Source organism: Sarcophilus harrisii, chromosome 5, assembly GCF_902635505.1.
Source record: "Sarcophilus harrisii chromosome 5, mSarHar1.11, whole genome shotgun sequence".
NCBI lineage: Eukaryota > Metazoa > Chordata > Mammalia > Dasyuromorphia > Dasyuridae > Sarcophilus > Sarcophilus harrisii.
The window spans coordinates 114,619,325-114,691,413 of NC_045430.1; the positions used below are offsets into that span (position 1 = coordinate 114,619,325).

At 34.3% G+C, this 72,089-nt stretch overlaps 1 protein-coding gene across 2 annotated transcripts; it reads left to right on the forward strand.

Moving 5' to 3' along the window:
• The first annotated feature begins 3,937 nt into the window (after nt 1-3,937).
• AEBP2 (AE binding protein 2) lies at nt 3,938-43,370 on the forward strand. Of its 2 annotated transcripts, none has more exons than XM_031938412.1 (9): nt 3,938-4,673; nt 17,445-17,652; nt 24,561-24,668; nt 30,419-30,605; nt 33,382-33,506; nt 38,090-38,157; nt 39,028-39,141; nt 41,306-41,332; nt 41,855-43,370. In XM_031938412.1, the coding sequence occupies exons 1-9, from the start codon at nt 3,979-3,981 to the stop codon at nt 41,895-41,897; spliced, it is 1,575 nt and encodes a 524-aa protein (XP_031794272.1). In that variant the 5' UTR covers nt 3,938-3,978; the 3' UTR covers nt 41,898-43,370. The 2 variants fall into 2 exon arrangements, with proteins under 2 accessions (XP_031794272.1, XP_031794271.1); XM_031938411.1 differs by adding an exon at nt 39,406-39,472 and having other exon boundaries at nt 3,941-4,673; nt 41,306-43,370.
• Nucleotides 43,371-72,089: the final 28,719 nt, after the last annotated feature.

The following is a 72,089-nucleotide window of genomic DNA, read 5'->3' on the forward strand; positions in this document are numbered from 1 at the left end:
AGATCCAGAGAGGTATAGGACTGGATAAATAGACCTGAGGTCTGAGATTCAGCTTCTGTAGAGTGGGATTGAATCCTTGGGACCTGTGATGGCTTCTCCAGGTGAAATGTTAGATAGAAAACTGGTTGATTCTTCATCTAAGAAGACTGAACAGCCCACAGACAGGTAGGAGAATCCAGAGAAAGCTTTGGGAAAGTCAGTTTGAAAGCAGAATGGGAAATGTCCTGGAATAGGAAGAGTTGGGTCTGGAAGACTAATCAGCAGGCTATTGCCATAGTTCTAGAGGGGAGAAGGAGTGGTGATAGGATCCTCTAGAGGGGAGGAAAGGGAGAAGGAAAAGAGATCATAGAGATTTTAAGAAAGTAAAATTGACTGGACTTGGCAAGTGAGGTGAGAATGACAATGAGATAAAGTTGTGAGTCTGAGGGACTTAAGTCCTTTAAAAATTAGGGAAATTGATGAGGAGGGAAATTGGATAGTGAACATGTTGTATTTAAAATGTCTAGTTCAAGATGCCCAAAAGACATGGGACTACAGATCAGGAAAGATTAGATTTAGATCTGAGAATGGTGCATATATATAGGGAAATAGTTTTCAGATTGAAGAGTGCTCCGGAAGAAGCTCCGGGGGAACCTTAGTGACCATGATCTAGATGAAGATTCAGCAAAGGAAACTGAGGAATGGTCACATAGGAGGATAACGAGGAGAGATCAATGTTACAAAAACCTAGAGGAATAAAGTATTAAGAGGGTTGCAATCAAGGAAGTCAAAGGTTGCAGGGAATTCCTGGCAACGTTAGCCAGAAGGGATAAATAGTGCAAGCATATGGGTATTTTTTAAGAATGGGATAGTTTGACAAGTTTGTAGGTACCAGGAAAGCAGGACAGGGGGAAAAAAAGTTGGTCAGTGAGAAAGTGGGAATATTGGAAGAGGTGAAGGATGAGAGTGTAGCAGAAGACTTTGAGGAAGAATTTAAGTTCTAGAATGTTCAAGAGGTGAGTGGACGGAGAGATTTGACGAGGGATGAAAAAGTTTAGAAAAGTGTAGTAAGTGGAATAGTGAGTTTTAAAAGTATGGTCTTGTGTTGAATAGTTCCGTGTTGAAATATAATTTATATAATAACAGATTTGTAGTATTACCAGTCAATAACTTGGTTTTGTGACTTTCCAACTCTTTCCAGTAGCTGAGGGGGGGAGCAAAGCAAGTTGATGGTAGCAGTATCTAAGGTTGGCTTGAAAGGACAAAATCTGGTAGGATAAAGAAAAATAAATGTGGAATTGAACTGATTTATCCAGGGGCCAAGTTGAAGAAGAAACATCTAAATTGGAAGAAACATTCAATCCTTAGAGGATAAGCGATGGCTTGACAAAGAAGTGAAGAAGTGATAGGATGGACACTGAAGAGAAATGGAATTGCTAGATGGGAAGAGAGAAGGAATGACAATGGAATGAGTCAGATAAATGAGTCCTCTGAGTAACTCTTTGTAACTTTTAATTTTTTTGATTTCTAGCCCTGAATTCGGGGCTTTTTCAATTTAGCTTTTTATTTTTTTTATTATTTTTATTTGACCATAATATATCTTTCTGAAACAAGTAGTTCAAGAATTATTTTCAATTTAAATTGTGGCTGAGAGGTTAAGTGATTTCTTCAATATTGCAAAACAAGTAAATCTGGAGAAAGGCAGTTTTAACTCATCTTAAAAACCTACTATGTACTAAATATTTGAGATACCAAAAAAAAGGCAAAACATAATACTCAACAGATCTCACAACCCAATCAGGAAAATGATATAGAAATGAGTATATATAAAACTTTTATATGTGGGATAAATGGAAAATAATCCAAAAAGAAGCCTCTAGAATTAGGAGGGGGGAATCTGGAAAGACTTCCTGAAAAAGATGGGATTTTGCCTGGGACTTTGAAGAAACTGGGAGGCAGAGATGAGGAGGAATAGAATTCCAGGCATGTCCAAGAGGGACAGTCAGTAAAAAGCCCAAAGTTTCAGACTAGTGTCTTGTTGGAACAGCTAGGAAGCCAGTTCGCTAGATCAAAGAGTGGGGAAGTGGGTGGGGAAAGGCAAGGTATACTAGATAAGAACTAGATGACAACTGAAGCATAAAACTATGTATAAATTTTAATAACATTTTCTTGCAGTGATTACTTTACATAATGGTATTTGTCATACATCTAAACGGGTACTTCAAGTCCCCTAAAATATTGTATCTAAGTGATTTCTCTAGAGTATTCTTGAAATCATTCATTTTTTATAATGAAAAGTTTCCATGTATACAGCATATGTGAAACAATCTTCCATGTTATTTTAAAAATTGTTCTTTTCTTCCTTTCTCTGCATTAAAAATAAGCCTCTCATCTCAGTCTCTTAATTTAACCTTCCCATTAAAAAGAGTCCAAGGGGGAAAAAAAGGCTATTGGTGGTAACAAGCCTATTTGAACTGAATCCACACTGTGGTCATGTAATGTCTTCATTATGTAAGGAATCATTACTCTCTTGGCATCCTCTTGGATTCTAGTGCTTTCCTTTTGTCTTGAATCAAGCACTATGCTTGCATTTTAATAAATGGCTTTATTTATTCGGGTCTAATCTCCCTATTCAGGATCTGGATTTTTGTTTTGCTTGAGGCTACTCTCACCCGTATTATCCTCTCCAAATCCTGCTTAGTTTATATTTTTGTAACTGCCTCTTTGTCTCAGCTTTAAATTTCTACCCACTTCATCCGTTTAGTTGCAAAGTGATTTTAATAATCTTTGGCCGTGTCACTTCCCTATTCATCCTCTCTGGAAACTTCCTATTGCCTTTAGGATAAAGATTTTTCTAAGTTAGTGAGAGATTCGCCTAAGCAGTGTCTATTCATTTTTCTGGTCTCCAGTGCACACCGAAATCTCATGCCTGGATTGCACTCTCCCTTTATTTAAGGAGTGACACAAAACCTCTGTATGTGTAGCCTTTTCTCAAACACTGAACTAATTGCCCAGTGACTTTCTCTGCACTTGTGTGTGTTCTCCGTCAAACTTGTTTCTTAGGGAGGGTGAGGAGGGTAGTCACTTTCCATTTGAGATGTAACAGGACTGGGCCCTTGAGGAAGGTACTTAAGCTCTTGCGTCTCTTGTCCCATCAGTAAGCAATTTCTTTTCATCTGTCTATTACAGTCTACTCTGAATTTGTCCATGTCTCTTGTCCCATCAGTAAACAATTTCATTTCATCTGTCTATTACAGCCTACTCTGAATTTGTCCGTCTTTTTGTTTCAGGCAATTTACAACACTAAGTGTCATTTCGCTTACCTTCCCCCACTCCTCATCTTCGCCTTCCCGCGAATCCTACCTACCCTTGCGGGAGTAATTTTTTTCTAAGGCAGAGAGGCATCATTCCGCCTGCCGTTAGTACTGCAAAGCTCCATGCTGCCCCCAAAATAAAGATTCAAATTTCTTGGTCGGGCAGGCCAGGCCTGACTGACATAAGGAAACTTGTCGGCCCCAAATTCCGCGTCCCACCCGAGTTGCATTTTCTTGCTTTTGCTCACCGGTGCCCCAAGTGCCTCGCGGACCTATTCCTGCTTCGAACGTGTGAGCCCGAGGTAACAGGGCTGAGAGGGAGGAGCGACTCTGAGGTGGGAAAGGGATCAGGGGAGAAATAGACTGACTGAATTTCTTTCTGAGAATAAGAAACTGACTTGGGAGTGAAAAACACATCACCTTCTCTTACCGATAGGGCCCCGACCCCCGGCCCCTCCTCCCCGCCCCCGTTCCTGTCCCCATTCCAGTCCCCGTTCCAGTTCCGCCTTTCGCGCAAGCGCTCCTTCATCCCACAAATATTCGAACGCGTTGAGGTGCGCGCGCGCCCAGTGACGCCCCTCGCGGCCCCTCCCCCTGCTCTGCGGCGGCGGCGTCGGGGGCGGTGTCAGCGTCTGCCCAGGCTTGGGCGATTGGAAGGGAGGGTAAGAGGGAGGGAGGAGGCGCCATGGCCGCCGCTATCACCGACATGGCCGACTTGGAGGAGCTCTCCCGCCTCAGTCCCCTGCCCCCTGGCAGTCCCGATCCCGCGACGCGGAACCGGGCCGAGCCCTCCGGAGAGGAGGAAGACGAGGAGGAAGATGAGGAGGAAGAAGAGGAGACAGAGGCGCAGACGGTGGCGGAGCTGCTGCTCAACGGCGACGGCGGGGGTGGGGGCGGCGGCGGCGGCGGGGGCGAGGCGGAGACGATGTCTGAGCCGAGCCCAGAGAGCGCCAGTCAGGCCGGGGAGGACGAGGACGAGGAGGAGGAGGAGGAGGAGGAGGACGAGAGCAGCAGCAGCAGCGGGGGAGGCGAAGAGGAGAGCAGCGCCGAGAGCTTGGTGGGCAGCGGCAGCAGCAGCGACGAGACCCGCTCCCTCAGCCCTGGCGCCGCCAGCAGCAGCAGCGGCGATGGAGACAGCAAGGAGGGCCTGGAAGTGCCCAAGGGACCGCGGGGCGGCCAGGGCGGCTGCGGCGGCGGCGGAGGCGGCGGGGCTGGCGGCGGAGGCGGCGGCAGCAGCAGCAGCAGCGTCGTCTCCAGCGCCGGAGACGAGGGCTACGGGACGGGGGGAGGCGGAAGCAGCGCTACCTCGGCGGGCAGGAGAGGCAGCCTGGAGGTGTCCTCGGACGGGGAGCCCCTGAGCCGCATGGACTCGGAGGACAGGTCAGTGGCATCCCGCCTCCCTCCCGGAGGCTCCCAGAAAAGTGTAGATGGGTCCTTGACCGTAGTACCCCGCCCCTCTGGCCGCCGCCGCCGCCGCCAACTCTCAGACCATTTCTTTCCTCCCTTTCCTATCCCCGCCCCGTTTTTTTCTTGTGGGTTCCCCCCACACAGTCAGCGAGGGAGTGAGCGAGACCCCCAAGTGCGACCCAACTCGGAAAGCTGCCGCCCGCAGAGGCTGCCTGAGGCGGTGTGCTGGGAGGCCGCCCGTCCGAGCACGCCCAAGGTTAGCTTCAACCATGTTCACGAACAGTTGTCAGAAGTATAATTGACAAGTGTTTTCCAACATGGCTGGTCTAGCCCCTGCTGCTTAGCTGCACAACTTACTCGCCCAGGGACGAGCCTTTCCTCTCGGATTCCTTTTTCTTTTACATCTTGGGAAGGTTTGGGGGTTTTCTTTAGTCAAGTGAACAAAGTTTCTTAATTCAATTTGTTACCAGGCCAGATTCTAACGGCTCCTCGGCCCCCTCCCCCCCCCCCCCCCCCCCCATTTACATTTATTTTGCTGGAGAGTGAGAGAAACATAATTTAAGATTTCGTGGTTGAATGACCGGGAAATAAGTTAAATGTGATTCTTATATTCTGTAATGTTCCTTCAGATACTTTTAGGAGGGAAAAGCGGGAGGGAGATGCTGGTTTGCAATTTTGTTCCTAATTGCACTTGGAAGGCACAATGATGTAGAATAAATTTGACTGATTGTTATGACTTGTATCAGTTATCAGCAATCCACTAATTAAATCTTTTCTTTAGAAACTTTTAAAACTGTCCTGACTTCAGTTGACACAAGACACAAGGTTTGTTACCATGTGGTGGGAGAGGCCTTGTGTTTAATTGGTACTAAGATGGGTACATTAATTACTAAGATTAAGTAGTGCAAAACTTTCTGGGGAGGAACTGCAAATGTTTACTGATCATTATTAATTTTTATTTAGTAAAGTTTATTTTTAAAACTGTTGTGTTTGTAATGCATATTTTGTAATCCCTATATTGCATGTGAGGTATGGCTTCAGCAGTAATTCCACACTAGAGAGTTTTATAAAAATGTGTTGTACTCATGTTCTCTGGTTAATCAGAATATTTGTTTACTCACTTCCTAAGGGCACCATGGTATAGTGGTGTGAATGCTTTACTTGGAATCTTCCAGCTTGAATGCTACTTGGTATTTGGGTGACCCTTTCCCCCTTTAACTTAATCCCCCCTTCACAATTTCATCAGTAAAATGGGAATAATATCTTGCACTGTCTTGAAGATCAAAGGAGTACTTCAGAAACCATAAAATATTCATAGTTTAATGTTGGTCTGAAAAGCAGATGTCATTTTCAGAAATGAAAGTTAGTTCATGTAGTATCCACCTGTGTTTGCTTGGATTAAACCTTTTGGAACCACTTTCTGTCTAGCTTAAAGACAACAGTTGTAACTTTTTAGAAGTCGCCCTTAAACTATGGATTCTCTGGCATGTAAATGATTTAAAAGATGGAATTTGGTGTACTTTTAAAATTCATGGTATATAGTAAAGAAATGAAATTGAAGCCACAATTTTTACACATTTTAATGTTAATTCATTGATTTTTTTTTTTTTTTTTTAACACTACCTTTTGGGCAAATGAGGTTATTATTTTTGACTTGGAAAAAGTTGTACATGACTAATTTTTTGAAAATTACTATATGCTAGTAATCTGGAGAACAAAGATGTGTTTTGTAGTTTGATTAAATGGTAGCAGTATTTGGAGGGAGAATTTTTGTGAAGGTTTGGCCTCTGGACAATTCAGAAAATCTTTTCATCAGCAATAACCGGCAATGATCAGAGGATACTTTTGTGGATGAGGACTTTAATTGGGACTTGAATGGATGATATACAGAGAAAATTGATTGGTAAGAGAAACAAACAACATGCCAGTTAGAGCTATGGATGGACTTGTATGAATAGGTTTGAAAGGCTCTTAATAGAGAAGTTATGTTTGAACATTGATTTTAAGTTGATTTTATCACATCCTTTTTTAACAAACTAGCAGGGTGTAATAGTACACTTAATACTAGTGGTTTCCTTTTCACACATTGTGCTTTGGGTCCTTTGCCTGAATCTGTCAGTTGTTAGAATAAAATTTCTCTTTTCCCTTTTAATAGGAAAATGAATTTTAAGGGGGAATTTGCAGGATTGAAGGAAATTTTTTTTGTATATATTTTTAGATTTTGTATACATTTTTAAAAAGGATAATTGAAGGATGAGCCAGTTAAATTTTACTCACCTGAGAGAGGTTATATAATCATAACCTCATTTTCTTGCCCCTTAGGCAGTTTTACTACTTAAATGAATTAACCCGAAGCTATAGAAATTTTCTACTTTCTAGCCTTCTCCTTTTCCTCCTCCACCTTTATTAACTTGTAATTCTAATTTATTAATGTCTGCAAATAGAATATGACAAACTTAGATTAGCTAAAGGAATAAAAGCCCTTTAGTATAAGTTTAAAAGTTTAATAAGCGGTCCAGGATAATGTTTGCAATAAATTTAACTTCTTGCATGAAAATTTTAAGTTTTATGAATAAATAGTAGAGGCAGTGTGATTTAGTGGAGAGAGATCTAGCTTTAGGGAGGAAGAAATGCAACTTGTTAAAACTAAAATTTTCGAAGAAGATTCCTATCTCAGTAGGACCTCCTTTCTGGGAGATGCCTGGACCATATCCAAGATTGAAAAATTGGATCTGCCTATGTAAGTTAATTTTATGCTTTTACTTGGCACAGTATCCAATAAATTTTGAATCTAGATGTATCAGTCTATTCATCTCACTTGTGATTTCTCTGTTCTAAGAGATTTCCTTTGAGATTTTCTTTTGTCCATGTGAAAAACACCATGCCATATTTTTCATTAATTTGTGTTCTGTATAGCCTGGGATTAGCTTAATGACAAAATAGCAAAATTTTCTGAACACACTGAAGAAATCCTTTTTGTATTTCAGATTTTTCTCTAGTTTTAGCTTCTCACTTCATAAAGTTTAAGAGTAATGCCAGGAGGGAGCTTACTGCATCTGATGATGGCAAAACATTGTGAAGTAGGATAGTTTTATTGCTATTAGGAATGGCAAAAATCTAGTTGTAAAGTGAAGAACAAAGCCAAATCCTGAAACTGCATTTGTATTTGTTACGGAATGAAATATTTTCATCATTTCTTTAATGGATGCAAAACAATTTTTGTACCTTACCTATCATGATAAAAATGAAAGATGGTTTTAAGAAAGTATATATAAAACTCTTTTTTCCTATTACATAGGGAAAAAATTAGTCCAGCCATACAACTTACTTCCTTTTCTAACATATTTGTGAAACTGATTTTCTTTGGTCCAACCTGTCATTTTATCACATCTGAGGAAATCTTGGTGTGGAAATTCATAGTTTTACACAATGACAGCAAGTAATTAATGGATTTATCTTGTTACATAGCTAGTATGTGTCCCTAGGAGCTGAACTTGAACCTAGGTCCCGACTTTCTCAACTCCTTTAGTCTTCTACATTTCCCTTTTGGCTAACAACCCAGAGAGATGAGCAATATGTAATATAAAAAGATCAAAAAGCACCTGAGGGAAAATGTTATATCTCTGCCTTAACTAATTTTGCATATTTGCAGAGGAGTAGGGAAGGTAGTCATTTTCTGATACAGCTGAGTATTGGGATTTCTTTAACCGCGATACTGGAGTGATTTGCCATTTCCTTTTCCAGCTCATTTTGCAGATGAGAAAACCGAGGCAAATAGTATCTCGGGCTGAAGTCAGGTAGATGAGTCTTCTGCACCATCTAACTGCCAAGGCCTAAATTAAATAGTTTCATTTGATGTGTAAGTATTTGAAATAAGTTAATAGACAAACTTTGTTGCTGCCTACGGTAAGACTGCAACCTACATTTCTTGAGCCAGAAAATAATGTTAAAATAGCAGTGTTTTTTAGAAGTCTGTGGCACCAGAGGCTCAGGGAATGGTAAAGAGATCACAATGAGAATCTGAAGTCTCAAGTGGTAATAACTGTTGCCATCTCTTGTTGAAACTAGACTGCAACCTACATTTCTTGAGCCAGAAAATAATGTTAAAATAATGGTAGCTTTTTTTTAGAAGTTTGTGGCACCAGAGGCTCAAGTGGTAACTGAATAGAACTAAGTGTTGCCATCTCTTGTGAAACTCTTTTTTTAGGTTTCTTAGAGGTGTTTGGACAAATAGCTACTCAGTTTCTCCAGTTCAGTTTTTCTCTGTTTAGGTGTAAATAAATGTTTTTTGGATAATTGAGGGACCACACCACACTAGCCCTGTCAAATCAGCGATGCTAATGAAATATATATTTTTAAGGAGAAACTTGAATCAGCCTACTTTATAACCAGCCACTGGATCCAGATATTTTTGGAAGGCATAGTGAGCCAGGTGATCTTGCATATCCCTCCTTCACCTAAATACAATTCATTTGTATGTTATGGCATCATCTTCTTGCTATCATGGTCCTCTAAGAAGGACAAACAATAACTGTATTGTTAGATCAGATCATAGCTGGGAGTAGGAGTTGAGTACTAACAAAGATAATTTTCTTAGCTTTTCCTAGGGAGGAAAGGGGGAAAGGTCCCTTTTCAGACTTGTTTCAGCAATTCACTTTTATCTCAGATCTCCCTTTGGAGATCAATAAGTACCCCTTTGAAGGGGTCAAAAGTTTAAAAAAGGAAGTCTGACTCTAGGGCTGAGTTGCTTATGACCATGACTTGACCTGAAAAGTTTTCTTAATTTTGTCTTGGTAATATAATTGTGCTACAATAAATGTTTCCAGTTTAATGTCATTTGTAACAAAGAGGGAATAATATAGTATTGACCATGTCATAAAAGGTCTTTCATTCTTATACATGGCCCCTGAAATGGAGTTTGAATAAAAATTACAAACAAGTTAATAATGGAACAGAATGTAACTTTGGGGGAATAGGGTGGCTCATGTTTATTTTTGCTAACTTATTGAATGTTATTAGAATTTACTAGAATTATTAGTTATTAGAATTAGAAACCTTTTGTGTTGGCAGAGATGGCAAAACTGCTTTTCCTGTTCATTTCAGCACTTTTAATTCTAAAATCCTGTTCTTTTTAGCTTTCAATGTTCCTGTTTTCCTTCAAATCTTGGTTTAGGTTCCAAATCCCACTTTCTACATGAAGCTTTTTCCTCATTGTCCTCACTTTCTAACTTGTGATTACAGAGGGCACCATCATTCTTATGTTCACATAGGCGCTCTCATCTTCATTACCCATATCTATTCAGTTATCAGATTTATCCTCCATCTTATATGGTTGTTTCTCTTGAGTCTTGTGTAGCCCCTTCATCTCAGTTATACCCAGATTGTTGAAGTAGCCATTTGTTTATTCTGTGCTCTTTCCCACTTTTAACACATCTGTGAAATTGATCTTAAAATGCAGGTCTCATCACTCTTCACCTAGTAAACTGCATTGGCTCCTCATTACCTCTGTGATCTATCTCATGTAAGGAGTCCTTTAGACACCATTACTTCGAATTACCAGCATCTGAGATTATGCCCTGTACATACAGGGCTAACACATGTGTTAGCTAGGTGGCAATGTCTAAAGTTCTGGCCCTGAAGTCAGAAAGACTTTGTTCAAAAATTTGGAGGTGGATGAATAGTCCTGAAAAGAAACTTTCCTGAAAAGACTTCCAGAAAGTCCTCTAACACCTGTTAGTTCAGAGTACCTACTTGGTAAGCTTAAAAGGATCAAGAGCTGTTGCTTGATACAAAATAAGCCTAGAATAAAAATATTTCTATATATTTGTGCAGAGTGTGTACATAATGCACATAGCATTACGAGCTCTGGCTAGGGACTCTTTGTTGCTTTGTATTTCCAGTTTTAGCTGTGTTTCAGTGGAAAATTATAAGAGTAGATTAAAATTACATGATTATCTGCTGGAGCTAGATAGAGCACGGACTAAAACCACGTCATTAAAAAAAAATTATCGATTGTCATTTAATTTTTCCCAGTACCCTTAGTACTCCCAGAAAAGTGTCCACTTAAGAAAAAAATAATAATTCAGTAATGCTGAATTTCTGAAAATAAAGTAATGCATTATTTTATAAGGGGTGGAGTGTGGGGTTAGCTTTCATCTCTTAAAAATACCTACTTGTTATTTTGTAACACATTTTTTGTATGTTTTTCCATTTACCATTGTTGTCATTGTATTTTGGCTTTGCCTGCTTCCTTCTACTTCACTAAATACAGGTTTTTAAAGTTTCTTTATATTTATCATATTCTATCCTTAGAGCATAGTAATTAAATTTCATGTACCTCATTGTTTTGAGTTAGTCCCCAATTGATGGACATCTACTTTGCTTGTAATTTTTTGCCATCATAAAAAGTGGGTATAAATATAGTGTATATGTGGCCTTATCAATGACCTTGTTAGATCAAAAGTTATGGGCATTTTAGTAATTTTATTTGCAAAACTCAATTGCTTTCCAAAATGGCTGTACTATTTCACAGCTCCACCAATAATGCACCAGCATCCCCATCTCCTTTCAGGGACATTTGTGTGTGTCTGCATCTGCCTTTGCCAGTTTACAAGGTTTTAGGTTAACGCTTCAAAGCTTTTTAAAAAATTGATTTGAAAAATCCTTTTTATGTGGTTGTAAGATGTTGATTTCTGCCAGATTGCTTTACCAGCAGTTTTTTAATCAAAGAAGGAATTCTTTTGTTTTCTGGTTTGTTGAAACACTGATAAAACTTTTAAAAAGGAATATTAAATGGTTAAGTTTTGAGTTATAAATGAAGTTCCTTAATTTTAGATTTAAAATATCTAGTACAGTATTTTCAGTATACCGCAAGTTTTTTGGTTTTGGGGTGTTTTTGTATGGCCTTTTTCAGTTTTGTAACAAATTTGTGTTGGCCTCTACGTATAGAGAATGTTACTTTTTAAGAATTTTTTTTTTGAGTTTGTCTGAATGTAGGCTGTGCTGATTTCATCTCATTCTGATTAAGTTTGGGTATTGCTCCTTTCTGCTACAGACTGGTAGCAGTTTTTAACTGAAAATGTTAGAGGTTGTGCAAGAAGTCCCTTTCTTTATCCCTCTCCCTACTCTCATTGCTAACTGCTGATGGCAAATGATAAATGAGAAGTAAAACAGGAACAATGAGAGAATGCTTCTTAGAGATGCTAATAATATATGAAATATAATTTAATAATATATAAATAATTAATAATATATAAAATATAATTTGAGTCTAGGGTCTCCTGTCTTACTGATTTTAGGTTTACAAAGCATTTCATTTCCTTGATCCTCAACAATATTGTGATTTAGGTATTAAGTTTATGTTGTACAGATGATGAGGGTCAGCTAAGTGGCCCAGGAAAAAAACACTGAGGTGTGGGTATCGGAAAAACTAATGATTTCATATACAGTGGACTTGAGAGTTGTCCTGGGCAAGTTACTTAACCCAAAAAACCTTAACCCATTGGAGAGCTTTGTCCAATGCTTGAGTTGTTACTTATGCAAGTTGTCATATATATTGTCATATAGTCTAGGCAATACTTTTCCCCAGCTCAATCCATGCAGTTGCAGTTTATATTGGCACCACAAATGGAACATATTCAAGCTCTCACTGTTTAGAGATTATCTTACAACGCAAACTTTTGGAAAGATGTCTATAGCAGCCACTTATTTTTCACCAGGAATCATTGGTACAATAGATAAAGCATTGAACTTACAGTTGAGAAAGATTTTAATTTGAATCCCTCTACTAATTGTTTGAATTATTAGCCTTAGTTCCCTCATCTCAGAAAATGGGAGTAATACCTAGTTTTTCTCAAAATTGTTATGAGAGTCAACTGAGAAATGCATTTTGTATTTATTTCCTACTTCCTTAAAGTCTTTTTAAGGAGAGAAAGGATAAAAGTTTGTATTTTCTGAGTATTTTAAACATATTTTTGGAATTCATAAAAATGAAAAACTTTAACCCACTTATGTGTAAAATAATGAGACTTCATGACATCTGAGATGAATACAATTCTGAAGTTACTTTATTCTGAATGAGTTGAAGAATTTTCCTAAGTTTTTAACACCTACTGTTTTTTACATCATTATTTATCCCCCCAGTATCCTTTCCTCATCCCCTCTTAGTCATCCCCTCTGAGTCATGCCCTATATCAAAAGATGAACATATTGAAAAAGTACCTCTAACCCCCACAAAAAGGTGGTTGAGGGAATTCTCTCCTGCTCATTCAATTTATATTGTTGGTGATCTTTCTACTTGCTGACATTGTGTATGTATATTTCCTTCTGCTTGTTTCACTGTTGAAGTTTCCATGCTTTATTGTATTCATGTAATTTCTTACAGCATGATGCTTCATTACATTCATGTACTATGGTTTATCTGTTCCCCATTCAATGTTCATCTGTCTTTCCAATTCTTGCTATCACAAAATGAATTTCTTCCTCTAGGACTGTATTTTTGTATTGTTTGTTTTCCCTCTTTCATCCGGCTTGGATTCAGCTATCCTTTTTTTATAGATGGGTTTTGAAAATTCATTTACCACTTATTTTAACCTTTTTTTAAAAAAAATTTCAGTTCCAAATTCTTTGCCCCTCCTACCTATTGAAAGCAAGTGATATTTTGTGAAATAATGCACAACATCCATACTAGCTACATTATGTAGATTATTTTGCTCTGCTGCGTTTCCAACTGCTGCTGGACATTTCCTTGATGTCTCAAATTAAACATGTTAATTTTGTCAAGAATGGTATCACTTTTCCTCTCATCCATCTCGATCACATCACAGCTACTCGCCTCTGACTCTGGCCCCTTTCCCCTCTTTCCTCCTTCACTGCTGCCAAAATCTTTATTCCTGATGTTCTGACCTGCCCATGTTATTTCTCTGGCAAAAAACTTGGGTGACTTCCTTTTGACTCTTAATACAGGCTATTTTATCCTTTCCAGCCCTGTCTGACTTCCCAGGCTTTTTTTCCTGGAAGAATACACAATCCTTCTTTCTCTTCAATCTATAAATGGCTTACTTCTTGTTCCCCATTGCACAACATTGTATCACAGTGCCCTTTTTCCAGGCTGTTTTGATTTTCCCCTCTTCCTCTGCTTCTATATATTTTGTATTTTAATTGCCTGTGTAAGCTCTTACTGAGTGCTGGTTATACTAAGAAAGTCCCTTAGGTAAGTTCTTTGCTTTAGTAGATGAAGGGGAGATAGGTTCATACGATGTCATTTTGATCTAGTTCTGTATCCTCTTAGATGAAAAGATTATAGTCTCAGGAGGTTAAACTAAACATTGGGGATATTTTCACTTAAGAACCTGATTCTTCATTTTAACTTATTTTTATATATCAATTCAAACATAGTTCCTTATGTAATTGAACTATAACGAAGATGAAAAGATCTCAAAATTGCTCATTGCTCTCAAAGTGGTCAAAAAGCTTCCAGTTAAAAGGTTAAAAACCTGTGAGCATAACTAATTAAAACTTGTCATTCCATGGAATTTGTAAGGGAATAGAAAAGTTATCTCCTTAATTATATCACAACTTTTTATGGGTTTGAATTTTAAAGACATTCATTTGTGAGATTGAGGAAAGTAGAAAATTAGAGGAAAAACAGCTCAAGTTTATTTTTCAGGTCATATTTAAATAATTTTTCAACTATAATTTGCATATGTAACTGAATGAACATCTAATTGACCATTAATAGCTCTGTGGAATAGTACAGCCATTTGGGTAGAAGGGTGGTGTTTGCATAAGCTACATATTCCAAAATTTTTGCATTACACCTTAAAAGTTTAGTAGAAAAGAAATCCAGATAATTCTATATCCCATGTCTCTTGAGGGAAGGCGACCAGGTTTTGGACTGAAGTGTCTGTTTACTATCTATACCAATAATGTCTTTCTGTGTCACCATAAGATAACAGAAGTTGTCTTTTGCTTCATGGCCATTTGTCCCAGTCAGAATGTTGGGGGAGCTTCAGGTGCAAAGACAAATAACAAGTTATAGCTAGCTGTCTTTCCTTTGACCTTAGGCCTTCCATCTCCTGTTTTATGTCAATAGGAGGAAGAGGTAGTTGGTGGGAACTATTCTTTCCTGCCTAATTCCCCTCTTTCTTTCCCCTACCATTGGGGGGGATTCAAACCTCCAGTCTGTTGGCAAAGGGGGGGTAATCATCCAAATTTCAGTGTCTATCAGCTACAACAAGTCTACAGCCTTTAGAAGGATAAGGAGCTGTGAAGTGGGCCTTTCATTAAAAAGTGGTGCTTCCTATGATTTCATACTGCACTTGCCTTCAGCCCAATCTCCAACCTCAGTTGGAGCTGCCTTCTACTCATACATTTTCTACATGTGATCATACCCTGTATGTTCCACTGACTCCAAACTACTAACGATCCATTCCCCTGCCATCTAATTCCTCATTTTCATCCCCAAACCAAACACCACTCAATCCTCCCACTGTATCCTCTGGAATGCCTATTACATAGGCAACATAATTCCATTCCAGTCTCATTTTTTTTTCCCATCTAGCTGTTAGTGAAACAGTGTCCCAGGCCACCCTTCATATATTCCCTTCACCTCACTTAGTTTTAGGCAGGGCAATTATAATGCTCCTTTGCTCTCAGTTGCCACATTTCTAGGTTTTTTTCCCTTCATCCCAGTGACTTCTGAACTTGATATAAATCATCTCTACCAGCCAAATAAAATTCTTGGTAGCTGTAGATTATAGATCTCTAGGTCATTCCTTTTCCTCAAATGAGTTCACTACTTGACTTACAAGTTTTTTTATCCTTAGCTCCTGCTGTCATAACTAGAAGATTTTAGCATACTTAAACAGCTTTTCACTCTTCCATCCATCCTACCTAAACCACAAAGATGAGTCATACCTTTGATCTTGGCCATCACACAGATGCACCAACTCCACATTCATATCTATTACCTTTTCATCTGTTCTTCCATACAAAACCTTGATGGTTCCTTGGCTCCTTGTTGAACCAGTTCAACTCAGCATTGTGTTTTCTTATCACTTTGCCAGTAAAGCTGTGCCAAGTCTCAGCCTTGAATCACCCCTGCCATTTGCCATTTTTACTCCTATGCACCTGGTGCTCAAAGAAGTGAGAAATCATTTATCTTTGGTCCATTACAAATTTGCTATATATTTTCAATGGCATCCTCACTGAAAGGCAGTCCTTTAACTGCCTTAACAAATCACTCTCTCCCTTTCCATAGTGGCTCTTCCAAACCTTTAAGTGTGTTTCTGTGACTCTGCTAATACCTTTTCAAACGAGAGAAAACTTTGTAGAAAAACATTGAAACTATTCTGATGTTTCTTCTTTCTTCATCTGTCACTCAGTTGCTTTCTGCCACTTTCTCTACCCCATGAGTATAATGAAGCTACCTTTCTCCTCACCAAGGCATGTTCAAGTGATTCCATTTCATTGTCTGCTCCAAAAGAGATTTCCCTTTCTTGTCATCCTTACTTTTATTGCCTACAGACAAGTATGTGCATGTCTCCTTCATTTGATCCTTTCCGTACTTGCTGTCATGCTAAGAAGGCTCTCTATAATAGATGCCACTACTTTTTCTTTTCTCATTCTCTTAACCCATCCTAATCTGGCTTCTAACCTTTTCCCCACAGAAACTACTTTCCAAAATTGACCTTCTCTTGTTATTTTCTTTTGGGTTTTAAGGGTACTACTTTCCTGGTATACTTTGTTTCCTTTGTTGGCTTCTCTTCCAAATTCTCCTTATAATTGTAGGAATCTCTTGGGGTTGTGTCTTTTGCTCTCCTGGTTTCTTATATACCTTCATTTGGTGATTTCATGAGAGCTCATAGATTACTATTTCTATTGCTAATTACTATTTCTATGTAATGATTCTAAGTTAATTTAACTTAACCCTCAATTTTATTCTGGCCTCCATTCTAGCATCTCCCAATTGTTTTTCAGACATCTTGAACTATTTTAAAATCGTTGCCCAGGATGGAACTCTTTGTCCTAAACCTTCTCTGCCTAGTTTATCTAACAAGACAGCACCATCTTCCCAGGCCCTCAGGCTTGAAAACTTTTACCCAAGCTTTTTGCCTAAGGTTTGGCAATTTCACCTTTGGAACTTCTCTCCATATACCCTTCTTACACTGACACAACTCTGGTGCACACCCTTATCTATTGATTCTGCTGTTATGCCTTAAGTTTTTCCATCTTCTATTCAGTTGATTTTCCTTTAACCTTGAACCCTTTCTCCTCTCCCTACTCCCCACCTCTCTACTCAAATCAAATAACAAAATCTTTTTTTGGCATTCTGAATCCTTTATAACTTGGCCCCATCCTATCTTCAGTTTTTTACCTACACCAGCTTTTTTCGGTGATGCTGGCCTCTATATACTCTTGTGGATATTTTTTCTGGATATCTACTATGCCTTGAAATATTCTTCCATATCTTCTGCCTTCCCTGAGTCCCAATTTAAAACTCTACAGAAAGCCTTTTCCAATACTTAATGCTAGTTTTTCTCTCATTGATTGTATGCAATTCATTTGCATATTTTCTCTTTTCTCTTGCCTTTTATCCCTATTACTTAGCTCTTTTGTGTATATATAGGTGCTTATTGATTGTCATGATTCTTATACATACATATAAGCTGTAGCATTTTAGTTACTAAGTCATAAAATACCTGCAGCATTTTTGTATTTCTAAAAATGTTTTTTCTTTTACAGCATAAGCAGTACTATAATGGATGTAGACAGCACAATTTCCAGTGGGCGTTCAACTCCTGCAATGATGAACGGACAAGGAAGCACTACTTCTTCAAGCAAAAACATTGCCTATAACTGTTGTTGGGACCAGTGCCAGACTTGCTTCAACTCTAGTCCAGATCTGGCAGATCACATTCGTTCCATACATGTAGATGGTCAGCGAGGAGGGGTTGGTTTTATTCCTTTTTTCTTATGTCCTCTCCACCCTATTTGAATTATTTTATAATTTGGAATTATTACCTGGCTTTTCTTAAATTACTTTGGTTATATAATTTAAAGTTTCTATTTCCTTACTATACATGACATTTCTTTTGTGGAATGCATTTGTATTAGATGAACATCAGCTTACTTAGAAGCAAGAGGGGAAAAACTCTATAGAGTACACGTTTTTTGGTTACTATTATGTGCTCGGTTTTATTTTGTCTTTTTCAAGTAAAAGATTTTGCCATTTAATTTTGTTCTTTGTTTTTCAGGCTTACTTATATTTAAGTATTTTATTGATTGACTTTTCTGTTTTTGAAAAAAACAAAACACCTTCCCTTATGACAAATCAAAATATCTAGCACAATCATCACAGCTATCCATATATAAAACGTTCCCTTCTGGTAGTTTCCTCCAATAGTATCATTCTTGAAATGCTCCTTTGGTTTTTCAGATAGTTAAAAGTTTGACTTTGATCTCTTCATATTGTTGCAGTCATTATGCATATTGATCTTTTGATTCTATTATTCTCTCATTTCCTATAAATCTTTAATGCATGTAAATAATCATAAGTTTTTCAGTCATTCTGAAAATGAGTATCTAATAAGCAAATGTAAGAAATGCAGCAACTATTTTGATATTTATTGGGCCTTTGTCTTTGACATGTTTTCTATGCCTGGGGGTAGTATTGCTACTCCCAGGGACATGAATAATTTAACTACTTTTCTTGAGTAATTCTACACTAATATGGTTGTTTCATACTTCAGCCAACAGTGCAATAATAGAGTGGCTTATTTTGGAGGCCTTCTGGCATCAACTCTTTTTTATCATCTTTGCCAACTTGCATCTATTTGTAGTATAGGATATAGGTTGGAATCATTAAAGAAATTTTTTTCCTTTGGGTCTGTGTGGGAGGTGAAAATGAGTATAACAAACTTTAAATTTAGAAGACTGGCATAGATAAAAAAACATTTTTTGTATACAGGAGCCACTTTTTCCTAGTTTACCCTGATCATGACAAAGCAACAAACAAAAAAGAACATCTTGAATGTCAAAAAAGATCCCTAGTTCTAATTGTTTACTTGTCTGTTCACTAAAATTAATAGGAAGAACAAATTACTATAACCCTGTGTTCTACCATCTACACTTCGCTGGGCATTGATAAGCTCTTTTTCTTATCATTTTGGAGTAAGTGACCTGCCCAGGGATCCCCTATAGTTGGAGATTGAGGCAACTTGCCTAGTGTTTTATAAAAAAATTATTATATTATTAATATATAAAATCACATACTTTTATATAATTAATATTAATTTTATGCATTTATAAAATTAAATAAAAATTTATAAAATCAGTTTTTCCCTCATCCTTTTTCACCACCACCCTGTAAGAAATTTAATATTTTAAGAAAAAGGAAAAATGAATAAACGCTTATTACTTGAAAAAATTTTGGAAATGTGCAGATACACAATACCCACCTTCATGGAGTTACTTGTAATTTTGCATTCTATGTGTGTTTTCCCTTTTTATGGTTTTCTGCTTTGACCCAGAGTTCACTACTATACAAAAACTTTTATATCTCAAGTAGGTCATTGATAAGAAGAAACACTCTTTATATATGTCATTTTTGTGATAGCACACAATCAGAAGCAAATTCTGCCTGTTGATCAGGAAATAACTAAGCAAATTTTGCGGCATGAATTTAGTATTGGGTTGTAAGAAATGATAAAATGAATATAGAAAAGATCTGTGTGTGGTGATACAGAATAATAGAGACCCAAGAAAACAATAATCATGACTACTACAAGAGTATAAGTGCACCACTCCCCAAAATAGTTTTACATTTAAGAAAGCAAACCAACTTTGTCTTTTAAATCCTTAAATCTGCCTTCCTTTAAAGGGAACAGGTTCACTGAAACTAACCAATAAAACCTGACCCCATAATCGCCCTGCCCCTACAAATGGGGATGTAATTGTATTTTTAAAAACTCTTCTCAGAGGCCAAATATAGCACACAAGAAATTTTCATTTACAGTGAGATGTGTATATTAATCTTCATAGTTTTCCTTCAGTGTATTCCATAACATAAATTTCTTCAGGTCATGCCTTTTACTTTTAATTTCATGGTTGTTCTCTCATGTACCAAAACTTGTATGTAGGAGACTAGTCTTTTACCAGCAATGTTTTAGTGGTTCAAAGTGCATATATAATAGGAAAACCTATTTCCCAAAGCTAAGTACAAGTATAACAGAACTGAATTCTTGGGTCCCTGCTTCTGTGCATGACTGGGTTTCAACAACAAAAGATTATACATTTTTAAACCACCGTAGGTCCAATTATGCATTTCTGAGTTGTCTGTGCTGTCCAAGCTGGTCACTCTTCTTGAGAAATGTCTTTTGGTACTTTTATTAAAACTTATCAGTGTGGTTCCTTTTGATATTTTGGTTTGTCTCACTTATTCTTTTATAGACTCTCTTCGTTGGTTGGTGTCTTATTTTTCTTTTTTGTAAGATGGTATGTGAAGATTTAATGCAGGCCAACCACCCTGTGTTGATAGGAATTCTGCCTCTTAAATCTTTGAGAAATAATCATGGTGGATTTGGATATGTAATCATCTTGAAGTAGCTTTCAAGGTTTTACTCCCATTAATTTGAACATCTCATAAGACATCAAAATAATTGTGTGATCAGAATACAACAAATTCCTTATTTATAAATTGATTAACAAGAAATTGTTGTATTGTTCATGTAATATGTTATATGTAATAGTGGTGGGATTATTATTAAAGTTGTACTTTCTCAATACATATACTAAAAGCAAATTAATTTGAAAATTTTTCACTTTTATGTTGCATAGGAAAAATCCATTTTCATTACTTGGATGGAATTTTACATTCCCAATATATTTGCATAATTCTGCTATTAAAAAGTGCATGTTAATTGTCAGAAAACTTTCAATTTTTGGGGGGAGTATATATTTCATTTAAATTACTAATAGATTTTTTTGAACTGGTTAAGCTAAAAATCATACATACAAATATCACATACATACACTGTGCAGTCTTAGTAAAGAAAGAGGGGTGCATCTATTTGTGCTGTCACACAGGCCCATATAAATCATGCACACTTTAAAATAAATACACTGGTACATTTGTTCAAGGAAATTGACCAAAAATGAAGGAGAATAAGACTACCCTTGGTTCCCAGTTTTGTACCAGCCTTCTTCATCTTGGGCATTCTGGAGAAGACCTTTGAAGGTAAGGTACCAACTACTAAGGAACAAACCTATGCTTAAAGAAAAAAAGGTTTTTCTGGAATTCTCAAGAATGCTAAGCTTACCAGATTACATAGTTTGGAGTTGAAGAGATTCAAGTCCAAAATAATTGTTTCAAAGAAATTTTTTATCACTTTGAAAATCTTATTGATAACATCAGCATTCCTAGGACTTTTTGTTCCAAAGTCTTATGGATAATTACCTATAACAGTTTACAAAGCACTTTTCTCCCAATGTCCTTGAGAGTGTGCGATTATTAATAGCTTTTTAGAAAGGTGTGAAAGTAAAAAAATTGAAAGTAAATTTAGCTAGTAAAATATTAAAGCTAAGAGTTAAACCTGGGAGTCTTGATACCAATTCTTTTCTATGTCACTGTTTCATTGTTCAATTATTAAATTTATGCAATGCAATTTTTAATATTTGGCTTGTCCTCTACTTAATCCTGGTTTATGAACTCTCACTTAATACTTTTAGGATTATGGGCGAGTCTTAACTTTTCATACTCCTGATTACTTAGACTTTTAGAATTGCTTGGGGACAATGAGAAGTTTAGGGTACTTATGTGTTACAAAGCTTGTATGTATTAAAGAATTGAAAGTAAAACTTCCTTGAACTGAATGCCACATAGATGTCTAACCTATCATAACTAAAACGGATTGCTTTCTCATTTTATTACTCTTGAAGACAGCATTATAACTCATGGGGTTGGGTTGAAATCCCCTTCACCCCCACACATGAAGTTTATTGTTGAAAGTTAATTGTTTCCATAGAATTTCCAATTTAGGCCATCTTTTATTTATCATCTTGCAGTAGTAACCTTCTCTTCAAATCCTCTCCTCAAGCCAAACTCCACTTACTAGCATTCCCTTCACAATCTGGCTACTTTGTGTAATTTAGCTGCAATAGCAGACTCATCCTTTCATACTGTACCACATCTCCCATTTTTGGACTTTTTCACTAGTTCTCTAATTCCTGAAATGTCCATTACTTTGCCCCTGGTTTTTTTCAAGACCACAAAAATTGTATATTCTGTAAGAAGCCCTTTTTTAAGTCTTATCTGCTAATAACTTTGCCCTTGAATGGTTTTCCATCAGTATGTATCTTTTGTGTACCTAGTTATTGACCTGTTTTCCCTTTCCTAGAAGATATGTGATGTTTTTGTTTTTTATTTCCAGTGTTATCCAGTGTTGACATACAGTAAGCACTTAAGTATTTGCTGGCCAACATTGTTCACTGTGCACTTTGCTCTTTTTTCATAGCTTGCTGAAAGATTTGTGTGCTCTTATTTGTTTGTGGATATAGTAGCATACATATATGTTATATGTATTAATGTGTATATATTACATTTAAAAAGTATAATCCTTTACCTTTTGATAGGCTTAATAGTAGGTAGAAAATATCTTACGATTTCATGGAGTGCCAACCATTGTCTCTGGAGTCTTGTCTGAGCCAGGGCCTGGTCCTTCTGAGGAGAAAGGGAAGTAGGAAGAAACTAAATCATTATCTCCAAGTGAGTGTCTTGGAAAGAGACTGAAGGATCACCTGAATATGGAAAATACTTTCTGAGCTATTTTTCAAAACAGCTATTATCACATGTGATAATACATGAGTAATAAAGTGCTTTGTAAACTTTTCAACAATTTAAAAATTGTTTCATGATTTATTGTTTGCTTATGAAATTTTCCTGTCAAGAAATAGTTGTATTTTAATATCCTAGCTCAAACTCATTTAAAAATATCTGAATACCAAATACAGACTAATTTAGAGGCAAAAATTTCAAATTTTTAGGAAAGTTTTTGTTTTAATGAGAATTTTCAGAACTAAATTCATATACATTGGCTTTGAGAAAATCATGTATTCTAAACCAGTAGCTTGGTTATGAAGACAAACCTGTCTGCTTTGCCGTAAATTCACCTACTATAAAGAAAAAAAATGACTTTGAATTATTTTTAAAAGCGTTTTAGAACCGTTTCAATGGGAAGGATTCTAAATAGGAACTAAGCTTTGGTAGAAAGAAAAGGTAGACAGTACTCTTTGATTTACTATCTTTATGTAGCTTAAGTTGACTTTGGTTTGTTGCATATCATTTTAAATGTTCAGTTTCAAAGATTAGTGAATGGAATTGAAGGGTTTCCATTGCTTATTTGGATCAATAAATGGTTCCAATTAAGTCAGTTTTTCCTTGTGCTCTTGTAATTACTTACTTCTCAAATTGGGTAATTTCTATGAATTTTTATTTATTTTTATTAATTTCCTTTTTATTAGTGGACTAAACACAACTTGACTGCTTTTTTTTGTCGATGAATGTCAAAGAACTTATTGCAGTTGTCAATTTATGTGATTTTACATGCCAGACATAATTATGTCACATTCATACCCAGTACACACAGTATGTTATGTTTATAAGGTTATTACGCGCGTGCGCACACACACACACACACAGCTCTTTGACTTAGACATACAGATGAACACATATTGTGGAATATTGTATGAATTAAGTGTTTGGTGGCAAAATAGATAAAATTATTTCAATAGAAGTGATTGGTTCCTTCCATCAGTGGTTTTTTCTTTATTATTACATATTTTATATGATTCGCTAGTCTTGTTAGACCTTAGACTTCCCTTAAATTGTTATTTTTTAGTTCTTTCAAAAGTAATGTTTGAGTTACAAGTATTGTTTTTGAGATCTTTATTTGAAAAGCTCTTTTAGTTTGAAATTATTTTCCTGTATTTTATCTCTTAATGTTTCCATGTTATAGACTGGTGAAATTTGTTTTGCAGTGTGGCTATCTATATATAATTACTCTTGTCTTTAAGGTAAAAGAATTACTTAAATTATAATGATTCACACTCTCTGATAGCTGATGTTGAAGAGCACTCTTTGATTTTCAGGTTCAGAAACATTTGTTTCACTGACCTTCCACTGAAAAAGGATGGGGCTGCTTCAAATATATTACAAAATGTTTGGACAATTAAAAAACCCAGTCATACCCAGATTGCTCATACCCAAGAATGTAAACGGAACAGGCAAAGAATGAAAATTGTCCTTGCTTATGCCTGTAAGAATATGGTTTCTATAGAAAAAACCCACACGTTTAATCACTTACCAACTTTTCTTAGTGCTTTCAGATATCTTTGATATTTTATCTATCTGAAGATTTTAATTTTTATTTGTAGGAAGTATTTGTTCTTTTGAAACATTTCTCCTTGGAAAACGTTAAAATTTTCTCATATTTTCTTTAAAATGAACATTAATATATTTATATGCAGCAAGTCAACAAATTAATTTATATCCAGAGAGAAGAGAAAGATGAAAACAATTTAATAATTTCTAATTATTCACTGTATGTGTTTTGTGAAAGTATATGTAAATGTTTAACCTCATTAACTTTTTTTCAAGAAAAGCAAACATAGGCCCTCTAAAATAGTGTATTCTAATTACTTCAAATACTAAAAGTAAAGCTACTCATTACTTAACATATTGTATCATACAGGGATGTAGAAAAATAGTTTTAGAAAATTGCTTTTTAGATGAGAAATGAAATGAAGAAAATAATTTTGAATTTTGAATTTAAGATTTTAAATTGAAACTTTTGTTTTTGACAGGTATTTGTTTGCCTTTGGAAAGGTTGTAAAGTATATAATACTCCTTCAACCAGTCAAAGTTGGTTACAACGACATATGCTGACACACAGTGGAGACAAACCTTTCAAGGTAAATAGTTATTTATTTGTATTGTTAATATGCATTGATTTTGTTACAGAATAATAGTTTGCTGAAGAGCTAGGTTTTTATTTTCTTCATGGGCTCAACTTAATCTTCCATGACAAATCTGAGCATAAGAGATTATGCCATAAAGATGACAGAGGAAGAAATAGAATTTCTTCCAATTCCAATCCATTTTGTTATGCCATTCTTCTTTCTTGAATGCATAAATGGATCTGTGATTTCAGTGATTTCAGAACTTAAAAATTTGGAAGTCCATGTGTACTATATCTTGTGATAAATTTAAAGGGGAGTAAACTGGATATTCATTCTTATGGTTAGTGTACAGATGTAACCCATTTCTTGCCATATGGCCAACTATTTTTTGATCTAAATTTGGCATCCTTATACAGCTTCTTTGCAATTCCTTGTAGTTAAGGTATTGTTGTATTCCAACATTCATGCCATCTTGTGCCTCTTCAGGGTTCTTTTGCTAAACTTCACACCATGATTCTTAACCAAACAATATTGCTATTGAATTGTTTCATAGAGTTTAACTTAATTCAAGCTATAATTCTTTGAAGGCTCTTGAAGACCCATCTTGGCCTTTTTGATTGCCTTTTTAATTGTAAAGCTAGGATAAGTGTTTATTCACTAGTGTTTTCAGTGTGAGTAGTTAGGCCAGTAGTTAGAACCAAGAGTCAAGAAGGCCTCAGTTCAAATTCTGCTTCACATTCTTATTGGTTCTCATTTTGGCGGTCATCTAACTTTTCTGCCAGTTTCTTCATGGATAAAATGGGGATAATAATAGTACAATACCTTACAAGTAGGTTTGGGGGTTAAATAATTTAAACAACTTTGCCAAACTTAAAAGCTCTAAGTGCTGGTCTCATTACTACCATTGTTACTACTACCACTGCTTTAATTGATCAATATGGTGTTGTGCACAAAAACATCGGGTTGACTTTAGCTAATTGTACTTTTGATTTTTACAGTGGTGATAAATATCTTTGTTAAATATGGATATTTATTAATAATCAAGAGTGGAGCAGTTAAGTGGTTTAACTTATAGTGCTGACCCTGAGATCAAATCTTTAATACTTTCTAGCTGTGTGACCCTTGGTAAGTCACATAACCCCAAATTGCCTCCAAAAAATTAATAGTAGTGCTTGAGGTTTATCCTTACAGGTTATATGCATGAGTAACTTTACAGCATTAACAATTGCCAAACCTCTTGTTCCAATTTTTCACCACTTACCTCCCAACCCCTCCCCTAGATGGCAGGATGACCAGTAGATGTTAAATACATTAAAATATATATTAGATACACAATAAGTATACATGACCAAAATGTTATTTTGCTGTACAAAAAGAATCAGACTCTGAAATATTGTACAATTAGCTTGTGAAGGAAATAAAAAATGCATATCCTTGTTTTTCAAAGGAATTTTGTATTGTTTTTGATAAATGCATGGAAACAGTTATTGAGGGAAGAATTTTGTTGTGCTTTACTGGACCATGCTTCTGATAGTGAGTGCCAACTTATTTCTACAAGTTTTACTCAGTTGCATGATGGTAAAAATATACTGCTTTACTATGTCATTCTAGACATCCTTGACAAATGCACTGAAGTGTCTAAGTTCAGATTTGAACTCTTCTGACTTCATGGCTGGTGCTCAATCCACTGCATCACCTAGGTGCACCCTTGTCCTCAGTTTTTACTAGCATCAATGTGTATAGTATAATTTTTTCCATATATAATTAAGTACATAAATTCTGTTTAGTTTCCTTTTTCAAATCACACCTGCACTGTGATGATAGATTTAAAATTTAAATAGCTTGGTTCTATTTCGTATTTTTAAAGTTTGATGTGAAAATCTTTTTAAAATTTTTCTGTTTTTTGGGGGAGGGGTTAGTTGTCCTTCCACTTTCATCCTTCATTTTTTCATGCAATAACTTGGAATAGTTGTATCCCCTGTCAACTTTACATTTACATGCGTCTCCATATTTCATTTAATTACCTAGTGCCAATAGATTTCATTGTCCTTTTATCTTAACTTTATATTTTATTAATAGAACTTGTTTTAAGTTAGGTTGGATCTATTTTTGTAGGACACCAACTACTACTTAATTTTGCATGCATTTTTATTAGTTATTACAAGTAATTGATAACATGTTTGGGTAAGACTTTTATACCAGTAATGATTTGTTTCCTCACTGGTTATATATAATTTAAATTTCTGTACAATTTTGAGGTTTTTGCTCCATCTTTATAATAGATACATATGAATTATTATTGTCTTATTGAGAAATGATATTATCTTGGGAGATATGTACTAGTAAATACATTGGAAAATGGGAAAGTGTACTAGATGTGTCAGGTATAGGTGTGTCAGGTATAGCTTAATAGAGGAATGGTACCGCAGTTGAGTCCTAAAGGAAGGCTTTGGGAGGTGGAGAATACATTCAGGTTGGAGAAACAACTTCAATTTACAGAGGCAGGAAATGAAAATTTGGCAGCCAAGATGTGGAGGCTCTTAGAACAAAAAGGAGGATTTCTAAAAGGCAGTGGAAACCACAGACCACTTTAATGACATGATGAAACTTGAACTTTAGGTAGATTGTTTTGACAGCTGTGCGCAATATGAATTGGAGAGGGGAGGGACTGCAAACATGAAGACCAATCGGCAGATGTTACAATCGTACATGTGAGAAATGATATGAGGATCTAAATTGGGATGGGAGCTATAGTAACAGAGGTAAGACAAAATCTAAGAACTTTAGTAGTAGTAGGAAATAGGAACTTTGGTAAAATAGAATAAATGGTAAAAAGAAATGTGGTATAAAGAACCATATTCTTTGAATAATGAAAGCAAGGAGTTCAGCTGGTAGTTAAAGGTGTAGAATGCATGGAAGTATAGGAAGTCATCTATAAAAAAAATGAGGATAAAAGTATATTTGTGAGAGGGGTGTTTTTCCCAGTAATTGTAGAAACTCAGTTGAGATAAGTTGCCCCCCAAATTCAAAATAAGATAAATATCCATTTCACAGATCCGGAGTAGTTTGAAAGGAATGATAGCACATGAGCGGGGAGATTAGGGTATGAAAGTAATTTAACCAAAAAAGTGCTTGCCATATGTGTATTGTGGGAATACAAATTCCCACTGTGTATTCTGGGAATACATATTATCTATTTTTAATTTTGATAAATTCATGAACATATAAAACAATAAATATTTACTCTTCATATTCTACTTGCTGTTAGATTTTCAAGATTGCTGCTCGTTTTAATATACCATCTGAGAAGAAAGATGTATGTTGCATGCAAGAAGGAAATTGATTTACTTCTCCAATGATTATTACATTAGATAGCTAAAATGATTTTTTTCACCCTGGATACTCCTTTTCTTGTGCACTTCTGATCTATAAATGTTACATAGAATATTTTCCTACCTCCTTAGGCAAGGATTTGATTACCACTTGATCAAAAATGGTGATCAAAAGTGAGGATAATGGATTACCAAAAGGATAATGTAATGAACATTTCAAATGTTGTGTCTAATGAAATTAACTTTAAAAAATTGATTCCAAAGTTTATCCCCTCTGCCTTCCCTGAGATGCCAAGCAATTTGAAATACATTAATACACATGTGCAGTCATCTCGTATTTCTATATGACTAAAACAAAAAAAAAAGTGAAAAATATGCTTTGGTCTGTATTCAGATTGAATCTGTTCTTTACTCTTAGAGGCAGATATGATAGCTTTTTTTTTTTTTTTTTTTTTTTTTGAGGTAATTAGGGTTAAGTGACTTGTGACTTGTTAAGTGACTTTCCCAGGGTCACATAGCTAGGACTTGTGAAGTGTCTGAGACCAGATTTGAACTCCTCCTGACTTCAGAGCTAGTGCTTTATCTACTGTGCCACCTTAAGTTTTTTGTTTTTTGAAGGATCAGATGATTCGGGACAATTCCAGTAGACTTGTGGTGTTTTTTGTTTTTGTGTGTGTGGGGTGTTAAATGACTTGTCCAGACTTGTCTAGAGTATTTTTGTGTCTGAGAACAGATTTAAACTACCTGAATTTAGGGCTGGGACTCAATTCACTGTGCCACCTAGCTGCCCTAGTTCAATAGACTTGTGATTGAGTGAGCCATCTGCATTCAGAAAGAGGACTATGGGGACTGAATATGGATCACAATATAGCATTTTCACCTTTTGTTACCATTTGTGTGATTTTTCTTGTGTAGCATGATAAATATAGGAAAATATTGAAGAATTGCACATTTTTAACATTGGATTACTTGCTGTGATGGTGAGAGGGAGAAAAATATGGAACAAAGGTTTTTCAAGGGTGAATGTTGAAAACCATCTTTGTATTTTTGAAAAATAAAACTTTAAAAATCATAATACAACTCCAATTGATGAATACCCTCTCAATGGCTAATTCTTAGCGTACATAAATAACTAAACCAATATTAATATTGCCGATAGTGTCCCTATTCCCTTTTTGGTTAATTTTCTGAGATCATAATTAGTCCTATTTGTTTTTAGCATTAGTAATCCTACTCTTATCTCAACAATGTTAGTGGTTACCATTTTAAGGATGAATTCCTTCTGTTTTTCCCCCTATCATCCTTTTCCTATTTTTGTTCAGTCCTATGTTTTTGTCACTCACCCTGTTCCTTTCTCTCTAACTCCTGCTACTTTGCCTTTTTGTTACCTAACCAATCCTCTGCTTCCCTTCTGTTCTCACCTCACTCCATTACCTTGCCCTATCTGAATTTAGAAAGATACCTTTCAAATAGGTTCTATTATCCCAATCCTATACTAAACCTTATCCTATCCCCCCCTCAATTTTTATAAATTTAAAGACAGATTTTATCTCTTCTAAATAAAGTATATTTGCTCTTACCCCAGATATGTAGCAGCAGTATGCATATATGCAGTTATATTCAAGATCAAAAGGTTGGTTTGGAGTTCTGTCAAAAATAATCCAAAATGGACATTCAGTGAATTGATTGTCAAACTTCCAGGATTTTGTTATGGAAAAAAAAAATGAAAAAAACCCCAAACCTACAACTTAATCAAAAATTTGACATGGGATCATAGAGACCACTTAAAAAAGGTTTATGTTTAATGTATGGAAATGTAAACCATGTCTTGTTAGTAATTGAGTAGTTCAAAAGAAAGACTGGGGGAAAAATAGATAAAAAGATAAGTAGAAAAAAATGACTTAGAAGTTTAACTTTAGTGGGTCTTTGAGATTTATTATGTTTTCTGCTTTCCTTTTGATTTTGATTGCATTGGTTTTATTTGTGCGATAACTTTTTAATGTAAAGCGTCCATTTTACATTTTGTAAATCATTTTGTAAGCCCTTTGTAAAGGGCTACCTAGATGAATTAATATTTTGAACTCTTGCATCCACTGTACTTCTAAAATATAACAAAGAAACTTTGTATTATAGTGGTTATGCCAAATAGGTATTATAAGTTATAACCAAGGGATGGTACCTTGTTTTTCTCATTTGCATTAATATTCTAGTACTTTATATATTAAAATACAATAATAACCTAAGGTATTCCAAAGCTGTTAAGCAGTATTTTGTATACTTAATGGCTATTGGCTGTTTTTATATACTATTATAATTTCAGGGACAAGGGAAAATACCTCATCTAAACCTCTTGTTGACACTTTTCATCAGGTGCTTAATACTTACATGTGTATTATGAATTTCATGGTATCCCCTTTTCTTTCAATTTAGTGTGTTGTTGGTGGTTGTAATGCCAGCTTTGCATCTCAGGGAGGGCTAGCCCGTCATGTGCCCACACACTTTAGTCAGCAGAATTCTTCAAAAGTTGCCAGCCAGCCAAAGGCCAAAGAGGAATCTCCTTCTAAGGCTGGAATGAACAAGAGGAGGAAGTTAAAGAATAAAAGACGACGCTCTTTACGTAAGTATTTAACTTTACAAATTCTATCCCTTCCTTCCTATTCAGAGTTTCTTTTTTGACATGTAACCCCTTATCACCCAAGAAATTTTTATATAACCTCTGATACATATGTATATAAAATTGGCAATAATAATAAACTATAATTTCATGATCTCCCATGTTTAGTCATGAGACTTCATATGGGGTTGTAACAGAATTTGTTTCTCATCAGTATTAAACCGAATATATCTGAAATTATGGAGAAGTTTATGATTTATACTTACAATGATAGGTAAGAAGTTAGAAAGTTAGGTTGTCTCAGTAGGATCCCTAGGAAATAGTGTGAACAAAAATGTACAAGTTTCTTTGAAATGAGTGGACAAAGTTATGAACCTTAAAGTTGGGTTAAATTGAGGGAATAGGGGAAGATAACATGATATACTAGGGAGACTAAGTTATATATTTCAAAGGGAAAAATCTAAGAATGATTGACTCCTTTTTAAATTGTAGAGAGGTCCATGAAGTAGTTGCACAGTTGGTGAGTAAGGAAGTCCACAACCCACAGTACCTTTCTGAATTTTCTTCATTTTGAGAATTAATCATAAATGCACAGAGGCAGAGAGTGTGAGATTGTTTAAGGCAGCAATATGTAATAATGTGGGACGCAAGAGAGGTAATATTAGATAAATTTGTAGTGCTATAGTGAATAAGGAATTCATATTTTCCTAGGTGTAGGGGGAAGTTTTATTGAGCTCTATCTAAAAGGTATGTTGGTTAGAAAAGGGGGAGAGATTGAACGTAGGGATCCACTTCTCTATAAGTGTCTGTTGATCTGAGATGATTGTGAGATATATATCTTCAATGGCTTTTAGAAGTGAAGGAATGAGAGAAATTAATTTGGTTGACTGAATGATTGTGCTCTCAACAGAAATAAATTTGGAAAAGGGATAAATTTGACAAAAGGTGAATTGGGTTTTGTATAGATTCATTTTGTTAGGAGCATGCCTAGGCAATTGGAAATAAAGCATGTAGTGAGGGAGAAATAAAAGAGGGAAATCTCAATGTCACAGTAAAGATGAAATAGTGATATTGGTGAATATCATTATGGGGATGACAAGAGATGGTTGGATGTCTCATGTAATAAAACTGAAGCCAGTAAAGGTTCAGTGACTTTATCAGATTCATAGGACTAACAGACATTCTTGCACATGTGGGTCATTTTCTCATTGGGGATACAGATCCACTAGAGACTGCTGGATCAAAGGGTATACACAGTTTCGTAGTCCTTTGGGCACAATTTGTATGCTTTCATCATTGCTTTTTACACCAGTCTGAAAGGGAGACTGTATCTTGAATTCTTAATTTGTTTATAGTATCACCCTTTGTTGAAGGGATGTTATAAATGAACCCATTTTGAGTTCTTATCCCAGAAACTAGTCTTTGGGCTTATCATACACTATTGTCATTGACTACTTTATTACTCTGTTTATTAGTGAATTTGAAATGGTTTTGAAAACCTGCTTTATAATACATCATTTCAAGAAAGTGTATCAGTGGTAGAAGTTATATTCATGATCACCTTTTTTATCTCTTCCATGTTTTTTGTTCTGCTGTGCTCCTTTTTTACTTTCCCCCAGTAGGCTATAGTTAAGAAAGGATATATTTATGTATACATACACATACATAGTACACATACATAGTTAGTCTCTTCTTCCCCTTCTCCTCCCAATAAAGTGAATCCTCTTGAGGAGCTTAATCTTAATGGATAAGACAATATACGTTTATAAAAATACAAAATCAAACAATTGTGAAGGTTGGCAAAATGATCTAAGTTATTTTAGGGACTTGCTGAGGCTAATCTGAGGAGATTGCATTCTAGGCATAAGACCTGTTCAAAGGCAAGTGAGATGGGAAATTGGCAGGTTTTTCAATTACTGAGTAGAAGCTTTTGATTGGACCATAGAATGAGGAATGTGAATTCAAGAATGTGAGCTTGAATGGTAGGTTGGTGGGTCTTTAAAAAACATTCAGAACAATCAAAGACAAAAGGAAGCTATAGTACTTCAAAAAGTCACATGGTAAGATCTGTGTTTATGGAACATTATTTTGGTATCAGTATAATAGATTGGATAGGAGGCCAATTAAGCAGCCAGTTTTCTTAATCGCTGAGGGGAGGACATAGTGAAAGTAATAACTGTGGAGAGGAGGAAAAAAAACGATTTATATTCAAAACCTTGTAGTTGGTAGAAACAGTTTTGGATATCTTGTAGATGGGACAAAAGGAGCTAATGCCTTCCCTCTCTTCCTACACCCCCCCCCCCCCCCCCCCCCCCCCCCAGGCAATTGGGGTTAAGTGACTTGCCCAGAGTCACGGAGCCAGGAAATGTCTGAAATTGCATTTGAATTCAGATCTTCCTGATTTCAGGGTTGGTGCTCTATTTACTGCGCCACATAGCTGCCCGAGCTGATGTCATTTTTATCAATTTTTTTGGCAGAAATTTTAAAGAGGGAATGGCTTTTGGATAAACAGATTTTTAGGGATAAACTGGACATCTTGATTTTTGAGATTTTCATGTGAAATGTCCAATAGAAAATTGGTGTTGTGGGGGACTGGAGCTCTAGGGTATAACGGCAAATTACAAAAGAGTAATAATTACTAGGTTAAAGGTAGAAACATGGTTGCAGATTTTCTTTGTCTAGAGCTAATTTTCTTTTAATGGAATGGGGGAGATTAAGGACACAAAGGTCATTAAGCACATTTTTGCCTGATGTTTTCAAAATGCCTTTTTCTTTTTAGCACGACCCCATGACTTTTTTGATGCACAGACACTGGATGCAATACGACATCGAGCCATATGCTTTAACCTGTCAGCCCATATAGAAAGTTTAGGAAAAGGACACAGTGTTGTCTTTCATAGTACTGTAAGTATTTTTTTTTGTTGTTGTTAATATGTATACACACGCACGCTTTGGAATTTAAATACAAAAAGGTGTATATGATTTTTATCTTGTCATAATTTTTCCTTTAAATTATTAGCACATCACATCTGTGAATGAAACACTCAAATGAAAGTTCTAATTTGGAACTACATACAGATTTAAGTCATGAAAAATAAATTGATAAAAAATAAAAAGATAATAATCTCTGGGCAAACTAGTTTAAGTCAGGAGAAATTGCTTCAATTATTGGTCCTTTGTCTAGATAAACCACAGAATAAGATTTAGTTGGAAAAAAATCACTGGGGGAAACAATACAATACAGTACAATATTCTAAAAATTGTGATCATGTTATGTTTGTTTGCTAGTATTTTCAGTGCTTTACAAATGGTATTTTACAGTAGAGAAAACTGATTAGTAGGAAGAAGTTTACCCAGGGTCATAAAGTGTAAAACATCGAACCTTATTAAACCAAACCACTAGAGTCAGTAAACTTGGATAGTGGAGGCAGATTTTAAAAAATAATGTTATCACATTATCATTTGTTATTTCAAAAAAGAAAATGCAGATCTATTTTGAGGTGATCATCAGTTATATAAGCCATATTACTTAATCAGTGGATTCAAAGTTAAGATTGTAGAATATTAGGGATCTAATTTTTGAAGGGATCTAAGTGGACAATCTGGTTCAATTTTCTAAATAGAATATTCAGAGTAGTATTCTTGTAACTTATCTTCAAGACTCTGAAGGGTTCCAATTAGGGTGCACATATCTTAATTCCTCTGTGACAATGAATTGTAAATAGATTTTTTTCTTTTGCAGCACTGGTGTTTACCTTATTGTATAAACAATTTAAGTGAATAACATCTTGTGTGAGTCTCCTTATCCAAACTTATAAACTCCATCTCCATGTAACATAAACTCCTGTGCAAGTACCTGTGGAACCACTCCATTTTATCACTGTCTTTTATCAGTAAATTTAAATTGTTAAATTTTCCCAATTATGATTGGATTAGAACAAGATTTAGAGATGAACTTTCTGCATCAGAGATCTTAAGTCAACTTACAGCTTTATTAACATTGCTACAGTTTTTTTTAGCCAACCTGTTGTCTAGACATAACTTTTCCTATCTTATACAGACAGTGCTAATGTTGTAACTTTAAAAAAAATCAGTTTCTCCCATTCCTGTCTTATCAATTTTTTCTATCTTTTCAAAATACAAAAATTAAAATGAAAAAATATTAAAAATATATGTATTTTACAGCAGTCCCTTCTATTTCTTCTCCTTAACAAAAGTATTTTACAGTATAAAGTTTTTTATATGACTATATATTTATTTATATTGTCATTGTGTATTCTTTTTTGGCTCTTGTTTATTTCAGTATTCTGCTACAGATCATTTACATTTTCCCAGCTCAGCAATATTCTTTTGCAGTCATGAAATGATCTTTTAGTCATTTTCTAATCTGTGGTCATTTACTTTGTTTCCAGTTAGTTGGTACCACAAAAAATTGCTACTATAATTTTTTAAAAAATAATAAAAACTTTTTATTGACAGAAGCAATGCCAGGGTAATTTTTACAACATTATCCCTTGCACTCACTTCTGTTCCAATTCCCCTCCCTCCCTTCACCCCCTCCCCCAGGTGGGATATGTCACAATACATCCTAGATGACAATATATGTATGCAGAACCGAATAGTTCTCTTGTTGCACAGGAAGAATTGGATTCAGAAGGTAAAAAATAACCTGGGAAGCAAAACAAAAGTGCAAGCAGTTTACATTCATTTCCCAGTGTTCTTTGGGTGTAGTTGCTTCTGTCCATCATTGATCAATTGGAACTGAATTAGATCTTCTCTTTGTTGAAGAAATCCACTTCCATCAGAATACATCCTCATGCATTATCGTTGTTGAAGTATATAATGATCTCCTGGTTTTGCTCATTTCACTTGGCATCAGTTCATTCAAATCTTTCCAAGCCTCTCTGTATTCATCCTAATGGTCATTTCTTACAGAACAATAATATTCCATAACATTTATATACCACAATTTACTCAACCATTCTCCAATTGATGGGCATCCATTCATTTTCCAGCTTCTGGCCACTACAAACAGGGCTGCCACAAACATTTTGGCACATACAGGTCCCTTTCCCTTCTTTCTCTTTGGGGTATAAGCCCAATGCTACTCCAATTTTTAGTAACTTCCTTGAAGCACAATCCCAATTATGTAATCTCTGAGTAAGAACTTCATGTAAATTTTATTTTTTACTTTTATTAGTTAATTTTTTATTTAGTTAAGTTTTTTTATTTACAAAATATGGGTAATTTTTTCATCATTGACCCTTGCAAAACCTTCTGTTCAACTTTTCTCCTCCTTCCCCCCACCCCCTCCTCTAGATGTCAGGTAGTCCAATACATGTTAAATATGTTGAAGTATACTTCATGTACATTTTTAGTAACTGCTTAAATTCCTTTTAAGACTGATCTATTGGGGAATGAGTATTGTAGTGAGAGGGAGAGAAAAGCAAATCCTTAAGCAGAGAAATTTAATACACTTGCTGCTATTTCTCTCCCTCTTTCCCCCAACCGTTTTTCTTTTTGTTCATTCAGGCTAAAATAAATCTTGTTCACACTACTAGGGATGTCGAACACATGGGATCTTGGAGGCTTTTCCAATCCATATTTGCAATTTTTATTATACCTTTTCTTCATAATCTCCCTTTAATTTCTTTTTTATAGCATCTTTTATCAGAAATCTTTGATAATTCCATAAGTTTTGTAAGTTTCTTTTTGCTGTTCATTTCATAGCATACCTTGTCCCTTTAGTATACTGGGCATCCCTTTTCTGGATGGCCCTTTAAAATATAATACACAGATCTCATTTCCAAAAGGGTTGCTTTCCTGATTTTAAAAAATTGTATTTTCGGCTGCTTTGGGATTCAGTTGCACGCAAAGCTTTTTTAATCAAGAACTATAAGGATTGTATTTTCTTATTCTAAAATCCATCTGAATTTCTGTTCCCCCAAATTTTATGGACATGCCTACCCCCTAACATCAAGCAGCGGCTAGAATATAAGCTACAAGAATTCTATTCTTTATATAGTTATTAGTTGAACCAAATTCTGCTATTTTTATTTTGCCTCCACTGATGAAGTTAGACCCTTTCCCACTAACCACACTTAGACAAATGTAATAATGCTAAATACTTTTGAGTCACTGCTGATAGGAGATGAACAGGATAGTCCAGGATAGAATGAGGGGACAGGATAGTCCAGAAAGAACAATTGTTCCCTTGCAAAACCTTTTATGAAGACAAAACTGACTCCAATTATTGAAATTTGGAATTTTGTCGGAATTTTGTCATTGGATTGTGAATGACTATTTACCCAATTGTACTCTCACCCCTATTTTCTTTAGGGAAGTGGGAATTGATGGACGTGAGTAATAAGATCATTATTATTATTTTTTTTTTTGGAGGCAATTTGGGTCACACAGTTAGGAATTGTCCAAGTGTCTCTGAGAACAGATGTGATTTCAGGGCTGGTACTCTGTCCACTGTGCCACCTGGCTGCCCCCACGTAATCTTGGATGTGTATAATGATCTGGTTCTGCTCATTTCAATTAGCATCTACTGACTCTTAATGAAAAATTATGTAAGTGAATATAGGAGGTGAAAAAAGTAACTGTCATGAACGGAACTTCAAGTCTTTCAGTGATGAGTGTGAATTAAATTTATTAAGATCCCAAAAGTCTTTATTTTTTAGTTTTTAAGAATACTTATTAGAAAACCATTTCTACTATAATTAGTCATGTTAAATTTTTGTCATCTTTTTTAAAGAATGAAAATTGTTTAGAACTTTTTGTGTCTTCTCCAGAAGAGGTCAGCAGAATCTTGGTTACTGTTTGACTAGCTTTTAAATTTTCAGTATCCTAGGCTAAGATGCTTCTTGTTAACAGTATTTTTAAGGTTCTCTTATGATTTAATTGTCCTTAATTAAAAAAAGATGGACTTGACTTAGATAGGAAGTTTAAAAAAGTTTAAATTTAAAGGGAAAACATTCACAAGGCTCTAATAATGTAGAATTAGGAAGTGTACCTTAACATAGTAAATAATTTAAGTAAATGTGTCTTGCTAACTTTTCAGATTTTAACTTTATTTACCATTGACTATGTACTTTAACTCGTGTTCAGAGAAAGATGTAAAAAATAATTTTTGCTTAGCTAAATATTATTAGAAACAACACACTTTAATTTGTGTTTAAATTTAAATTTAGAAATGCTTTGTTCAAATAATTTTCTGGAGATAAAAATGAAATGCAACTTCTAGAAATACAACTTTATTCACACTGGATATTTGTAAGGTGTATTCTTTGTTTTGGTGTACTTCATAATTACAAAAGTTTTAACAATGAATTAAAAAAAATACAGTGGCCAGTTTTTGTTTTGATTTGAGTAATTAGTTGCCATAAAGAATGAGATATTGTGCTAGTGGAAAGTGAAAATGCTTTTTTCCTTATGAAAAATGGACATTTTTCACTTTTTGTCTTTTTAAATATAATGAATAGGTAATAGCCAAGAGAAAAGAAGATTCTGGAAAGATAAAATTGCTGCTTCATTGGATGCCAGAAGATATGTAAGTATTAAAAATTACTGTTTTGTGTTTATAGATTTAGATAGCATAATCTTGTTTATAGATTTATAATAGCAAACACTCTTTTTAAAAAGGTTTTTACTTGAGATACATCTTAAATATTGAACTTTCAAAATCTTGTGTTCCAATTTTTTCTTCCTCCTTTACTTGCACTCCTTTCCTCTAGATAACATGTAATCCAATATATGTTAAAACAGTAAACATAATTTATTACTTTTCTTTTAACCAATTGTTGACAATACTCCCAATTTTTTCTCTTTACATATACTAAACTGTTCAATATTTTTGCCTTTTTGAGGGTGAAGGGAGGTTGGATTTTGGGGGCATTAAAAATATTCTTATAGAAGGTAGACAATAATGGTATAGTGCAAAAACCCAAAACAAAATGATTATTATACAAAAAAATGCAAGAAAAGAAAATACAAAACTATTATTATACAAGTAGTTTTCTTGGGTAGGTATTTATATCTTAATGGCTGATCAGTATCTGTACCTTCAAAAAGTAGGCTACACAAGCCCTAAACTAAATTTTGAGCAGGTAACACCAAGACAGCTAATGGCAGGATTCTATTAAGATTTTTGACCTATCTGGGACATTGTTTCCCTCATTAACTCTTAATCAACAAGTTGGATCTTTCAGTTCAAAATTGAAATATTTATTTGGCATGAGTAATAAAACAATTATATCCTATCTCTTAAAAGCTATAACCCTTAAGAAACATCAACTTTCATAGTTTGTAGCAACAATGTTTTAAGGCCAGATATTTCATTTAAGTTTTATAATTGTACATTTATTATTTACCATAGGGGTAAGATCTTTTTAAAAAAATGTTTTATTTTTATTTTTCATAGTTTGCCTGATGTGTGGGTAAACGAAAGTGAACGACATCAACTAAAAACTAAAGTAGTTCATTTATCAAAGCTACCCAAAGACACTGCCTTGCTTTTGGACCCAAACATATACAGGTAATTTCATATTGAAGTTTTCCTTTAGAAAGCTTAATTAGTAAGATTCGCTTAATTTAAAAAAAATGTTGAAAAAAAATGTTGATAAGTTAATGCAAGAGATTGTTAGGAGAGGAATATCAATCTTGGCTAGTCCCCAGCAAGTTCTGAGGTTTTTAGAAATACTTAAATAATCTACCTTCATGAACTGAAATCTAGTTACTGAGAAAGAGGGATTATGTTTATTTACCAAGTGTATTTTACTTTTTTGTGCTTGGTGTACAGAAATGCTAGTAAAAGAAGTACATACAGTGGAATCCTGAAAGATCACTTCTGTTAAGATCACATACTGGTTTGTATGCCAATTTTTTTCAAGTCCAAATTTATCTTAAGTATTTACTGTACAGTACAATACATGTAGTATTGCTTTGAAACCAGTACTTTCCATGTAAGTACTGACGGGTTTTATTTTTTATTTTTTGGGTTTTTTTTTTTTGTTTTGTTTTTTTTTTTGTTTTTGTTTTTGTTTTTGTTTTTAAATTTTATTTAATTTTTTTTTTTTTGGTTAGACTTTGGGGGAGGGAAGAAGTGCATATCAAATGTTCTAGGTAGTTGAAATAATTGATTCTTTTAAAAAAGAATGCTTCTTTAGTGACACATGATTAAATTAAGTTACAATAGTCATGTTTAACAGTTTTTTTTTTTAAATCTGACATGCTTTTGCATTGGTGTACTATATGTAAACAATAATTCACAGAATAAAGACTTTAACTCTTGTTGCAAGTTTATACTGAAAAGGAAATTTATGTAGCCAATCATTTTTTGACAAATAGGATTAAAATAACATCCACACTTAGTAAATTTTTGTTGAATTGATTTGCTTTGCAGTTGATAATGGGAATCAATTCTCATTAATTTGAACATTTTTTTTGAGCAAAGTTAATAAACTTAATAAGAGAAATATTTTCATTTTAGATATTTTGAAACACAATTTTCTAGTTCATTTTATTTGAGCAATTGCACCCCAATATAATTGCTCTGAATTTTCACCCTTTATGGTGAAATGCCCAATTCAGTTCAAAAAAAAATTCCTAAAGGTATAAGTATAGTCTATGAGCATAGAGACATTTATCCTGTGTTTGAATTTATTCTCCTTGTTCCCCTTTCTTCAATGAATTTCCTGTATTTTAAAAAAATTTACTTTGTCTGTATACCTGTGCTCAGGTATATTTGTGTCTCAAGATCATTAAGTGGTGGTTGGAAATAAGTCTTTATTTGCTATTAACTACTTTTATTTAGTAAATGTATTGTGTTGTGGTGCTGCTCTTACAATCTTTATATAGAGGTGCTTAGCATTGAATGCCATATAGAGTGCCAGACCTTTATAGTAATGCATTTGTTATATAATTTGATTATAGAAAAGTCCCAGTGCAATAGGCATCTCTTGCATTTTTGGAGGGCGAGTATCCATATAACCTCCCCTATGATGCTCCTTTTTGGATTCTTTTTGATCCTTTCCAGTTTTGATAGTTCTTGTGTCCTTCCTCCCCTTGAGCGGAGCACTTTTCTATTCATGACTTCTTTTCAAGCATCATTGATAATTTCCTGGCCCCCTACATTTAGTTAGATGACGACCCAGTATGGGATCTTTAATCCCCCATGGAAGTGCAGTAGGCTTTAGAGTTTGGATTGTGGACCATCTTTGTAGTTTACCTGGGCCACAGTATCTGTACCATTAGGGTGCTTTGTTCCAGTAAGGGGCTAAGAAAAACATTTAAAAAATAACTTAGGTTAGACAATTTTTTTATGATAGAAATAGTGCAGTTGATAAATTAATGAAACAAGCCTTAGTGTCAGTTATCTAAACTATACTAAAAGAATTCTATAATGTCTTTGTTTTTTTCATCGTGACATCTCATAGAAAAACATCTTACTGGAGAAAATACAAATATCAATACTTTTTAAGAATCTAGAAATTTCAGATTTATTGATAAGGAAATTTTTAGAAGCTAAATAGTATGTAGGTAGAATTTTAAAATGTGGAATAAATTCCACTGAAAAGTGTCGAAGAAATACTTTCAGTTGTATGTATATGACTTGATATGAAACCCTTTATTCATGAATAGTTTTTTGCATAATTAAAAAAAAACTCTTTACAGTAAAATACATATTTTTTCTTTTCCAGAACAATGCCACAGAAGAGGTTGAAGAGGTAAAAAATAATAATACATAAATAAAGCAAACGGGGGATACTACAGTCTTAGTCACTGACAATGGGTTTAGAAATAAAGTTGCACATTAGAGTCAAACCCTTCCTTTTTTCTCCTCCCTCCCCCAGTACTTAGATAATATTTATGCTTAGTGTAAACATTCTGTGAATGAAGTAGATGCTTCTGTGGAATGTATTAATATATTACTGTATATCCACATTTTCATGGAATGGTACAGTGGGAGACTGAGCAACCACTCTTCTGGCAACTTAGTGGAACAACTTCTTAAAAGCTTTGCATGCTTGCTGCTTTAAGCTGCTTTTCTTTAGTGATTCCAGTAGTATTTGAAAAAATTATTACAATTTGTGCCCTTAACAAATTTCGAAAGCACTCTAAGAATATATGTCTCTACAGTGTTTATTGATTTTAAACTCTATTAAGACAATGAAAATTGTCAGGAGATAATTTTAATTTTCAATTATGATTAATAGATGTGATTGGTTGCCATTTGTGTTCTTTTGCAGAACTCTAAGAAAAGTATTCAATTTGTATTTAAGCAAACAGTGAACGTCATTTGCAATCAACCAAAAATTTCATCTATCGATTTAGGGCTGAAACTTAACTGTTAAGAGTGTTGCAGTATGTCTGATGACTCCCTTTTCAGGATTAGGGCTTTCTCATGGAGTACAGTATGTTAATATTTACTTATATAATGAATCTGTTAACGGTTTTTGAAAAACCTCTTTCAAAAATTTTGAATATTCTTGGTGTTATCATTTTAAGACCTTTTTTTTTTCATGAGAAAAGCAATTGATTTTTCTTTTGATGTAACAAAAAACTATTTTTTTTAAACATATCTGGAAATTGAATTCTTTATGCACCAAAGTTGGTTTGGGGAAAGAAAATAAAAAAATCACTTTCTTGCTTATTAAGCAAGAAGCCATATGGATTTTTTTTAAACTTTAAATAGAAAATTGTGTAACTTGTTAGTCTTGTATGGAGACAAAAATGTTGCATAGAGATAATAGAACGTTGCTTGTAAATAATTCAGCAGATTTGTAATATATTTTTATATTATGAAATGTACTGTAGATGTTTTTCTAGAGGCATGAAAGTTAAAATGTATATATTATGGTAGAAATAATATTGAAGGATATTGTAATTCACTAGTGCTGCCAGAAGAATTGTTAATAAAAGCACCTTCCTTAACAATAAATGTCTTTTGGAGACTTAAGGGACTATGTACTACTGTTAATATCTGTTGTAAGAAATGAAATAGCATTGAACATCCTTCCAGAAGTCTTTGAGGGATGAACAGTAACCATAATAGAATTATGGCACTCATTTCTGACAGTGACCGTGAAATCAATCATTTCCTTACTGTTGGAAGGACCTATTGTAAAGTATGTGGTAATGTGCAGTCAAACTGCATAAAATCCTCCCAATTGAGGAGTTTTCACTTTACTACAGTAAATATAAAAACCAGCAGTTTTTACGCTAAATTTTTTAAAGAAGAGACAAGAATTTAGAATTAACCCTTTGGTTCCAAGATGAGAATTTTCATGATACACAATGCATTTTGCAATTACCTAATTTTTAAAAAAAAAAAAGTTAAAAAAAATAAACATGAGAGGCCTTCTTGGTACCAGTGGGTTAAAAAGCTCTAGAAATAATGAGTCATGAAATTAAAGTGCAATTACAGCACTATTAATGTGTAAGACATTCTGGAAAGGTTGTTTAATAAGAATATTATACATAAGCTCTGTAGCAATGTGACATTTCTTTTTTCTTTTGGATTTTTCTTTTGGTTTCTGTTCTTTTGCTGGAGCACTTCATCTACTGCTTTATTCTGTATCTATAAAGTAATCTACAATCTCCATTGTTATCTTAAATTTGTTATGAAATTGCCAATAATCGGATATATAATTTGTATCTGTATTTTTATTTTATTGCTTCATGTCCTTGTAAGTCATTCATAATTGACAGATGATTGTAGCCCTTGCCTAAGTATTTTTTCTAATAAAAACAAAGCAAATCTCATCTTGGACTTGTTGCCTTTCATTGAAGTATTAAAATGGTAATTTAAACCATATTTAAAATATGTATCTTTTGTGGCACATCTAATTTAGCTGAGGGAGCTCAGATTCTCAATTTGACTAATTTGACTTAATTTTTTCCTCATGTCAGTATTCCTGTTATTAGCTAAATCTTGATTCACATTCTTTATTAATACTATACCAACCTATTAGGAAGGAACACCAGAGGCAAAGAAAATTAGTAACAAATGAAAAAAGTCTTAATAGTCCATAACAGTTATATTTCAAACATCATAGTCATTGTTTCATTTATCTGTGTATGTTTTTTATATTGTTCTAGTGACAATTTATCATTGATGTGATAGAAAACACTACTAAATAGGCATGTGAACTGCAAATGTTCCTAACATGCTTGGCTTGAGCATCAACAGATTATTTCTAGTTATTCCCATATTGGTCTGCTGCCTATTATGAAATATATATATAAGATATATAAACACATACACTACATATGCATGCATACACACACATATATTTTAGCCTTTAAGTTTGGGTCAATAAAAACAGTGGTCCAGCATTCTGCACATTTTAGATCTATTAAGTCTTTTAACTTTAACTTTTTAAAAGTTAAAATAAAATTAGGTTTTAAAATCAAATACAGTCAAAAACATTATCTAAATGTAACTTTATAGCCTTTGAATATTATGACCTTTTTGGCATGATTATTTAAAAAGGAAGAACTAAGTGGAGGAAAAAAAAAACTGATTGCATACAAAGACAAGATGTGATGTGTCTTGCACAACAAAAAAAGTTGTTGTATGACCTAACATATCTTTTATGGTTCTTGTATTGATTCTCAGTCATAAAATATTGAAGTCTCTTGTTTAAAAGTATGGCCATGGGGCAGCTAAGTAGCACAGTAGAAGCTCTGAAGTCAGGAGGACCCGAGTTCAAACTGGCTTCAGACACTTAACACTTCCTGCCTCTGTGACCCTGGGCAAGTCATTTAACCCCATTTGTACCTGTGCTTTCTCCTCTTCTCCCCCCCCCCCCCACACACACACACACACACGCACACGCACACCATGCAAGTAGTGGTTAAGACTTGAATATATCTCCAGTGAGTTACAGATTCATGGCATTCATATGATTAGGACCCCTCTCCCTCCATGCAAGCAAATAGTGTATAGTGCATGTGGATAATACCTTGTATTCATTGAAATAAATTTCAGTGTTGGTCATCTACAGGAAGAATTCGTATAACCCCTTGGAACAAACAAAATACACTGACAGGAATCTTCACATGGATGGTTTTCTTCTCAGAAGTTTTATGTTGTAAAAATTAGTCACAAAATCAAATACTTGGTATTAAGAGTGAAACAAATGATCTCTGCTCTCAATTAACTGGCATTTGTATAGCTTGTATATACATACAGTTGTGAGAAGTGCTATTACATTTTACAGTTAAGGAAACCTAGGTTAGATTAGTGCTTCTTAACTCATAGTTCAGCATTTCCTGCAAAGACAGGCCAAGAAATGCCAAACAATACAATGTGGGCAACATGGGGCTATTGGAGATTGAGGATGGGTTACCTGTAGCCCCATACTGTTAAGAATCTCTGTAGTTGTTACATGGGAGTGGGCAGAAAAAAGTAAGCAGATCCCCAACTAGGATATTTATGTGAACAGAAGGAAGCCATTGTAGAGTATTGTCCAGAAGGAAATATAACTATGCTTGAATATGTGATCAGTGAGCATTGATTACCAGACTTTGAAGCCAGATGAGATGGAAGGTAAGGTGTTACTCATATTTGTAATGGAAATGGGAAAGAAGGAAAAAAATCGTGGAGGATTAGAGGTGAATCTTATTTTTCAATTGCCTTTCATTACAAATAAATCAATTTGTCTATGGTGATGATCACATAATAGTATAAAGCAAATCCTTAAAATAGAGCAATTTTATTGTTCATTTCTTTATTGATACCTAATGTTTTTAGTACCATAGTAATTACCCTGTAGGAGGATTTAATTTTATTCCTAAAGAGAATTATCTCATATATATTATTATTATATAATTTATATATATTATATATTATTGTTTATTTATATTATCTCATTTATATGTTCAGTCAAGTTAATTTACTCATTTATCTGCTTAGCCATTTATTTTGCTTTTTCACAGAAATATTTAATTACAAAACTTATCACATATTCACATTTACTTCTCTAAAGAAAAGCATACTTTTTACTTTCTATTTCACTCCCTGGTGAAGGGAAGGGAATTAGGTTTATAGTTTAACATTTAGTGCCTATTAAGTGCAGTTCCAAATCCAACATTCCCCTTCTTTGTATTAGTATCAATTGTTTGTTTGGCTCTACCTAAAATCATTATGCAATCATCTCATACAGTTCATTCAAAACTCATCAGGTTTTTCTGAAAATCGTTCTTAAATGAATTGCCACAACACAAGTAGAGACAACAATATAAATCGGATCTACATCCATCAATTCTGATTGAGCATATAATCTGGTTCTGCTCATTCCACTTAGCATCAGTTTGTATAACTCTCTAGGCCTCTCTGAAATCATCCTTCTGATCAATTCTTACAGAACAATATTCCATAGCATTCATATACTATAACTTATTTGGGATATAAGCCCAGTAGAAACATTGCTGAGTCAAAGGGTATACACAGTATAGAATTAGATAAATCTTAACATAAAAGATGCTATTAGATATGGTAGATAATTGGAAAAAATTGAGTAGTGAGAGAAAGGGATAGACCTTTTTCTCAGGAGTACATGGCATCTATCCAAAAATGACAGTGTTAGGATAGAAAAGCTTCACAACCAATGTAGAAAAACAGAAATAATAAACTTTGAGATCATATTGCAATAAAAATTATATTCAATAATGAACTATGGAGAGGTTAAAATTAATTGGAAATAAAACAATTTAATGTTAAAAAAAAACTGCTAAAGAATAAATCATAGGGACAATAATTGCATTAAAGAAAATGACAACAATGAAATGAAATAGCCAGATTTTATGGGTAGCAAAAGTGACATTTAGGAGAAAATTCACATCTCTATATCAGCAAAATAGAGAAAAAAACAGGTTAGTGAACTGGGCATGTAACTAAAACAAGAACAAATTAAAAAGTTCCAATAAAGCGCCAAATTGGAAACCCTGAAAATCAATGGAGAGAGTAATAAAACAATGTATAAAACCGGATTCAACTAATAAATAAAACTAGGTGACTTTTCTTTTTGGGGGGAGGAGAATATATAAACTATTAATTTGATTTTTAAAAAGGAAAGAAAACCAAATTACCAGTATAAAAGTGAAAAATATGAACTTGCCACCAATGAAGAAATTAAGACAATTATTTTGCTAATAATAAATTATATGCTAATAAAATTGACAGTCATCTAAATAGATGAATATATGTTATATACTATTATATTAATATATATAATATATTATCTATAAAATATATTATCCAGATTAACAGAAGAAGGAATAAATGCTTAGCCCAATCTTAGAAAAAGAAACCATCAATGAACTTGCTAAGGAAAAACTACAGGACCAGACAGATTCGTAAGTGAGTTATATCAAATCTTTAAAGGACAATCCCAATATTACATAAAATATTTGGAAAAATAGGTGAAGTTCTGTTAAATTCCTTTTAGGACACAAATGTAGTGTTGATGCCCAAAGCATGAAGAGCCAAAACAGAAAATTGTAGACCAAATTCCCTAATATTGATGCAAAGTTTTAAATAAAACACTAGCAACAAATCTCAACAATATATCACAGTGATCATACATTAGAACTAGGTGAGATTGGTACCATATCAGTTGTATACAGGGTTAGTTGTTCAAAATCAGGAAAACTACCAGCATAATTGGTTATATCAATAACAAAATTAAGAAGAAATTATGATTATTTCAATAGGTGCAAGAAAAGCCTTTGACAAAATACAAATATTCATTCCTATTGAAAACACTAATGAGTCTAGGAATAAATGGATGTTACTTTAAATTGATAGTTAATATTTAAGTCCATCAGCAAATATTATATGTAATGGAAATAATTTAGAAGCCTTCACAATACCATAAGGATTGAAGCCAGGATGTACATTATCTTTTTTACTTAATATTGTACTAGAAATGTTAACATAGTAATAAAAGGGAAAGAAAGGAATTAGGATAGACAATGAGGAAACAAAACCAAATCCTAGATAATTAACTAAAAAACTATTTGAAATTTTTAACAACTTTAGCAAAATTGCAGATTACAAAATTAACCCACATAAACTGTCCCCATTTCTACATATTTAAGTTCTGAAGCTAGAAATAGGAGAAATTCCATTACAAATTACTGTAGACAATATAAAATACTTGGGGGTTTACCTGCCAAGACAAACCCAGAAACTATATCAGCATAAGTATAAAACATTTCAAACTAATAGTCATGTCTAAACAACTGGAAAAATATCAATTGCTAATGGGTAGGCTAAGTCAATATAATACAAATGACAATTCTACCTAAAATAATCTGTTCAGTGCCATACCAAGAAAACTTCAAAATATTATTTTATAGAGCTAGTCGAAATTATTAATTCATCTGGAATAAAAGCTCAAGGATATCAAAAGAATCCATGAAAAAAATGACATACTAGATTCTAAAACTGTATTATAAGTTGGTTATTATCAAAGCAATTTGCTACTGGCTAAGAAATAAAAAAGATGAATGAGTGAAATATATGTTATGAATTACATTATAGTAAAAGACCATAGTAATCTAACCTATGATAAACCCAAAAAGCCTTTTCGGTTTATCAAACTGACAAAAACTTCTGGGAAAATTGGAAAATATATGGCAGTAACTACCATATATACCAAGATAAAAGTGAGTAAATGATTTATATCTAAAGAGTGATACCATAAGCAAATTAAAAGCATGGAATAATTTGTCATATTTCTGGATCAAGGGAGAATTTGGGACAGTAGTTATGTAAACATTACAAAATTGTAGACAATTTCGATTTTATAAGTTTAAAATTTTTATTAAATAATGCAGTTTTGTTGTTGTTGAGGCAATTGGGATTAAATAACTTGCCCAGGGCCAGATTTGAACTCGGATTCTCCTGACCTCAAGGTTGGTGCTCTGTCCATTGTGCCACCTAGCTGCCCCATAATGAAGAGCTTTAAAAAAGAATTGAAATACAGAAAATCATCACACAATAACTGTAGCCATAGATAAAAAAGGAAAAAGTGCTAGAGAATAACAAAGAATATTGATAGAGACATAGAAGTTGCTGAAAAATTGTTAGGATAAATTATGCTTCAGTTAATTAAAAAAAATTTAAAGTGAGTCTGAGACTGGGCTTTATTTATTTTTTTTATAATAACTTTATTTTTTCCAAATACATGCAAAGATAATTTTCATTCACTTTTGCAAAACTTTGTGTTCCAAATTTTTCTCTTTCCTTCTTTTCCCCGATTATATAAATTTAAAAATTTTCTTGTAAAAAACAAAAGCAATGCAAATTATTTTCAAGTATCTCTGTGAAAAGTCTCATTTCTCAAATATATAGAAAACTGAGTCAAATTTATAAAAATTCAAGTCATTCCCCAGTTGATAAATGTGAAAGGATATGAATAGACAGTTTTCAGACAAAGAAATTTAAGTTATCTGTAGTCATGAAAAAAATCACTATTGATCAGAGACACAAATTAAAACAACTCTGAGGTACTAATTTACATCTGTCAGAGAGGCTAATATGACAAAAGGAAAATGTTAGATGTTAATGGGGATGTAGGAAAATGGAGACAAATGCACTATTGGGGAATTGTGAACTGTTCCAATCATTTTTGAAGAGCATTTTGGAATTATGCCTAAGGGACAACCAAACTACATATCTTTTGATCCAGCAGAACTGTATATCCCCAAAACATCCAAAAATATGGAAAAGGACCTATTTGTACAAAAATATAGCAGCATTGTATGTGGTGGCAAAGAACTGGAAATTAAAGGATGCCCATCAATTGGGGAATGGCTAAACAACTTGTGGTATATAAATCTGGAAAGAGTTGTATGAACTGATTAATGTATAGTGAACAGACCCAGGAGAACATTGTACACAGTAACAGCAATATTGTTTAATGAAGAACTGTGAATTAATCTAACTATTCACAAAAACCTAATGATCCAAAGCCCCAAAGGACTAGTGCTGAAGCATTAATTTACCTCCAGATAAATCTAATTGGAGGAAAAAATAAATTAAGGGTAAGAAAAATTTTTTTTTTTTTTTTAATTTAATAGCCTTTTATTTACAGGATATATACATGGGTAACTTTACAGCATTAACAATTGCCAAACCTCTTGTTCCAATTTTCACCTCTTACCCCCCACCCTCCCTAAATGGCAGGATGACCAGTAGATTTAAATATATTAAAATATAACTTAGATACATAATAAGTATACATGACCAAAACATTATTTTACTGTACAAAAGAATCAGACTCAATTATTGTACAATTAAGCTGTGAAGAAATCAAAAATGCAGGTGTGCATAAATATAGGATTGGAATTCAATGTAATGGTTTTAGTCATCTCCAGGTTCTTTTCTGGTATAAGCTGTTAGTTCATTACTGCTCCATTAGAAATGATTTGGTTGATCTTGTTGCTGAGGATGGCCTGATCCATCAGAACTGGTCATCATCTAGTATTTTGTTGAAGTATATAATGATCTCCTATCCTCTCATTTCACTCAGCATCAGTTAGTGTAAATCTCCAGAGCCTTTCTGAAATCATCCTGTTGGTCATTTCTTACAGAACAGTAATATTCCATAATTTCATATACCACAATTTATTCAGCATTCTCCAACTATGGACTCCATTCAGTTCCAGTTTCAGCCACTACAAAAAGGGCTGCCACAAAGCATTCGTGCACATACAGGTCCCTTTCCCTTTATAATCTCTTGGATATAATCCCAGTAGTCTCTGGATCAAAGGTATCACAGTTTATAACTTTTCAGCATAGTTCCAACTACTCTCCAAAATGGTTGGATTCGTTCACAACTCCACCAACAATGAATCAATGTCCCAGTTTTCCACATCCCCTCAACAATCATCGATTACTTTTTCCGTCATCTTAGCCAATCTGACAGGTGTGTAGTATATCTTAGAGTTGTCTTAATTTGCATTTCTCTGATTAATAATGACTTGGAGCATCTTTTCATGACTAGAAATAGTTTCAATTTCTTCATCTAAAATTGTCTGTTCATATCCTTGACCATTTTTCAATTGGAGAATGGCTTGATTTTAAATTTGAGTTAATTCTCTATATATTTTGGAAATGAGGCCTTTATCAGAACCTTTACTGTAAAAATATTTTCCCAGTTTATTGCTTCCCTTCTAATCTTGTCTGCATTAGTTTTGTTTGTACAAAACTTTTCAGTTTGTATAATCGAAATTTTCTATTTTGTGATCAGTAATGATCTTAGTTCTCTTTGTCATAAGACCTTCCCTTACAGGTCTGAGATGTAAACTATCCTATGTTCCTCTAATTTATTAATGATTTCATTCTTTATGCCTAGGTCATGAACCCATTTTGACCTTATCTTGTATCACAGTTAAGTATGGATCAATCCTAGTTTCTGCCATATTAGTTTCAATTTTCCAGCAATTTTATCAAACAGTAAGTTCTATCCCAAAGCTGGATCTTTTGGGTTTATCCAAAGACTAGGTTGCTATATTGTTGACTGTTTTATCCCTATGAACCTACTCTATTCCACTGATCAACTAATCTATTCCTTAGCCAATACCAAATAGTTTTGGTAACTGCTGCTCTATAATATAATTTTAGATCTTTTAGCTAAGCTACCATCATTTGATTTTTTTTCATTAATTCCTTGAAATTCTTGACCTTTGTTTTTCCATATAGACTTTTTGTTATTTTTCTAGGTCATTAAAATAGTTTTTGGGGTCTATTGGTATAGCTAAATAAATGAATTAGTTTAGGTAATATTGTCATCTTTATATATTTGCTTCGTCCTATCCAGAGCATTTAATATTTTTCAATTAGTTAAATCAGACTTAATTTATGTGAAAAGTGGTCTTAATTTTGCTCATAAAGTTTCTGATTTTCCTTATGATAGATTCCTAAATATTTTATATTATCAGTAGTTACTTTAAATGGAATTTCTCTTTGTAACTCTGACTGTTGGATTTTTTAGTGATATATAAGAATGCTGATGACTTATGTAGGTTTATTTATAACAGCAACTTTCTAAGTTTGGATTATTTCTAATAACTTTTAAGAATCTCTAGGGTTCTCTAAGTATACCATCATGTCTATGGAAAGAGTGATAATTTGCTTCCTCATTTGCCTATTCTTATTCCTTTAATCTCTTTTCAGCTCTTATTGCTATAGCTAGCGTTTCTAATACAATATTAAATAGTACTTGTGATAGTGGCACCTTGTTTCACTCAGATCTTATTGAATGGTTGCAGTTTGTCTCCATTACATATGATGTACTGATGGTTTTAATAGATGCTGCTGATTATTTTAAGGAAAAGTCCATTTATTCCTATACTCTCAAGTGTTTTTAATAGGAATGGATGTTGGATTTTATCAAATGCTTTTTCTGCATCTATTGAGATAGATCATATGGTTTTGTTAATTTGGTTATTAACATGGCCATTATATGATAGTTTTCCTAATATTGAACCAGCCCTGCATTTCTGTATAAATCCTACTTGATCATAGTGTATTATCTTGGAATGATTTTCTGTAGTCTTTTTGCTAATATCTTATTTAAGATTTTAGCATCAATATCATTAGGGAGATTGGTCTATAATTTTCTTTCTCTGTTTTCAACCTACCTGGTTTAGTATCATACCATTCTGTATCATAGAAGGAATTTGGTAGGACTCTTCATTCCTATTTTATCAAATAATTTATATAGCATTGGCAATTGTTCTTTGAATGTTTGTAAAATTCACATGTAAATCCATCTGTCCTGGGGATTTTTCTTAGGGAGTTGTTTAATTGCCTGTTCTATTTCTTTTTCTGAAATGGGACTATTCAACAATTTACTTCCTCCTCTGTTAATCTAGGAAGTCTATATTTTTGGAGGTAGTCATCCATTTCACTAGGTTATCAATTTATTGAAAAGTTGAGCAAAATAACTCCTTATTTTTCTCTAATTTCCTCTTCCTTGGTGGAAAGTTCTCCCTTTCATTTTAAGGCTACTAATTTCATTTCCTCCCTCCTTTTTCTAATCAGATTTACCAAAGGCTTATCTATTTTATTGGCTTTTCATGAACCAACTCTTAGTTTTGATTAATTAGTTCAATAGATTTTTACTTTCAATATTTTTAATTTCTCCTTTTAATTTTAGAATTTCCAATTTAGTATTTGATTGGGGTTTTAATTTGGTCTTTTTAGTTTTTTAGTTGCAAGCATTCATTAATCTTTTCTTTCTCTGTTTTATTAAAGTAAGCCTCTAAGGATATAAAATTCCCTCTTATTACCGCTTTGGCTGCATCCCACAATTTTGGTATGACGTCTCATCATTGTCATTATCTTGAGTTGAAATTATTAATTGTATCTATAATTTGCTGCTTCACCCAATCATTCTTTAAGATGAGACTGTTTAGTTTCCAATTACTTTTGGTCTATTTCCCCTAATTTTTGTTGAATGTAGTTTTATTAGTCATGATCTGAAAAGAAAGCATTACTATTTCTGCTTTCTTGCATTTAATTTTGAGGTCTTTATGTCCTAATATATGAGTCAATTTTGAATAGGTTCCATGAACTGCTGAGAAGAAGAGTATATTCCTTCTATCTCCATTCAATTTTCTCCAAAGATCCAACATACCTAATTTTCTAATATTCTGTTTACTTCTTTAATTTCTTTCTTATTTGTTTTGTGGTTTGTTTGTCTACTTCTGAGAGTGCAAGGTTGAGATCTCCTACTATTACAGTTTTGTTGTCTATTTCTTCTTGCAACTCTCTAACTTCTCCTTTAGGAAGCTGGAGTGCCATCCACTTGGGTGCATATATGTTTAATATTGATATTGCTTCGTTGTTTATGCTACCCTTTAGCAGGATGTAGTTTCCTTCCTATCTCTTTAATTAGATCAATTTTTACTTTGCTTGATCTGAGATAAGGATGGCTACCTCTTTTGACTTCACCTAGGCATAATGTTTTGCTCCTACCTTTACTCTATATGTATCCCCTGCTTCAAATGTGTTTTCTTTAAACAACATATTGTAGGGTTCTGACTTTGATCCAGTCTGCTATCTGCCTCCTCTTTGTGGGGAGTTCATCCCATTCACATTTACGAGTTAGAATTACTAAATCTGTATTTCCTGCCATCCTATAACCCCAGATTGTGCTTTACTTATTCTTGCCTCCCCAACCCTCTTTCCCTTTTAAACTTATTCCCTCTTGTATCACGATGTTATCACTCTTTATAATCCCTCCCTCCCCTTTAGTCTTTCCCCTTCCTTCCCTTATTACTCTTTTCTTTTCCTTTTCCTCTCCCCGTTTTAATGGCGAGAGAGGAATTTTCTCTAAAACAAATGTCAATTATTTTTCCTTTGACCAACTCTGATGGGAGTAAGATTCACACAATGTTCCTCCCCTCTAAATTCCCTCAGATATGATAAGTTTCCTTAGCCTCTTTGTGGGATGTGGTTTCCCTCTTTTTATCCCTCCTTCCACCTTATTCTGCCATCATCCCTTTTCCATATCTACTTCCTTTTTATGTATATCAGTACTATCAAATTTTACATGTATTTTTTTGTATATCCACAACAGAAATACAATTCTCAAAGTTATTTTACCTTTTCTGCATCTCTTGAGTTCTATTCTTGGAGATCAAATTTTTTTGTTTAGTTCTGGTTTTTCTTCAGAAACAAATGGAATTCATTTATTTCATTAATGTCCATCTTCTTCCTGGAAGAAAATGCTCAGCTTAGCTGGGTAGTTTATTCTTAGCTGCATCCAAGTTCTTGTGCCTTCGAGATATCATATTCCAGGCCCTTCTTTCCTTTAATGTAGAGGCAGCCAGATCTTGGGTGATCCTTATTGTGGCACCTCGTATTTAAATGGTTTTGGCTGCTTGTAAAATTTTTTCCTTAATCTGATAGTTCTGAAATTTTGCCACAATATCCTTGGGGTTTTTATTTTAGGGTTTCTTTCAGAGAGTGTTAGATAATTCTTTCAATGCCTATTTTACCTTCTGATTCTATTACATCTGGGCAGTTCTCTTTGATGATTTCTTGTAAAATAGTATCTAGGCTCTTTTTTTCATCATAGTTTTCAGGAGAAGTCCAATAATCCTCAGTTATCTCTCCTAGATCTATTTTCCAAGTCTGTCATTTTAGCAAGTAGATAATTCATGGTTTTTCCAGTTTGTCATTTTTTGGTTTTGTGACTGATTCTTGCTGTCTCAATGCATCATTAGTTTCAATTTGTTCAGTTCTAATTTTTAAAGAATTATTTTCTTCATTAGCTTTTTTACTTCTTTCTGTATATGTCAATTGAGGTTTTGAATGTATTGTTTTGGTCTGTGAAGTTTTTTCCATTTCACTAATTTTTTTTTTAGTGATTATTTTCTTTTCAATTCAGATCCTACTTTCTAGTAGATTCTTTATTTTTACAATTCACAATTCTTACTTTCCTGTGATTTTTTATTTTTTCCAATTCACCAATTTGCACTTCCTGGAATTTTTAACTTTTCAGTTAGTATTTCAGGAAGTTGTTGCTCTCTTATAAGGCTTCTCTTTCCTTTCCCCATTTATCTTCTAACTCTCTTTTGGACTTTTAATGGTCTCTTCTATGAGAGCATTATGTAAAAGAGGACAGTCTGATGCATTTTGCTGTTTTGAGGGTCTCTTCAGGTTTGCTGACCTGCTCTTTTCTGCATAGAAGCTGTCGATAGTTCTTTTCATCTTTTTATTCATGTTTAAAGCCTTTAGGGTGAGTCTCCTAGGCAAGGGGTTACCAGCTTCCTCTGCAGAGCAGGGAAAGATTCAGCGATTCCGGCTCCGAGGTATGGGAGTGCTCTGAGTGGGAGTTTTCCTTCCCCAACAGAAGTGGATTCAGCACTGGCGAGCTATCAAGCGGCTTAGTAGGGCTGAGTGGATTATCGATTGCCCTAGGCTAGAGACTAATGGTGAAAGTGTCACTGCCCCAGGCCAGGGCCTCTTGTGGGACTGTGAGTATTAGCAGCTGGCGCAGGACCGCGGACCGCCGGAACTCTGCCCAGTGTCTGCCAGTGCAAATCGGCCCTGGAAAAGCTCTATGGCCCCAAGCCGAGGCTCCCCACTGTGCAGATTGGAGGCTAACGGCTCGTCCTCCTCTGTGCAGGATCACAACTCCCAGGAAAAGCCGTACTGCGGGTTGGGGCTGGCGCTTGTGCTGAGATCTGTGCCTTCACCCTGGGTTTGAGACTCTCGGAACCTAATTTCTCTCCCGTCTGCGCCGATCTCCCCCTGGCCCCGGAACCAACCTTTTTGGCGAGACTGCGATTTTCTTGCCGGTGAGTTGTTCACTTCTTATCTTTCACAATTGTAGCAGTCAAGACTATTTTTGAGGCTCGATATAATATTGATAAAGAGGGTAAGAGAAGAGCTTAGAAAGTCGCGTGTGTCTTCTCCGCCATCTTGGCTCCGCCCGGGTAAGAAAATTTTAGAAAATTAGATGTGATAGACCTAAGTTATTGAATAGAAATAGGTAGGAGCATACATATTTCTGAGTTATTTGTGACACAAGTACAAATATTGATCATGACTTGACATAATGAATTCATAAACAAATTCAGGAAAGCAGAAATATACATATTCTTTGCTGATTGCAATGCAACAATTTTATTTTTTGTTTTATTTATTTATGTTTTATTATAGCTTTTTATTTACAAGTTATATGCTTGGGTAATTTTACAGCTTTGACAATTGCCAAACCTTTTGTTCCAATTTTCCCCCTCCTTCCCCCCATCTCCTTCCCCAGATGGCAGGTTGACCAATACATATTAAATATGTTAAAGTATAAATTAAATACAATATAAGTATACATGTCCTAACAGTTATTTAATACAACAATTTTATAAACGAGTCACTAAAAAACATTATATGTTAGAAATGAGCCTTTATCAAAAACACAGGCTCTAAAAATTTTCATAGCCCTGGTTGCATTAGTTTTGTTTGTGCAAAACTCTTTTTAAAAATTCAATGTAATTAAAATTATTCATTTTGTATTTCATAATGCTCTCTTCTTGTTTGGTCATAAATTTTTCCTTTTTATGCAAACAGGTAAACCATACTTTGTTCTCCTAATTTGCTTATGGTATCTCACTTTATGTCTAAATCATGTACTCATTTGGACCTTATTTTGGTATATGGTGTGATTGGTCTATACCTAGTTTCTGTCATACCTATTTTCCAGTTTTCCCAGCACTTTTTGTCAAATAATGAATATTTATCTCAGAAGCTTGAGTCTTTGAGTTTATTAAACAGTAGATTACTATGATCATTGACTACTATGTCTTGTTTACTTAACTGATCCACTGATCTACCATTTTATTTCTTAGCTAATAGTAGATGTTTTTCATGATAGTTGCTTTATGATATAGTTTTAGATCTGATATGGCTAGGGCAACTTCCTTGGCATGTTTTTATTTTATTTTATTTTTAATTAATTCTCTTGATATTCTTGAACTTTTGTGGGTAAAATAGGTGGAAAGGATTTCCTTTGAGGGGTTTTTTCTTTAGGAGACCCTCTTCCCGGGAAAAATGGGATCTGTTGATTTCCTTTTTTTTTTTTTTTTATTTTTTTTTTCCCCTTTTTCCCCAATGTTTAATTTCCCTCCTTCCTTTTCCTTTTCCTTTTCCCCTCTTCCTTCCCCTCCCTCCTCCCTTTTTTTTTTTCTTCCTTTTTTCCTTTTCCCCCTCCTTTTTTTTTCCCTTTTCCCCCTCCTTTTCCTTCCTTTCTTTTTTTTTCCTTCCCTTTTTTCCTTTTTTCTTTTTTTCCCTTCCTTCTTCTTTTTCCTTTTTCCTTTTTCCCCTCCTTCCCTCCTTTTTTTTCCCTTCTTCCTTCCTTCCTTTTTTTTTTTTTCTTCCTTTTCCTTCTCCCTTTTTTCTTTTCCCTTTTCCTTATTTTCTCCCCTCTTTTTTTTCCTTTTTCCCTTTTCCCCTCCCTTCCTTTTTTCTTCCTTCTACCTTTTTTCTTCCCTTTTTTTCTTTTCCTTTCCCTTTTTTTCCCTTCCCTTTCTTTTTTTTTTTTTTTTTTTCCTTTTCTTCTTTTCTTCCTTTTTTTTTTCCCTCTTTTTTTTTTTTTTTCCTTTTTTTTCCTTTTTTTTTTTTTTTTTTCTTCCTTCTTTTTTTCGTTTTTTCCCTTTTTTCCCTTTTCCTTTTTTTCCCTTTTCCTTCCTTCCTCCTTTTTCCCTTTTTTTTTTTTTTTTTCCTTCTCCCCCTTCTTTCCTTTTTTCCCTCCTTTCCTTTTCCCCTCCCTTTCCTTTTTTTTTTTTTCTTTCCCTTTCCCTTTTTCCCCCTTTCCCCTTTTCCCAAAAAAAAACCCCTTTCCCCTTTTTCCCCTTTTCCTTTCTATTTTTTCCAAACCTGTGGGTTTAAAATTTTCCACCCCTTTTAAAGGGGGGCAGGGTTTTCCAACATTCTTTATTTTAATTTTTGTATTTCCCAAATCCCAAGGGATTTTTTGTTAAAGCTATTTTATTATTGGGAAGTTTGTTTAAATTTTAAAACAAAAAATTTCCGGATAAATTTTAAAAAGGTAAAAATTTTAGTTAAAAAACAAACTTTTTTTTAAAAAAATTTTGTTTCCATTCTTTGATAAGGTTTCTTTGCAAGGATAACCAACAAATTTTCTAAGAATTTTTGAATGATTTTTTGGAAAGTTTTTGGGGGGATGTAAAACCCTTCTTGTTGGTAATTTTTGACACCCCTTTTATTTTCCTTGAATTTGGAAACCCAAATTTAAAGGGTTATCTTTTTTGACAAATTTGGGTTTTTTTTGGGTTCTGGAAAAAAAATTTTAAATTTGGGGTTTCCTTTTGGGGGGGTGGGGTAAGGTGGGGTTGGAAAAAGAGGTTTGTGGAATGTTTGCTGGAAACTTTCCCATGTTTGGGCCGGGGAAAAAGGCTTTGGTTTTTTTTAAATTTTTTTTTTTTTGGTTTTTTTTGGGGGTTTTTCTATTTACATATTTTTTTTTGGGTTGGGGTTTTTAAAACCTTTTGGGTTTTTTTTTCGGGTTTTTTTTTTTTTTTTTTAGGGGTCTTTTTTTTTGGGGTTTTGTTTTATTTTGGTTTTTTTTTTTATTTTTCTCTTTTCTCCCCATTTTATTGGTTGAAAAGGGGTTTAATTTTTTGGAATAATTAGGTTTTTTGGAGGGAATTTTTTTAAAATTTTCCTTTCTTTTGGGGGTTTTATTCTTTGGGTTTTGGTTTTTTTTTTAATTTTTTTTTTTTTTCCTTTCCCAAGGAATTTAATTTTTTTTTTTTTTTTTTATTTTTTTTATTTTTTTTTTTTCTTTATTTTTCAAATTTTCTTTTCCTTTTTTTTTTTTCCTTCCCCTTTTTTTTTTCCCTTTTCTTCTTTCCTCCTTTTCCTTCCTTTCCTTTTCCCAAATTTTTCGGGCCCTTCCTTCCTTTTCCTTTTTTCTTCTTCCTTTTTCTTTTTTTTTTTTCTCCTTTCTTCCCCTTCCCTTTTTTTCCTCCTTCCTTCCTTCCTCCTTCCTTCCTTCCCCTTCCTTCCTTCCCTCCCTCCCCTTCCTTCCTTCCTTCCCCCCTTCCTTCCTTCTTTCCTTCTTCCCTTCCTTCCTTCCTTCCTTCTTCCCTCTTTCCTCCCTCCTTCCTTCCCTTCCTTCCTCTTTTCCTTCCTTCTTCCTTCCCCTTCTTCCTTCCTTCCTTCCTTCCTTCCTTCTTCCCCTTCCTTCCTTCCTTCCTTCCTTCCTTTCTTCTCTTCCCTTCCTTCCTTTCTTCCTTTTTCCTTCCTTTCCCTTCCTTCCTTCCCTCTTTCCTTCCCTTTTCCCTTCCCTTTCTTTCCTTCCTTCCTTCCTTCCTTCCTTCCTTCCCTTCCTTTCTTCCCCCTTTTTCCTTCCTTCCCACCTTCCTTCCTTCCCTCTTTCCTTCCTTTCCTTCTTCCCTTCCTCCCTCCCTCCTTCCTTCCTTCCTTCTCCCTTCCCTCCCTCCTTCCCTTCCTTCCTTCCTCTTTCCCTCCCTCCCCTCCCTTTCCCCCTTCCCTCCTTCCTTCCTTCCTTCCTTCCTTCCTTTCTTCCTTCCCCTTTTCCTTCCTTCCTTCCCTTTTCCTTCCCCTTCCCCTTCTTCCTTCCTTCCCCTTTTTCCTTCCTTCCTTTCTCTTCTCTCCTCCCTCCCCTTTTCCTTCCCTTCCTTCCTCCCTTCCCCTCCTTTCCTTCCTTCCTTCCTTCTTCCCTCCTCCCCCCCTTTCCTTTTCCTTTTTTTTCCCTTTTCCTTCTTTTTTCCTTCTTTTTCCTTTTTTTCTCCCTCCACCCCTTTCTTCCTTCCCCTTTCTCCCCCTTTTCCTTTTTTCCCTCCTTCCCTTTTCATCCAAATTGCCTCTACCCACACTAACATTTTAAATTATTTATTAAGATTTGGTTCCATCAAAGTTTTGATAAAGCTCATTTCAAAAAAATTTGACCAAATTTTAAAATAAAAATTCTCCTTGATAAATTCTGGGTTTTTCAGATTAAAAGGGAAAAAAACCAATTGAAAAAAATTTTCCAATCCTTTGATCAGAAACAAAAAAGCCTGAAATTTTCCCATAATTTGAGAAGTGATAAAATGATAATAGATTTAGGGATGTGAAACTAGGAAATACATTTTGGAGGTTGGAACTTTACCATTCTGAGGAAATTTGGAACCATGCCCAAAATCTAAAAAGACATTCTTTGAAATGTTTCGGGGGTTTTCCTAAAAAAAGAAGGGAAAAACCAACATTTCAAAAATGGGAGCCAGTAAGAAACTAAAACAGTAATGCCCAAGTTGGAGAATGGCAAAAAAATTTGAATTAATTTATAATTTATGCCCTGGCAACTGGGATTTTCAAAGGCTGGAAAACAAGCGATCTTGTCAGGAAAATATTATTTTCCAAAATACTAATGTGACCAGTTTATTTTAAAATTCACACGGTCAACCCATTTTAATGGGAGTAAGTAAAGTTGAAAAGAATTGGGAGTGTTTAATTGTTTCTCCCAAAGGACCCCAAATTTTGTTTTAAAATATTTTAAAAATTTAAATTTATTTTTTAAAAAATAATTTTTAAATTTATTCTTGTTCTGTTTATTTAAATTTTTTACTGGCCCCCCTTTTAATTGGGGGGTGGGTAAAATTAAAAAATTTAAATTGTTTGCTGAAACTACCCATTATTCCAAAAAAATTTAATTAAAAAATTTTTTAAAAAATTTTTTTTTCCTTTCTTTAAAATTTTTGATTTAAATTTTTTTATAATAAATTTTCTTTGTTGGTTCCATTTTAAAATTCAAATTTTTCCTTTTCTTTCTTCTTTTAAAATTTTATTTAATTTTTGAATATTTTCTTTGGGTTTTTGGTCTTTCTTTTTGGATCAAAAAGTTTTCCTTTTTTTTTCTTTCCCTCCCCCATCTTGAAATAGGTCTTGAGGTTCTAAATCTTTCCTTTTCTTTTTTTTAAATTTTTCTTTTTCCCCTTCTCCTCCCTGGGATTAATTTTATTTTACTCTTCCTTTCTTTTTTTTTTTATTTTCCTTTCTCCCTTTTCCCTCCCTTTTCCTTCCTTTTCCTTCCCTCCTTCCTTCCTTCTTCTTCCCTCCCTTTCCCTCCTCCTTCCTTCCCTTCCTTCTCCCCTTCTTCCTCCTTTCCTTTCCTTCCTTCCTTCCTCCCTTCCCTTCCTTCCCCTCTTTCCCTTCCTTCCTTCCTTCCTTCCTTTTCCTTCCTTCCTTCCCCTTCTTCCTTCCTTCCTTCCTTCCTTCCTTCCTTCTTCCTTCCTTCCTTCCTTCCTTCCTTCCTTCCTTTCTTCCTTCTTCCCTTCCTCTTTCCCTCCCTCCTTCCTTCCTTCCTTCCCTTCTTCCTTCCTTCCCCTTCTTCCTTCCTTCCTTCCTTCCTTCCTTCCCACCTTCCTTCCTTCCCCTTCCTTTCTTCCTTTCTTCCCTTTCTTCCCCCTTCCCCCTTCCTTCCTTCCCTTTTCCTTCCTTTCCCTTCCTTCCCTCCCTCCCTCCCTTCCTTCCTTCTCTTTCCCTCCCTCCTTCCCCCTTCCTTCCTTCCCCCTTTCCTTCCCTCCCCTTCCTTCCTTCCTTCCCTTCCTTCCTTTCTTCCTTCCTTCCTTCCTTCTTCCTTCCCCCCTTTCTTTTCCTTCCCTTTTCCCTCTTTCCTTCCTTCCTTTTCCTTCCTTCCTTCCTTCCTTCCTTCCTTCCCTTTTCTTTCTCCCTCCCTCCCTCCTCCTTTTTCCTTCCTTCCTTCTCCCCTCTCTCCCTCCTTTCCTTCCTTCCTTCCTTCTCTCCTCCCTCCTCCCCCCCCTTCCTTCTTCCTTCCTTCCTTCCTTCCTTCCTTCCTTCCTTCCTTCCTTCCTTCCCTTCCTTCCCTTTCCTTCCCTCCCCCCCTCCCTCCCTTTCTTCCTTCCCTCTCTTCTCTCCTTCCCTCCCTCCTTCCCTCCTTCCCTCCTTCCCTCCTTCCCTCCTTCCTCTATCCACTGTGCTATCTACCTGCCCCTAAAGGCAGTTTTCAACATTCATTTATGTAAGATTTTGTGTTCCATCCAAGGATTTTGATAAAGAACTCATTTCTAAAATATATAGAGATTTGACTCAAATTTATAAGAATACAAACCATTCTCCAGTTGATAAATGGTCAAAGGATAGGAACAGACAATTTTCAGATTAAAGAAATTAAAACCATTTCTAGTTAGATGAAAAAATGTTCTCAATCACTATTGATCAGAGAAATCCAAATTAAGACAACTCTGAGGTACCACTACATAATTCTGATTGGTTAAGATGATAGAAAATGATAATGATGAATGTTGGAGGGGATGTGGGAAAACTGGGACACTAATACATTGTTGGTAGAGTTGTGAACTAATCTATCCATTCTGTAGAGCAATTTGGAACCATGCCCAAAGTGCTATAAAAATGTGCATACTCTTTGATCCTGCAGTGTCTCTCCTGGGGTTGTATCCTAAAGAGATAAGAAGGGAAAAGGGACCAACATGTGCAAAAATGTGGCAGTCCTTTTTGTAGTGGCAAGAAACTGAAAACTGAGTAGATGCCCATCAGTTGGAGAATGGCTGAATAAATTATGATATATGATTTTGGAATTTACTGCTAAGGAAACACAGGAATTTAGAAGATAGAATTTCATGAACTAATACAAAGTGAAATGAGCAGAACCAGGAGATCATTGTGCATAGCAACAACAAGATTATAGGAAGATCAATTCTGATGGACATGACTTTTAACAATGAGGTGATTCAGGCCAATTCTAATTGACTTGTGGTGGAGAAAGCCATGGACACCCAGAGAGAGGGGACTGTGGGAACTGAGTGTGGATCACAGCATAGCATTTTCACTTTTTTTTGTTGTTTGCTTTTTTTTTTTCTACCCTCTTTTGATCGTTTTCTTGTCGCATGATAATTGTGGAAATGTAGGAGGAATTGCACAATTTAAAATTTGGTTACTTTTTAAGAAAGGCTGGGGGAGGGCATGGGAGGAAGGATTTGGAACATGGGTTTTGCAAGGTAATGTTGAAACTATCTATGCATATTTTTGTAAAAGCAAAAAGTTTTGTGTTCCATTTTTTCCCCCTCTCTCCCTTACCTACCCTCTTCTCAAGACAGCAGGCAGTCTGATATAGGTTATACATGTCCAATAATTTTAAACATATTGCCATATTTTTACATTGTGTAAGAAAAAATCAGATCAAAAGGGGAAAAAAAATCACAAAAAAGAAAAAAAAAAAAGAAAGAAAGAAAGAAAGAAAATACTATACTTGGATCCAGTTTCAATTTCCATAGCTCTCTCTTTGGATGCTAATGGCATTTTCTATTTCAAATCTATTGAAATTTTTTTCTATTTCTGCCTTTTCTTTCACTTATGTACACCAGATTTCTTTCCTGTGATTGGTCTTAGTTGACATCCTTTCCTTTGAAAGAGAGAAGAGAGGCCTTTTCTTTAAATGTTGGGTTTAATTCTAGGTTGCTCTCCTCTGGTGTAATAGGCCATTTTCTTTGAGCGAGAGTGTAAGGAAAAAAGGACTTTTTATTCATCTCATATTAAGATTGTTTTCTTTTATAATCAGTTTGTGTTTCCCCTGGTTTTTCCTTCCTTCAGGGGATTTCTTCTTCTTGCAACTTTTTTCTAACCACCTCGTTGTTTATAAAGTACCAAGGACTTTCACTTTTATTTTTGTGCCTCAGGGGATTTTTTTCTTTTCCCAGTATTCTGTTGAGGCTTTTTTCTTTGTACCTAATTTTTCCCTTTTCTTCCTTTGGGGGATTTCTTATCACTGAATCTTTTAAAGTCTTTTTTTTATTCCCTTAGGGGAATCTATATCAGATTTACTCTTTGTCTAAGGAGGATAGTTCTTATTTGGGTTATTTTCATAACTACCAACTGTTTTCCATAGGAATGTGATCAATTCACAATTGCACTATTTAGAGATGTGCCTATCTTTTCACCATCTTATCCTTCAATGCTGCTTTTGCGTTCTATCAGCATTACCAAATTGCTTAATATGAGAATTGCTTTAATTTAGATTTTTGTTATTATTAGTGATTTCGAGCATTTTTCTTATGTTTATCTTATCCTTATTTCTTATGTTATTTCTTATATTTATGTTTATGGTGCTTTGGAATTCTTTTTAAAATTTCAAATTTTTTAGAACAGACCATTTTAAAAAACAAAACATTTAAAAATTTTTTTTGCTGGGTAGGTGATACTTAATATCTTTTAATTTTCCCCAGTTACATGTAAAACAACTTTTTATATTTATTTTTAAACTTTGAGTTTCAGATTTTCTCTCTTCCTCCCTACCTCTATTCCCCTTTAAAAAGGTACATATGAAGTTATACAAAACATTTCCATAAAAGTCATGTTGTGGAAAAAACCCCAACATAGGTTTTCCCCCCTCTTCTGCCCCCCAACGCCCCAGAAAAGTTTTTGTTTTTTTTTTAAGAGCATGCTTCAGTTTATATTCAAACACAGTCAGTTCTTCCATGGGGTATGGATGATATTTTTCATCATAAGTCCTTCAGAACAGTAGTGGCTCATTGTATTGCTGAGAATAGCAAAGATCATCCCACGTTCATATTACTTTGTACACAATATATTTCACTTTGCTTGAATTCATGGAGGACTTTCCATGTTTTTCTGAGACAATCCTCCTCATCATTTCCCATAGAACAATAGTATTCCATCATAGTCACATACAATTTGTTGCCATTCCCCAATTGATGGGTCTCCTTAATTTCTAATTCCTTCCCTTGAGAAAAGAGAGGATATAGATATTTATATATCTATACATATATACATATAGTCCTTTTTAATTTTTAAAAGATTCTCTTTTGGGATTCATGCCTAGTAGTGGTATTGTTGGGTCAAAGAATATACATGATTTTATAGCCCTTTAGGCACAGTTCATATCTTTTGTTTAATTTATCAATTGATTCAGTTCCCTATATGCTTTTGAGAAATGAGACCTTCATCAGAGAAACTTGTTTCAAAATTCTTTCTACTAGGGAATGAATGTGGGTCAAAGCATAGTATTTCCATCTTTTTTGTTGTTTGCTTGCTTTTTTTCTCCTTTTTCATTTTTTCTCTTTTTTCTCCTTTTTTTCCTTGTGCATCTTGATGAATGTGGAAACATATATATAGAAGAATTGCACATGTTTAACATATATTGGATTACTTGCTTTCTAGGGAAAGGGTTGGGGGAAAGGAGGGAGAAAAATTTGGAACACAAGGTTTTTTCAGGGGTGAAGGTTGAAAATTATCTTTGCATGTATTATAAAAATAAAAAGGTATTGTTAAAAATAAAAAAAAACCCAAATTCTTTCCCCAATTACTATTGCTAACTATATTTCCCCTCCTCCAATATGCCCTCCATTCTGTCACCTCCATCATTATTGTGTGTTTCTATTCTATTCTATTGCATATTTCTATTCTATATGTTGTATATATCTATTTTATTATATACATTCTATTTTATTATATATTTATTATTATATAATACTATTTTATTATATTTATAATAAATATAATATAATAAAATTCCTTCCCTAACACTGTAAAAGCTTTTTTTTTTTTTTTTTTTTTGCCTCTTTTATGGCTGATAATTTTCAGCATTCCACTTCTCCCTTTCCCTTTCTCCTACTTTATTTCTCTCACCCTTTAATTGTATTTTTTTTAGATATTATCCCTTCATATTTAAATCACAGATGTGAGGGCACAGATGTGCCCTCTAAATATACTACTTCTAAATTGCTTTAATGATGAGAAAGATTCTAATAAGTTACTAGTATCATCTTCCTATGTAGGAATATAAAGAGATAAACCTCAAGTCTTTTATGATATCTCTTTCCTGATTACTTTCTTATACTTCTCCTAAGTTCTACATTTGAAAATCAAATTTTCTATTCTGCTCTGGTCTTTTTATCACAAATACTTGCAATTCCTCTATTTCATGGAATATCCATTTTCTTCCTTGTAGGATAATATACTCAGTTTTGCTGGGTAGGTGATTCTTGGTTGTGATCCTAGTTTCATTGCTATTTGGGATAACATATTTTAAGCCCTTTGATTTTTAATATAGAAGCTGCTAAATCTTGTGTTATCCTGACTGTGGCTCCACTATACTTGAATTATTTCTTTCTGGATGCTTGCAATATTTTCTTCTTGCTCTGAGAGCTCTGGAATTAGGCTATAATATTTCCTGGGAATTTTCATTTTAGAATCTCTTTCAGGAGGTGTTTGATAGATTTTTTCTTTTCTTTTCTTTTTAAATTTTAACAATATTTTATTTTTCCAAACACATGCAAAAATAGTTTTCAACATTCACCTTTGCAAAATCTTGCTTTTCAAATTTTTTTCTCTCTCCTCCTTTCCCCCTCCCCAAGACAGCAAACATCCAATATATGTTAAACATGTGCAATTCTTCTAAACATAATGTCTATTTGTTATGCTATGCAGAAAAAAAAAAAATTCAGATCAAAAGGGGAAAAAACATGAGGAAAAAAATGGAAGAAAGAAATCAAGCAAACAAACATCAATAACAAAAAGATAAAAATATTGTGTTGTGATTCACATTCAGTCCCCATAGTTCTCTCTCTGGATGCAGATGACTCTCCATCACAAAGAAAAAAAAGAGAGAGAGAGACAGACAGAGACAGAGACATAGACAGACAGACAGAAAAACAGAGAGAGAGACAGAGAGAAAGAGAGAGAGACAGAGGAGAGCGAGAGAGCGTGCACCTATTGGAATTGCTTTGAATCATCTCATTGATAAAAAAAGCCAAGTCCATCACAGTTGATGATCACATAATCTTGTTGTGTGCAATGTTCTTTTTGTTCTGCTTAATTCACTTAGCATCAGTTACTTTCTAGTTCTAGAAATCAAAACAGTTTTCTTTAATAATTTCTTGAAAGATTTTATTGAGGCTCTTTTTTTGATCATGGCTTTCAGGTAGACCAATATTTTTTAAATTGTGTGTCTCCTGGATCTACTTTGTTGTTTTTTTTCTAATGCTATATTTCACATTGTTCTCTAATTTTTCATTCTTTTTGTTTTGTTTTTTGATTTCCCATAAAATAATTCACTTTCATTTGCTCAATTCTGATTTTTGAAGAATTATTTTCCTCAATGTTCTTTTGTACCTTCTTTCCCATTTGGCCAATTTTGGTTTTTATTTTATTTTCAAGATTCCTTTTGAGCTCTTCCATGCCAAAATTCAAGACCAGTTCTTATTTTCTTGGAGGCTTTGGAGGTAGGAGCTTTGACTTTGTTGTCTTCTTTTTAGTGTGTGCTTTGATCTTTCTTGTCACCATATTAACTTTCTATTGTCAGAAACTTTTTCTGTTGTCTGCTCATATTCCCAGCTTATTATTCAACTTTTAACTCTGTTAGAATATTGCTTTATTTTCAGAGTGGAGAGTGCAATGTCCCAAGGTTCAGGAACTTTGTGCAGCTGTTTTCAGCTCACCTGACTACACTCTTTTCTGCCTTGGAACTCTGAGGAGAGTCCTAACTCTACTGTGCCTGTAAGTTCTAGTGTGTTAAAGGAACAGAATCTTTCCTCAATACTAATAAAGAAATACTCCTTTCCTGACTTTCTGGTTTCTCAAGGCCCTCTCTAGTGAGACAAACCTTTCCTGCCGACTTTCCAAGTCATATTTAGCGTCTCTGGACTGAGACAGCTGGAAACCACCAGTATTGCCACTGAGTCAAAGGCCCTAAGGCCTGTTCCTGTTTTGCTGGCACTTGGGCTGTGACTATGTGAGACTCCCATTCTGGTGCAATAGACCTTGCCTGCTGACTTTCCAAGTTATGTTAGCTGGAAAATTGTTTTATTCTTTTTTTTTTTAATGGGTTCTGACACTCTAAAATGTGCTCAGAATCATCATTTATTTATTTATTCTTGATTAAAGCTGTTTATTTTCAAAACATGTGCATAGATAATTTTCAACATTCACCTTTACAAAACCTTGTGTTCCAATTTTCTTTTTCCCTTCCCCTGGCCCCCTCCCCTAGAAGGCAAATAATCTAATATGTTAAATATGTGCAATTCTTCTATGCATATTTCCACAATTATCATGCTGCACAAGAAAAATCAGATCAAAAAAGAAAAAAATGAGAAAAAAAACAAAATGCAAGCAAATAACAAAAAAGATGAAAATACTATGTGGGGATTCACACTCACTCTCCACAGACCTCTCTCTGGGTGCAGATGGCTCTCTTCATTACAAGACCATTGGGACTGGCCTGAATCACCTCGCTGTTGAAAAGAGCCACATCTGTCGGAATTGATCATCATATAATCTTGTTGTTCTGTACCATGTTCTTTTGGTTCTACTCACTTTATTTAGCATCACTTCATGTAAGTCTGTCCAGGTCTCTTTGAAATCATCCTGCTGATTATTTCTAGATCATATCTTCTAAATGTGAGTGTCTTTCAGTGTTCTATCCTGTGCCCTCTTCCCTTTCCCCCATGCTAATTCACTTGGTGATCTTGTCAACTCTAATTGATATAACTATCATTTCTGTGCTCATGATTATCAAATTTACCTTTCTTCTCTTAAACTCTCTGCTGACCTCTTCTGACATTTCCAACTATCTTTCAGACATCTTGAAGTAGACATCTTAAATTTAACATATCTAAAACACAATTCATTATTCCCCCTCTTCCTTTCCTTTCTTAATCCTTTACCCCATCTATCCTCCTTTTTGCTATTAAAAAAAAATACCTTTGTTCCAGTTTTGCACTCTAGGCGTAGTTCTTGATTCCTAAAGATCTCTCACCTTCTATGTTCAGTCCCTTGCCAAAACTTGTCCAATTCACCTTTGTAACATTGTTTGAACCTTTTTCTTTCCTCTGACACTATTACTATTCTAGGATCAGGTCTTCATCACTTTATGTCTTTTCCCACTCCAATTCTCCATTCAGCTACCAAAGTGGTTTTTTAGAAAAAAAGATACTTCTGATCATATTACACTCTACATGTTACCCAATGGCTCCCTGTCATATCCAGATCAAATAAAAAATCCTTGTTTGATCTTTAAAGCCTTTTTAACTGTCCCCTCTTGCTTTTCCATTTTCTTAGATTTTACTTCCCACCATACTTTTCCTTTCACTGTCGGTGGCTTTTTTTGCTGTCCCACAAACAACCCACTCCATATGTTGGCTCCAGCATTTTCTCAGGCTGTCTTGGGCATGGGTGCTCCCCTTCCTCATCTTCACATTTTGACTTTCCTGACTACCTTCAATTGTGAATCATTATCCTGCCTTCCACTGGTACTTTTCACAAATCATCTAAATTCTAATGCCTTCCTTCTCTTAGTTGTTTCCTATTTATTTCATACATAGCTTGTTTGTATGTATTTGTTTGTTGTCTCCCTTATTAGATCACAAGTTCCTTGAGTGCAGGAATTGTCTTTTGCCTCTAATTTTGTATTTCCAGCAATTAGCATAGTGGTGCCCAAGTAAATAACTAATAAATTCTGATTGACTTCCTGATGAACTAATTTTTTTAAGAGCAAAGAAAGGAAAGCCAAAACAAAGACAAAAGCTTGTTAAATTGATTATATACTCTTTTTTAAAAAAGCAAGCTGAACATAAAAGATATCTATAGTTCCATAAACATTTTTTTCTGTTCTGCTTTGCATATAGAAAATCTTATTTTACTTGGTATTTGTTAAATTCAGAATGAAAATAAATCTATATTAAAAAGACTTGCTGAACACAGAAAGTGTTCTTGACCTAGAGTCCACAAATTTTCAAGGATTTCTGTGTATAGATTATAAAGAATTTGTGAACTTGTGTGGGAAAAAGTTATGTCTAGTTTTGACTAACCTTTAAAAATTTAACATTTCTTCAATTATGAATATGTGCAAAAAGATATCAGTAGCTGTGACTTTGTCCTCAATAAGAATCATAGGTATTTTCATATCACATTGTAGTTGTTCTGGATATCTCAAAATATTATTTATGTTCATCACTACATTAAAAAAAAGGTCTGATGACTATGTTGCTAGATAGAATTTGATTGACATCTTCCTTTACAAACATTTGTAGATGCTGGCCAACTATGAGACAATTCTGGGTCTAGTAATTTGGCCACCAAACAGGAAAGCTAAGTGTTCTCACAATGATGACCCAGACATTTATGTTTCTTTTTGCGCTTATTTGTTGATTCATATGTGAACGGACATGAGTGTTTTTTTTTTTTTTAAGTTTGTGAAGCCAAACAGTTCAAATGAGAATTTTTAATTCGGTAAGGCAGTGCAGCCTTGTGGGATATGAATGTAATGTAGGTAAATTCAAACATTTGTTAATTTAGGTAATTGTTGACGTGTACTATTTAAAGTAATTTCTTATTATTGCTACTAGATTACATGGCAATACAGTTCTTTCTTTTATTTGATTTTTTTCTTTATACTTTCTTTTTGTATAATGTTTGAAATATTAGCATGTATATATGTTGTACAAATGGTATTTATATATCATTCCATGAAAATATTTATTTTAAAAAATAAATTTTTGAGGAAATTGAACAGTATCAGAAATGAGAACCATAATTTCTAGGAAGACATAGAAAGCCATATGATTCCACATACAATAATTTAAGCTAAATTCCATAAAGGACATGTCTCCCATGCTTCTGTTATAATAGAAGTATCAATTAAAAAGTTAAAGGCCATGAAAAGTGTTAAAATTTTGGATTATATCTGTTATTTTAATTAATTGTCATGCAATTTTCTTAAACATCTTATACTTTATTAATATATAGTTATTTGTATATTTATTAAATGACTTAAAACCATAAAAATGTTGAATGTTGAAATACTAATTGAAAAAAAACATTTTATCTGTATTATTTGTATATATTTCATTTTTTTTCACAGACCCAAATTAAGCTGAAACGCTGAGGGAAAGGAAGAATGATGAAAGTTATATTTTATATGTATTTACTTGTGTATGACCATGATGGAACACAAAGATATTTGTTGTGTGGAGAAATTCTTACAAATGGAAGAATAAAACTAGCAAAAGTGGAAGAACACTTACATCTTCCCATTCTAAAAATGCTTTTTTTCCTTGTGAAAAAAGCTCAATTTAAAAAAAGTTGGAATGCTTCCAAATCTTTGATATTTCTTTTAATATTATGAAGTAAGTTATTAAGGTATTGGCAGCTTTGCCATTTTCCTTTTCCATGCTACTGGAGAGAAGTAGTCACTTCTCAATATAACTAGCTTCTTGTGTTTGTTTACTGGGTGTGTGTTAATGCCTTCAAAAAAAAAAAAATTCTGATTTTATGAATCTCTTTGGAAAACTACAGAAGCTATCTATATTTTGGAATTGATAAAGATTTCTGTTCTCCCCCCGCCCCCAAACAATAGTCTGAATGGAAGGAAAAACTTCACAGTCCTTGCACAGGTAGAACTCCTGTGATGCTTGGTAACACATACTGCTTTGCTATTCTAGTGAAAAGGGAAAGCTCCCCATGATGTCACATTCCTTTTTCTTTTTTTTTAAATGATATTTATTTTTTTCTAATGCAAGTAAAAACAGTTTTTACCATTTGACTTTTAAAATTGTGAGTTCTAGATTCTCTCTCTCCCTTCCTCCTTTACTTTCTCCTTGAGATGGTAAGCAATTTCATATATAGGTTATATATTTGCAATCATACAAAACATATTTCTGTATTAGTCATATTGTGAAAGAAAACACAGACCTCTCCCAGGGGAAAAAAAACCCCATCCCCAAACAAACATAAAAAAAAAAAAAGTGAAAAATTGTATATTTTAATCTGCATTCAGATTCCATCAATCCTTTGAGATTATCATGGATCATTTTATTACTGAGAATAGCTAATTCATTCAGAGTTGATTATCTTATAATAATGCTGATACTATGTACAGTGTTTTCTTGGTTCTTCTCACTTCACTTTGCAACAATTCATGTAAGTTTTTTCAGATTTTTCTG

Coding starts and splice junctions, on each gene's coding strand:
- AEBP2 (XM_031938412.1), top strand. CDS start 3,979: ATGGCCGCCGCTATCACCGACATGGCCGACTTGGAGGAGCTCTCCCGC. Junction 4,674..17,444: donor CGCATGGACTCGGAGGACAG/GTCAGTGGCATC, acceptor TTTCTTTTACAG/CATAAGCAGTACTATAATGG. Junction 38,158..39,027: donor CATTGGATGCCAGAAGATAT/GTAAGTATTAAA, acceptor TATTTTTCATAG/TTTGCCTGATGTGTGGGTAA.